The sequence below is a fragment of the Magnolia sinica genome, chromosome 10 (assembly GCF_029962835.1).
Source record: "Magnolia sinica isolate HGM2019 chromosome 10, MsV1, whole genome shotgun sequence".
Lineage (NCBI taxonomy): Eukaryota > Viridiplantae > Streptophyta > Magnoliopsida > Magnoliales > Magnoliaceae > Magnolia > Magnolia sinica.
In genome coordinates, this window is record NC_080582.1 from 35,840,911 (window position 1) to 35,912,999 (window position 72,089).

General features: G+C 42.6%; 1 protein-coding gene across 2 annotated transcripts; it reads left to right on the forward strand.

Annotated features, from left to right (window-relative positions):
* Positions 1 to 6,378: 6,378 nt before the first annotated feature.
* LOC131258296 (ABC transporter B family member 15-like) lies at positions 6,379 to 33,267 on the forward strand. Of its 2 annotated transcripts, XM_058259528.1 has the most exons (7): positions 6,379 to 6,731; positions 7,044 to 7,098; positions 7,209 to 7,387; positions 8,369 to 8,826; positions 10,240 to 10,780; positions 12,262 to 13,167; positions 31,612 to 33,267. In XM_058259528.1, the coding sequence occupies exons 1-7, from the start codon at positions 6,516 to 6,518 to the stop codon at positions 32,983 to 32,985; spliced, it is 3,729 nt and encodes a 1,242-aa protein (XP_058115511.1). In that variant the 5' UTR covers positions 6,379 to 6,515; the 3' UTR covers positions 32,986 to 33,267. The 2 variants fall into 2 exon arrangements, with proteins under 2 accessions (XP_058115511.1, XP_058115512.1); XM_058259529.1 differs by lacking the exon at positions 12,262 to 13,167 and having other exon boundaries at positions 6,380 to 6,731.
* Positions 33,268 to 72,089: the final 38,822 nt, after the last annotated feature.

Here is a 72,089-nt window from a genome sequence, read left to right on the forward strand (position 1 = left end):
CGTGAAATGCATCGAAATGACAGTGAAGTGAAGCGAATTAACCATGAAATACATGGAAATGATTGTGAAGTGAAGGGAATTAATCGTGAAATGCATGGAAATCACCGTGAATCTACACGGAATCGTCAGGAATGACCGTGAAATGCATGGAAATGACCGTGAAGTGAAGCGAATTGACCTTGAAATGTGTGGAAATGACCGTGAAGTGAAGGGAATTGACCGTGAAATGCATGGAAATGACTGTGAATCAACATGGAATCGCCGGGAATGACCATGAAGTGAAGCGAATTGACCATGAAATGCATGGAAATGACCATGAAGTGAAGGGAATTGTCCGTGAAATGTGTGGAAGTGACCATGAATCAACACGAAATCACCGGGAATGACTGTGAAATGCATGGGAATGACGGTGAAGTGAAGAGAATTGACTGTGAAATGCAAGGAAATGACTGTGAAGTGAAGGGAATTGACCGTGAAATGCCTGGAAATGACTGTGAATCAACATGGAATCGCCGAGAATGACCATGAAGTGCATGGAAATGACCATGAAGTTAAGCGAATTGACCGTCAAATGCATGGAAATGACCATGAAGTGAAGGGAATTGATCGTGAAATGCATGGAAATGATCGTGAATCAATACGGAATCGCCGGGAATGGCCGTGAAATGCATGGAAATGACCGTGAAGTGAAGCGAATTAACCTTGAAATGCGTGGAAATGACCATGAAGTGAAGGGAATTGACCATGAAATGCATGGAAATGACCGTGAATTAACACGGAATCGCCGGGAATGACCGTGAAATGCATGGAAATGACCGTGAAGTGAAGCGAATTGACCGTGAAATGTGTGGAAATGACCGTGAAGTTAAGGGAATTGGCCGTGAAATGCCTGGAAATGACCGTGAATCAAAACGGAATCGGAAGGAATGACCTTGAAATGCATGAAAATGACCGTGAAGTGAAGCGAATTGACCATGAAATGTGTGGAAATGACCGTGAAGTGAAGTGAATTGACCATGAAATGTGTGGTAATGACCGTGAAGTGAAGGGAATGGACCGTAAAATGAGTGGAAATCACCATGAATCAACACGGAATCGTCGAGAATGACAGTGAAATGCATGGAAATGACCGTGAAGTGGAGCGAATTAACCTTGAATTGCGTGGAAATGACTTGAAGTGAAGGGAATTGACCGTGAAATGCGTGAAAATGACCGTGAATCAACACGAAATCACAGAGAATGACCGTGAAATGCATGGAAATGACCATGAAGTGTAGCAACTTGACTATGAAATGCGTGGAAATGACCGTGAAGTGAAGGGAATTGACCGTGAAATGCCTGGAAATGACTGTGAATCAACACGCAATTTCCGGAAATGACCGTGAAATGCATGGAAATAACCGTGAAGTGAAGCGAATTGATCGTGAAATGCATGGAAATGACCATGAAGTGAAGGGAATTGACCGTGAAATGCATGGAAATGACCGTGAATCAACACGGAATAGCTAGGAATGACCGTGAAATGTATGGAAATGACTGCAAAGTGAAGCGAATTGACCGTGAAATGCATGGAAGTGACCGTGAAGTTAAGGGAATTGACCGTGAAATCCCTAGAAATGACCGGGAATCAACACGGAATCATCGGGAATGACCATGAGATGCATGGAAATGGCTGTGAAGTGAAGCGAAATGACCATGAATTGCGTGGAAATGACCGTGAAGTGAAGGGAACGGACCGTGAAATGAGTGGAAATCACCATGAATTAACACGGAATCGTCGGGAATGACCGTGAAAGGCATGGAAATGACTGTGAAGTGAATTGAATTGACCTTGAATTGCATGGAAATAACCGTGAAGTGAAGGGAATTGACCGTGAAATGCATGGAATGACCGTGAATCAACACGGAATCGCCGGGAATGACCGTGAATGCATGGAAATGACTGTGAAGTGAAGCGAATTGACCATGAGATGCATGGAAATGACCGTGAAGTGAAGGGAATGGACCGTGAAATGAGTGGAAATCACCATGAATCTACACGGAATCCTCGGGAATGACCGTGAAATGCATGGGAATGACCGTGAAGTGAAGCGAATTGACCTTGAATTGCGTGGAAATGACCGTGAAGTGAAGGGAATTGACCGTGAAATGCCTGGAAGGGACCGTGAATCAACACGGAATCGTCAGGAATGACCGTGAAATGCAGGGAAATGACCGTGAAGTGAAGTGAATTGACCGTAAAGTGCGTGGAAATGACCGTGAAGTGAAGTAAATTGACTGTGAAATGCATGGAAATGACGGTGAAATGCGTGGAAATGACTGTGAATCAACACGGAATCGCCGAGAATGACCTTGAAATGCATGAAAATGACCGTGAAGTGAAGAGATTTGACCGTGAAATGCGTGGAAATGACCATGAATCAACACGGAATCGCCGGGAATGACCGTGAATTGCCTGGAAATCACAGTGAAGTGAATTGACCGTGAAATGCATGGAAATGTTCGTGAAGTGAAGGGAATTGACCATGAAATGCCTGGAAATGATTGTGAATCAAAACGGAATTGCTGAGAATGACCGTGAAATGCGTGGAAATGACCGTGAAGTGAAGCGAATTGACCGTGAAATGCGTGGAAATGATCGTGAAGTGAAGGGAATTCATCGTGAAATGCATGGAAATAATCTTGAATCAACCCGGAATCGCTGGGAATGACCGTGAAATGCATGGAAATGACCATGAGTGAAGCGAATTGACCTTGAAATGCGTGGAAATGACCGTGAAGTGAAGGAAATTGACCGTGAATGCGTGGAAATGACCGTGAATCAACATGGAATCGCCGGGAATGACCATGAAGTGAAGCGAATTGACCGTTGAATGCGTGGAAATGACTGTGAAGTGAAGGGAATTGACCGTGAAATGCGTGGAAATGACCGTGAATCAACACGGAATCGCCGGGAATGACCGTGAAATGCATGGAAATGACCGTGAAGTGACGCGAATTGCCCTTGAAATGCGTTGAAATGACCGTGAAGTGAAGGGAATTGACAGTGAAATGCGTGGAAATCACCGTGAATCAACACGGAATCGCCGGGAATGACTGTGAAGTGAAGGGATTTGACCGTGAAATGCGTGGAAATGACCGTGAATCAACACGGAATCACCGAGAATGACCGTGAAATGCATTGAAATGACCATGAAGTGAAGCGAATTGACCGTGGAATGTGTGGAAATGACCGTGAAGTGAAGGGAATTGACCATGAAATGTGTGGAAATGACCATGAATCAACACGGAATCGCCGGGAATGATCGTGAAATGCCTGGAAATGACCGTGAAGTGAAGCGAATTGACCATGAAATGTGTGGAAATGACTGTGAAGTGAAGGGAATTGACCGTGAAATGCCTAGAAATGACTGTGAAGCAACACAGAATCGTCGGGAATGACCATGAATTGCATGGAAATGACCGTGAAGTGAAGCGAATTGACCATGAAATGCATGGAAATGACCATGAAGTGAAGGGAATTGACCGTGAAATGAGTGGAAATGACTGTGAATCAACACGGAATCGTCGAGAATGACTGTGAAATGCATGGAAATGACCGTGAAGTGACATAAATTGCCCTTGAAATGCGTTGAAATGACCGTAAAGTGAAGGGACTTGACCGTGAAATGCGTGAAAATCACCGTGAATCAACACGGAATCACCGGGAATGACCATGAAATGCATGGAAATGACCTTGAAGTGAAGCGAATTGACCGTGAAATGCATGGAAATGACCCTGAAGTGAAGGGAATTGATGGTGAAATGCATGTAAATGACTGTGAATGAAAACGGAATCGCCGGGATTGACCGTGACATGCATGGAAATGATTGTGAAGTGTCGGGAAATGACTGTGAAATGCATAAAAATGACTGTGAAGTGAAGGTAATTGACCGTGAAATGCATGGAAATGATCGTGAATCAAAACAGAATCGCCGGGATTGACCGTGAAATTCATGGAATTGATCACGAAGTAAATGAAATGAATTAAATTGACCGCTAAGTGAATGAAATGGATTTTCGACCATCGACCTGATGGAATCTTGCAAATAACCAAGTTGGTTGGTTAAAGTAGCTTCTCCTACCCCAAAATCATATAGGTACATCTAGTAACTAATTTTAGTTTAGAAGATATTCCTATTAAATGAATAAAGAAAGAAATGAAAAAAGAGAAATTTTTTTTATAAGCAAGTATATCGATATTTATATAAAAATGTGTTAGAGAAAATTATAGGTAGGATAAAGTTCTCCATGTAAAAAGTAAAAGATAAATGTAGAGTCTGTCGTCACGGTAGCCCGTTTGTGGTTACGTATAACCGTAGCCATATAGGCTGCCAGATGGGCGTGGCCCCGCCGGACAGGCTAGCAACAGGTGCGGGGGCCGCTAGTTCGGCGAGCCCACCCCGAATAGATTCCAATGGCTACCGATTAGAGTATCTATGGATCCAATTATAATCCGTAGCCATTGGTCTGACAGTAGTAAATGACTTTAACATTCTGTTTCGAACGTATACCGTTGAAACCCTTTTAGGGGTCATGTAAGTTTTGGATTATTATGAAATTTGTTTTTCCTACTCATCCTGGTCTCTGTCTCCGTGAACTTATGAATAGATTGTATGAAAAATAAATGTTATGGTAGGCCCTACAAAAGTTTCAACGGTGAAAATCAATTTTCTGCTGCTCTTTGTAGTGTGGTCCAGTTGATCTTTGGATATGATTTTTTTTTTTTTTTTTTGATAATGCTCAGAAATGATCTCGAAATATGGATGAACGTTGTGGATATAACAAATACATAACTGTGGGCCATGTAACTTTGATTTCTTTTGAACCGTTCGTACAACCCGGAGTTCGAGGAGCGTCAGCGCTCGTCTTCGAGCACCAGCCGATCCGTTGAAGGAAAAAGCAGGGGGGCATTTTCGACCTTTGGCAAATCGTCCGTACAGTGCTTACGGTAAAATGAGGTGGGCTTCAACGTGTAGATGGGCCATAAATGGGTCGTACAGTGATAAATTTTCCAAAGTAAAAGGACGTCACGACATTTAGGAGAGATGGCCTTCACGTGACGGAGTGCTCAACCCTCCAATGGGGAGATGAAGTCGGTCCCTGTTCCACTCCCTGCGGGCTTAGGCACTCTGTAGTCGGTGATGAAATCGGTCGGTCTGTATAACATAAGATAAACATTACAGCAAGCTTATTAAGTTTTTAATGGTGGACATTCAATCATTTCTATTTTCTTGTAGCGTAGTCACCTGAGATTTAGATTTGCCTTATTTTTAAAATCAAATCCTAAACTGATATAGAAAAATGGATGGATAGAGTAACACGCACATCATGGTGGAGCCCACGGAGCACCACTGGCTACTGGTACCGTCACTGGCCAAACCGCGTCCGACTTTAACCCCATGGACGCGGATTTCGTGCGATAACCTTTCCAATAAAGTGCCTGCGCTTGAAACCAATGTGGGGCCCACTGTAGTGTTTGGAAGAAATCCACCCTGTTTATCGGTTCTGTGAGCTCATTTTAGGACATGATGCCGGAATGAAACGGATCCAATACTCAAGTGCACCGAAAATGTAAGGATTGAACATCAACAGTTGAAATATTATAAACGACGTTACGAACGGTATGGATGGCATATAAGCATCACTTTAGACCTAGGGAGGTTTCAACGGTGAGAATTTCCCTACCCTCCTTTTCCTTTAGTGTGGCCCATGTGAGTACCGGATCCTTCTCAATTTTCTGTTTAAACTACTAAAATGAGCTCAAAAAACGGATGGAAGCAGTGGATTTCTTACAAACATCACGGTGGGCCCCACGTAGGTTGCCACCGCAGAAACTTCCTGCCGAAGGCTCCGGCAGGAAATCCGCGTCCAAAACTGATATAGGCCGGACCAAGGGTAGGAATGATCTGCTCAATTGGCATAGGGTGGCCACCTGAGTTTTGTGTAAACTCAAAATTTCATAATCTTTTGAACTTGGTGAGTTATAATAGATTAATGCGTTTGATGAAAGTCACATGTCAGGTGGGCCCCACTTGCAAAACTATTGTTGGCATTATCCCTGTTGTACCATGTGTTGTGGCCCGTCTGAGTTGTGGATATAACTGGTTTTTAGCCATTGATCCTAACATTAATCGTAGAAACTGATAGACGGAGTGGATTTCACATATATAATATCATGATCGGCACACAGACCTGTCGTTTTAAACAGGTGTGATGGAGGATTCCAGTCCGTAGGAGGGAGGGGTTTGCAAAATTTTGATACTCCAGCGTTTACCATATCAGCTCGCTTAAAAAAGGGCGTTGCGTGTATTTATAGACAACAGAGGTGTATATATACAAAAGAACATGTCACGGGGTGACCGTGGGTGCTTTCAAAACCGCTTGCAGCTGGTGTGTAAGGAGGCTTTCTTTCACTGTTTCTCGTCGCAGTGGGTTTTGGAGAGGAGGAGAAGAAAGGAAGAAGAAGAGTAAGATGGGGACGGTAATAAAAGAGAGAGGGAGCTCTTCTTTATGGACAATCTTTGTGCATGCAGACCGCGTAGATATTTTGCTGATGACTCTTGGCTTTTTGGGTGCTGTTGGTGACGGTTTCTCCACGCCGCTCATGCTCTTCATTACTAGTCAGATTATGAACAATCTGGGTGGTGCCTCTCACTCCAGTCCTGACTTCACTCAAAAAACCAACAAGGTCTCCTCTCTCTCTCTCTCTCTCTCTCTCTCTCTCTCTCTCTCTCTCTCTCTGCATAAGGTGGGTCCCGCCATGAAATTTACCCGGCATGAAATCAGGTCGGCCACTCATGAAAAAGCATGGGTGGTTCTGAACCGACTTGCGCGTGTGGCCTGCCTGATGAGTAGACCGGCTAGAATGATTTCTTACCAGGTTATCATCAAGGTGGGGCTCACCTTTTCCACCAGTTTGGTGAAATACACAAGTGGCACATGTCCACCAATGATTTTTTTCTTCCTTTATACGAGACTAATGGCTCCATGAAATATGTAGAATGCTGTGAGTCTATTGTACCTGGCGTGTGGATTATTGGTGGCTTGCTTCTTAGGTATAGATATGAACATTTTCTTCTCCCTCTCTCTATTTTCTGTGTTTTTAGGATTGTCCTTGCTTGTAAATATGTAAATACAGGAGAGTAATTCTGTAAATAATGGGCAGAGGGGTATTGCTGGTCGAGAACGGGAGAGCGACAGGCATCGAGAATGAGGGCCAGATATCTAAAAGCAGTGCTAAGACAAGACGTGGGATACTTCGATCTCCAGGTGGCAAGCACTACAGAGGTCGTCATAGGCGTCTCTAATGACTCAAATGTCATCCAAGATGTTCTCAGCGAAAAGGTATTATCTCTCACACTGCCCGCCCCGCCCCCCCCCTTACTCTCTCTCTCGTGCAGTCGTGCCTATCCTTTTCAGCTTCCATCTGCAGGTGTAATTACCTTTTTATCCTTTTTCAGTGCCTGTGACACATGCGTTGAGACAGATATAAGAAGTAAACGAAACTTTTTCAGTTTAGTCAGCATCTTTAAGTTTCTTTTATTAATGAGTATAAATCACCTACACCCCTTGCATTCTACAGTCTACACACCTTTCTAGAATGGGTGGTACTTCGAGAAGTCTTTAGTAAAAACAAGTTTGATTTTTGAATTACGGTCCTTCCAGGCTTTCATGTTTGCGCTGCTACATCTAACCCGTCCAATAAGTTGGCCCCACCATCAGGATCACCTTGTACAAAAAATGGAGCGAACCAAACTTGTATTTCGTTATGTATTAGTGGCTTCACATTGTTTTCATGGTGTGACTCACTGGATAAGTGGATAGGGCTGATTTTTGCACCAGATGATCCCTGTGGTGGGGCCAAAATAGTGGAAGTATTGGATCGTACTTGCACTTAAAAAGGATGGAAGTTATCCGTTGGGTGGACTGTGCCTTGTTGTCCAACGTGTTGCACTTGAAACCTTCTCTTTGTAGAAATTAATTTGATTTGATCACCTACAACTGACTGTATGTTAATTTAGCATGTAACGCTTTCAACAGCCAATCTTCCCTTCAAATGTAAAACAATATTTCTGAAGGCATAAAACAAATGGTCCGTACATCACAGTTGGTTGCAAGTGATTAGTTCTCCAACTGGAAAATAATCTAACCACGCACGTGCAATAGATCCAAAACGTCGATCAGATCCGTCCCACAAAACGCAAAGATGTCTTTAGCAGTCCATTTCATCCATGCACTGTGGTCCACCTGACGTGGGATCGGCAAACCACCACGATTTCATGCGAATGGCCTTCACTCATATTCGGTTGACTGATCGGGTTACAGGTACCCAATTTCGTGATGAACGTCGCAACATTCATAGGGAGCTATGTAGTGGCATTCCTCATGCTGTGGAGGATGGCGTTGGTAGCATTCCCGTTCGTGCTGCTTCTTATCATACCGGGGCTGATGTACGGTCGGATGCTGATGAGCCTGGCTAGGAAGATACGGAATGAGTACAACAAGGCAGGGAGCATCGCGGAGCAGTCTATCTCGTCAGTTCGAACCGTTTACTCCTTTGTGGGGGAGAGGAAGACCTTGGCCGAGTTCTCCGCGGCCTTACAAGGGTCGGTGAAGCTGGGTCTCAGGCAAGGCCTGGCCAAGGGTTTAGCTATTGGAAGCAACGGCATCACGTTCGCCATCTGGTCTTTCATGGCTTGGTACGGCAGCAGGTTGGTTATGTACCATGGCGGGAAAGGAGGGAGCGTCTTTGCTGTTGGTGCTGCTATTGCTGTTGGAGGCCTGTAAGGAATTCCTTCCTTCTCACTTCATGCACTCCTAGTGTCTTTTATTTTATTTTTAAAAGCAATGCCTGATGGGGTTATATCAGGCAGGCTGTAAAACTAACATGGGGCGTTCCTTTGGTGGGTCCTACAATGGAAGTATTTGGTCGGTTTCCATCCCATTGGTTCGTTTTCATTTTTTTTTAAAAATAATATATATATATATATATATATATATATATATATATATATATATATATATATATATATATATATATATATATATATAAGCCATAGAAAAAGTAAAAGTGCACGAAAGCTCTCCATGCATAGGACCTGATTCTGGATACATCATTAGTGAATGGCACTGTAACAAATATTGCCGAGATTTTGATGATCCTAGATATTCCCGTGGTATTATGATTAGATTATAATATCATAATAATATCTAGGATTTTCAAAATCTCGTCAATTTTAAATTTTCGCCATTTTATCAGAAAATTTATTTAGAAGTGAATATTTCATTTAATGCTTTTTATAAAAGGGTTTTTACTAACTTATCATAAATATTTAAAAAAAATTATTTTGAATTTTTTCTGATAATATCGCTGAGAAAGCTGTCAAAATTCTGCAAATCTCCCGACGAAATTCTCAAGCTGAGAAATTGCAGATAACAATATTTTACACGGTGTGTACTCAAGCGGACTGCGTCCTACCCCAGTCCGGACGCTATTGGATGGATATCGGTCCAGGCATGGTCTGCGTGGGGCCCACCGTGATGTATGAGTTTTATCTACGCCGCTCATCCATTTTCCAGACGATTTTAGGAACCAAATCCAAAATTGAAGCAGATCCAAGGCTCAAGTGGACCACACCATAGAAACCCGCGGTGATAATTAGGCATACCGTTGAAGAGGGCCCACTGTGATGTTTACATGCAATCCATCCTGTTCAAAAGCTCATAAAAACCTGCATGAAGGGAAAACACAAGTGTAAGCTTGATCCAAAAGTTCGCTAGCCCCAATAAGTTTTTAATGGTGGGCGTTCAATCCCCACTGTGTGGTCCACTTGAGCCTTGAATCTTCCTCATTTTTTGTTTCAAACATAAAATGACCTGAAAAAAATGGATGAACAGTGCGGATAAAAATCATAAATTACGGTGGGCCCCGCAGATTCCCGCTCAATACTTCAAAATGGTCCTTTAATATGTATTTTTTTTTATAGGAAAAATGTTAAAGCACTTTCTTTTGTAAAACCTTAGAAATGTAAATCAATTCCTCAGCTATTTGTTTATGCGAACAGAAACTCGATTTATATGAAAAATGAATTTAACAGTAATCTCTCAGTACAAAAATCCCTCCGTTCATTTCTTATCCTCCTAACGCGGCGTTTCTTTTCCATCTTGTTTCTATGAATTAATGGATCATCCATCAGAGCACTGGGTTCGGGACTTTCCAACGTCAAGTACCTCTCTGAAGCTTCAACGGCCAGCGAGCGGACAATGCACGTAATGAATAGAGTTCCCAAGATCGATCCTGAAAACATGGAAGGAGAGATTCTCGAGTCGATATCAGGAGAGGTGGAATTCAAGAACGTGGAGTTCGCCTACCCATCCCGTCCCGATACGATCATCTTCCATAGCTTTTGCCTGACGGTCCCTGCTGGAAAGGCAGTGGCGCTGGTGGGTGGAAGCGGTTCAGGGAAATCGACGGTGATAGCTTTGCTGCAGAGGTTTTACGATCCTCTGGGAGGAGAAATACTGGTGGATGGGATCAATATCCAGAGGATACAGCTGAAATGGCTACGATCTCAAATGGGGTTGGTAAGCCAGGAGCCAGCCCTGTTCGCGACGTCCATAAAAGAAAACATCCTCTTCGGGAAGGAAGAGGCAACCATGGAAGAGGTCATAGCTGCTGCTAAGGCAGCTAATGCTCATGACTTCATCTCCCAGTTGCCACTCGGATACGATACTCAGGTTTACTTTTCCTCCCCATCATTTATACCGTCATAGTTCACCATCATCACGATACTGACTCACGCACCATACATACAAACGGGGGCACACACCATATCCCGTGGCCCACTAAATCCACTCCCTCGTCCATCACGAGGTGTGCATTATCTAGACAGTGCATACTATATCACTCCCTCGCCCATCACGAGGTGTGCATTATCTTAGACAGTACATACTATATATATATGTGTGTGTGTGCGCGCGCGCGCGCGCACTTCAGTGGGAACAATGTGAAACTTGACGCGGATTGCATACTGAGGCTGGAAATAGCGAGGTAGCTATTGGACAGCGCTCCGTGGGTCCACCATGATATGTGTTTTATCCAGGCTGTCCAGCTATTTTTACATATCATTTTATGGTATGAACCCAAAATGACACAGATCAAAATATAATGTGGACCACACCACAATAAAACAATGGTAATTGAACACCCACTATTAAAAAATTCCTAGGCCTAGAGTAATGTTTATTTGCAACCCAACCCGTTGATTATGTCACACAGACATGGATGATGGGAAAACACAAAATATGGTTTCGCATCCCTTTCCCATTGTTCCGAAGGGGTATGGAACACCTGGTTGTTAATCTGCGAGCGAGTAATGCTAGAATAGTGGATAGAACTTGATGGATGGAGTGGATTTTACATGTACAGCATGATAAGCCCCACAGGCTTGAGTGTTTCAAGCTCTACGTAAAACACTTGGTAGAGGACTAAAGAAAGGCTACGCTCCTTATTTTAGTTCACCATTTTATTACTGGTGATCAATCATCCTCACACGTAGCACTCATGTACACCTATCCCGACCATCCAATTTGTGGGTCGAATTGTGGCTGGAGGATTTCCCTAGAATTATGCTGATCAAGCCATCCGAACCATCCAATTAATGGCCATCAATTGGGTCGCTAAAAGGTAAATCGTAGGTGGCCATAGTCAGAGGGAAGAATCAGATGGTACATATAAGTGAGATTTTTTGTTATGCTCAATCCAGAGTTGGGTCCATGATTAAGACGGTTTGGATTTCCTTGCAAATATGCCATATGTGCCTTTGAAGAATCACCACCATTTTTACGAAAGTATAGACCACGGTGGAAAAAAAAAAGATGGAAATCCAAATCGTGGAGCCCATTTCGTGGGTGGAAATCAAGCCCCGAGATCAAACTGATTGGGTACAATCTTACCCATCCAAACGGTGGTGGGATCTTCATGCACACGTCTGGAGTGGTGCAAACCATATTCATGCACACGTCTTCAGGACGTAGGCTGTCCAAGTTGTGGGATCTTCTTATGATAGGTTGTAGCTGAAAAATTCAACTGATCAAATGGGCGCCGTCCATTTGTGGCCCATGATGAAAAGCTTGGATAGACAACAGTCCATACTGATCAAAGTGGGATTTCAAAATCTGTCCCGGGTGCAATAACATGATCACGCATGCACGTACAGGTGGGCGAAAGAGGGATTCAGATGTCTGGAGGCCAGAAACAAAGAATAGCGATTGCAAGGGCAGTACTGAAGGCACCACGAATCCTTCTCCTAGACGAGGCCACCAGCGCACTAGACTCTGAGTCGGAGAGGATCGTTCAAGAAGCGCTGGACATGGCCGCAGTTGGTCGGACCACCATCATGATTGCACATCGCCTTTCCAGCATCCGTAATGCCGACCTGATCGCAGTCGTCCAAGGTGGTGAGGTCATGGAAACCGGCTCCCATGATGCCTTGATTCAGAACGAAGACGGGCTATACACTTCACTCATCCTACTCCAGCAAACAGCAACAGCAACCCAACAACAAGAAGGTGAAGAAACCTCAATAGGCCGCACTTTCAGCAGCCGAAGGCTATCAGCTGCAAGCAGATCCAGCTCGGCCAACTCATTTTCAGCAGCGGGAAATCAGCATCGAACATTTGGAGAAGAAGAAGAAGAAGAAGAAGACAATGTAGACAAAAAGCAAGCATCTGCAGTGCCGAGTTTCAGGAGATTACTGCTGCTGAATCTGCCTGAATGGAAACAGGCAAGTTTGGGATGCATGGGTGCGGTGGCTTTCGGTGCAGTGCAACCAATGTATGCATATGCAATGGGCAGCATGATATCTACCTATTTCTTGAAGGATGATGGGGAGATCAAATCCAAGACGAGGAATTATAGTCTTTTCTTTATGTCCTTGGCCTTCTTTTCCTTCTTCGTCAATATCATACAGCACTACAACTTTGCAGCAATGGGTGAATATCTTACAATGAGGATAAGGGAGAGAATGCTGTCCAAGATCCTCACCTTCGAAGTGGGTTGGTTCGATCAGGATGAGAATTCTACAGGAGCCGTATGCTCTAGGCTGGCCAAGGATGCCAATGTGGTACGTATGATTGTCCTTCACTTTTTAAGTGTCTCGTACTATTCGTACGTGTGGATCGCGCGGAGCACAGCCCAAATTCACATTGGTCCAGCCATCTTAACCATGTTGTTTTGGTTGTAGAAATTTGGATTGCTGACCGTATTACATTAGCCGTCCATTCGATTGGACAGCATTTTGATGGTTATGATTGGTTGATCAGTATGAAATTCAGGCTGCTCTCCATCCACAGTAGAACTATGGATTAGGTTCACATACGCCACGTAGACTGCCGATATGGCATACAGCTTTGTCACTGTCATCCTTAACCTAGACCATTCATCGGGTGGGGACCACAATGGAGGGTCCACAATTTAAAGTTCAAAAGATACCTATTTCCATTGGTGGCTTACAAATGAGCACTTTGAAAGATGAGAAAGAAACATGAATAACCGTTCATGTTCAATGAGGAAAGGGCTAGGATGGTCCTGATGATGATCTTTTGAGCTTTGGACCAACCAAAGTAGGACCCACTCTCTCTCTTCTTTCTTTTTTTCTTTTTTCTTTTTTTTTTTTAAAAAAATAAAAAATAAAAATTATAAAGTCACCAAGTGTGCAGTCGGTTGATTTTGATAAAACAGGGATGAAAGAATCTCTGAGATGAATTGTACGGTGGAGCTCAGAACAGGGTAGAACCATCTCTCCACCCTACACATAGCAGGGTGATTTTCATTTGGGACCATCCATCTAATAACACCTACTATGGATGGGATGGCAGATGTATCAAAATCAAGTCCGGGTTCATGCTTTTGGTTCGGTTTTTTACGTTCTCCAGGAAATTCATTCCAACCCAGCTTTATGCTAGGAAATAGATAAGAGAATTGAAACAGAATTTCCCAAGTTTTCAGAAACCCAATACTCCATTAACCAGACAAAATTTAGTTATTCTTCAACAAATATCAAGCTGCCTCAAACATGGAAAAAGACTTCCCCAACAGCCAAAAATAAGCCTGGGTATGATTGATGGATGATATGACTGTATTGACCCAATATGACCTGACAAAGGACTAGGTGGAGCCATACGACCGATATCAGTAGTTATATGATAAGCCAAAACCAATTTCTAAACTATGATCTAAACACACATGAATATTATAATTACAGCCGAATAAAGTAGCATGGAAATTGAAAAGATGTGTAAAAGTGTGATTTTTGAAATTACATGGGCCATCCATGGTAGGCCCCACTAGATGGAGCTAGTGCTGGATGTGTACAATTTCTGAGTGCATATATATATATTAAAATATAATCAGTCAATGAGATGTCGTCATTAGTGATGAACTTATGATGCCTTTTAGTAAACTAGTAATTTGGTAAGATTCCAATAGTTTATTAAATAATTATTCCCAACAAACTATGGCCGTAAAGAAAGTCAAAAGGATAGCTGGTTTTGGAATGGTGAGACAGAGGTGAGGACTGGTTTGCTAACTTTATTGATCTTTGTTATATTAATCGGTTGGGTAGAGTATGCATGTTCACTTTACAATTGTACATGTGACATGTCATTAGCCCAGTCTAAATCATCCAAACTGCGAGTCTCAAAGTTCATATTTGATGAGCCTAAGATTAGAATAATCTTGTTTGTGAGTTTATATGGTTGGATATATTTTGTCATTTTCAAAGAACCGTCAAATGTTAGATTCTCTTTCCTTCCAAGGTGACAGCTTTATTTAATGTGAATGTGGCGTCAGTGCACACGCATGTAAACCATGGCGTTATTCTCACCTTTGATTAAAGAAATGGAAGAACCATTTCTCTAATTCTCTTTTTCCATGTTCCAATATAACTCAGGCATTTATTTTAAAGGGCATGATCTAGACGTGAACTACTGCTTTCTTCTCAGAAAAAAGCAGGAATTTTTCTTCCCGTACAACCACGCTTACAATAAATTAAGCGCCCCTTTGATTAGTGGGAATCTATGAAAGGAAAATTATAATTATTAATGTTTTCTCTTCTGTTAAAACCTCCTGGCCTAACTCTTTTGGAAAAGAACCGCCTAACATGACATGCCAATCACATTCTACCTTGAACAGCTACTCGAAACTCAGTAGTGCTAAAATAGTAGTAGATCATTTTTCCTAAATTAAGATAAAACTCCATCAACCTCTGCGGACCACTTGAATTATCATTTCTTTATGCATCATGTAACGAGTGCTACAGTAGAAATGAAATTCTTCACAAACCAAATCTTTTCTATATACATTATTATATGTGCTGGGTGCTACTAGCCTACCTTCTTGAGGAACTGTCCCAATATCAACGTATGATGTATCATATGTTGTTGATTTCTTAAATCTGTAAACAACAGAGTCTGTCGATGCCATTGATAGACCGAGCAGATGTTTGATGCCGTCGGAAAAATTCAAAAAATCTATGTTTTGTCGATGGAATGTTTTGATGTTTTACTCAATGCCATTGAAGTCCCATCGAAGGTAACATCAAGTATGCGCGCAGAATTGCGTAAGTGCAGGATTTGTTTTCTATTCCAATTGTGATACTATATAGGGCTATATATATCAGGTGTAATAGGGACTTGGGAGTATAGAGAGGTGTTCTATGTTTTTTAAATTATTTCCTAAGGGTTTCAAGGGCATAGCTTGGGCTTGAAGAGTAGATTCAAAGCTTGTTCGCTTGTAATTGTCTGCTTTCATAATGCATCACCGTCGCTTTGTGCTATAGTTTTTTTTTTTCGTAAGGGTTTTTCCACATAATTTTGTTTGAACTTGGTTGTGCAATTGGAGTATATGCTTAATTAATTTATATGTGCTTTCGCGGTTCCCCAATAAGTGATATCAGAGATTGAATATGAAAGCATAGTATCAATGGCTTTTAATTCAAAGTTCGATGATGAAAAATATTACGGAAAAAATAATTTTGAACTATGGAATGGTAAGATGACCGGTTTCCTAGTTGAGCAAGGATTGGACGATGCTCTCCTTAAAAAGCAAATGGAATCTATAACAGATGATGAATTGAATAAGATGGATAAGAAAGCGAGAACTTCTATTCAATTGTGCTTAACGGATGATGTCCTCTATAATGTCATGAGAGAGAAAAACTGTAGCAAGTATATGGGCGAAGTTAGAGAATATTTATACTAAAAAATCTCTTAAAAATTGCTTGTACTTGAAGCTTCAGTTATTCAATCTAAAGATAGCGGATGAGGCTGATGTTGAGGCCCATATTAATAACTTCAACAAGTTAATTTGTAAATCGTTATATGTGGAGTAAACAATGAAAGACGAGGATCAAACATGCATCCTATTGAATTCTCTCCCAGCTTCGTATGAGTCGTTCAACGACTCATTGTGCACCGGTAGATTGACCATTAGTGTCCAAATTGTTATCTCAACCCTTTAGTTGAAGGCGATGAGAAAGAAAAGCGGTGATGTGGGTGCCTTTACGGATGCACTAGTTACGAGGGGGCAGAATTCTAAACGGGACGGTGGATCTTCTTGATTAAGGTCCAAATCCAAGGGCAAGGATAAAGGCAAGTTGAAATCCTAGAATTATGGGATGTCAATGCATATGAAGAAGGATTGTTAGAATCATAAAGCAAAAAAAGAGAATTCAAAAAGTTCTTTCAAGAAAATCAACACTACAGAATCCAGTAAGGAAGTGAACGGTTGTGATGTGCTCACCACATCAAAATATGGATACTTAGATGAAAAATGGATTTTGGATATGGGAGCTTTGTACCATATAACTCATCATCGGAATTGGTTCACCAGTTACACTAAGTGCAATAGTGGCCAGGTCTTTATGGGCAATGATAATGCCTATAAAGTAGTTGGTGTTGAATTGGTCCATATCAAGATGTTTGATGGCATGGAGTGTATCTTAACCAAGGTGAGACATGTTCCTGAGTTGAGAAAGAGTTTGATATCTCTTGGAGCACTTGAGGCGCTTTGATGTAAATTCACAGGGTTTAATTGTGTTCTTAAAGTTTCAAAGGGAACACTCATAATCATAAAGGCACGGAGGAATGGGAACCTTTACAGGTTGATCAGGAGCACTTCATCAGGTGTAGTTGCAACATTTATAGTAGATTCCACGTTTGCACATATGTGGCATGCACGTTTGGGCCACATGAGCGAGCGGTGTATGAAGTTACTTTCTGATTGTTATTTAATTCCAATTTTTTAAAGTATTGATTTTAATATAGGTAAGCATTGTATATATGGTAAATAGTCATGGTTATCTTTTTAGTCTGGTAAACATATTTGTAAGGGTGTTCTTAATTATGTGTATTCTAATGTACGAAGTATGATACCCATGATTTTTGGTGGAGGGTCGTCATGGATTATCATCTTTATTGACGACTATTTCAGGAAAGTGTGGGTTTATTTTATGAAAAATAAATTCGACGTTTTCACCAACTTCAAGTAGTTAAAGTCGATGGTGGAAAAACAGTCAGGGCAAAAGGTGAAAGTATTGAAGATAGATAACGGTAGGGAATTCACTTCTGGGGAATTCAATAAGTATTGTAAAGATGAATGGATCGTGAGGCACAACACAGTCGGCCATACACCAGAGCAGAATGGTGTGGTTGAGTGAATGAATCAAAGAGAGCCTGATGCCTGATTAGTAATGCTAGGTTGGGTAAGGAATTGTGGATTGATGCTATTAACATGGCTAGTTACTTAGTGAATCAGTCCCCTTCTATGACAATTGAATGTAAAATGTTAGAGGAAGTATGAAGTGGTCAGCAAGTAGACTACTTGGGACTACATGTATTTGGTTATAACCCTTACTCTCATGTACTGTTAGTTAAAAGAGACAAGCTAAACCAAAGGGCTAAAAAGTATATCTTTGTCGGCTATGATGGTGGTGTGAAAGGGTATAGGTTATATGACCGAGTCACATGAAAAATCATCCTTAGTCATGATGTCAAATTTGTCGAAAGATTCTTATTTCATAAGGATGAGCACAATGAACCGAAAAAGTTAGTTGTGGACATTCAATTAGACATAAATGAGACACAGGAAGATAAATATACATGACAGAGGTATAAGAGCAGGTGGAGTAGCCACATATGAGAACGAATCGTCGTAGGGATCGTAGGATACTGACGAGATATAGGGATGATTCAAATATCACATTTTCTCTCATTAGAGATGAGGGGGATCCGTCTACTCTTCATGATGCTTTTGATGATACAGATGTAGAAAAGTAGAAAGAAGTGATGGACTCCTTATATAAGAATGAGACGTGGGAGCTTATGGAGATTTCCATAAGCCGTAAAGCGATTGAGTGCAAGTGAATATTGAAGAAAGAAAAGATAGGTCCAAGTCAAGGTTGGTAGAGAAGGGATGTGCTCAGAAAGAAGGTGTCGAATTTATTGAAATATCCATGCAGGTTGTGAAGCAAGTATCTATCAGATTTATGTTGGCATCGGTTGCCTAATTTGATCTTGAGCTGGAGGAAATAGATGTGAAGACTGCCTTTCTACATGGGGAATTGGAAAAGCGGATTTACATGAAGTAATTAGAAGGTTACAAAATACAAAGGACAAAGAATAAAGTTTGAAGGTTGTGGAGGTTGTTGTATGGTCTTAAACAGTCGCCTAGGTAGTGGTATAAAATGTTTGACTATTTTATGGTGAGTCAGAGGTTTAACAGGAGTGAATATGATCATTGTATCTTGTAAGTACAAGATACTGAGTGATGAAAAATTCATTATTCTGATTTGTATGTTGATGACATGCTTGTCGCTAGTCATAGCATGTCTAAGATCGACTTACTGAAGACTTAGTTATCAAGGACATTCGAGATAAAAGATCTGAAGTCTGGAAAGAGGGTTTTTTGGCATTAACATACACAAAGACAGGAAGAGGAGAAGGCTATGGTTATTTCAGGCGAAATACCTTGAGAAGGTATTGATGAAGTATGAGATAGACAAGGCTAAACCGGTCAGCGTTCACCACGCGACTCACTTCAAGCTATTTTCATAATAGTGTCCTAAAATCGATGAATGAAGAAAAATATGATGTCTCGTGTGCCTTTTTTGAGCGCAGTTGGCAGCTTAATGTCATGATTTGTACAAGACCGAATATTTCACATGCAGTGGGTGTTATTATCAGATACATGTCTAACCCCAGTAAGCAATACTAGGAAGCAGTGAAATAACTACTTCGATACATTCGAGGTACGCAAGACTACGTCTTATCTTTTGAGAAATCAGGGGCCAAGTTAGTAGGCTATGTGGATTTTGACTACATGGGCAGTATGAGAAATAGAAGGTTGACTTTTGGTTACTTGTTTGTGCTAGCGGGTGGGGCAATCAGTTGGTTGTCGAAGCTTCAGTCTCTGGTGACTCTTTTTACGACCGAAACTGAGTACATGGCAGTAACAAAAGCATTCAAGGAAGGCATTTGGTTGGGAGGGATGATAAATCATTGGTGCTTTAGTAGGAGGCCGTGCCGATTAATTGTGATAGCAAAAGTGTGATCAATTTGGCAAAAAAAAAATCATTTTATCACTTATGTACAAAAACATATTGATGTGCGTCATCATTTTATCAGACAAGTACTTGAAAAAGAAAGGACTCAAGACAAAATTCACACGACCATGAATCCTGTTGAAATGCTCACTAGGTTCTCATAGAGAAGTTTAAGTTCCATGCAACTTCTCTGGGCTTGGCGTAGGCATAAATGAAAGATGGTGTATACACGAGAAGCGATGATGGAGTTATGATGCAAAACTAGAATTAAAGATGAGGATATTAGCTATGAAAAATGAAGATTGAAAACATGGTGGAAATTCTTGTTGATGTCTTAAATTTGTAAACAATAGGGTTTGTCGATGCCATTGACAGACCACTCGATGCCATCAAAAAAAATTCAGAGGATCCATGTTTTGTTGCTAGAATGTCTTGGTTCCATCGAAGTCCTATCGAAGGTGCTATTGAGCGCATGCGCAAAATTGCATAAGTTCGAGATTTGATTCCTATTCTGATTATGACACTATATGGGGCTATATATATCGAGTGTAATAGGGACTTAGGAGTATATAGAGGTGTTCTAGGTTTACTAAATTCATTCCCAAGGGTTTCAAGGGCATGGCTTGAGGAGTAGATTTGAAGCTTGTTAAAATCGTTAATCTCTATCTCTTGTAATTTTCTGCTTTCATAGTGCATTAGTATTGCTTTGTTCTGTGGTTTTTTTCCTGTAAGGGTTTTTCGACGTAAAATTCGATTTATTTGTGTTTGAACTTGGTTGTGTGATTGGAGTACTTTGCTTGATTCATCTTCGTGTGCTTCTGTTGTTCCCCAATATCACACTCTACCTCGAAAATCTTTTCAAAACTTGGTAATGCTAAAATATCACTAGTAGATATTTTTTTTCTTAATAAATACAAAACTTTGCTTAGCCTCCCCAGACCATGTAAACTATCACGCTACAACAAAATTGAAATTCTTCATGAACCAACAATAAAAAAGTTGTTATCACATGAAAACTCTGTACATCGCTGATAGCTTTAGGCATTAACCATTCTCTAATGGCTCTCTCTTTCTCATTAATAAGAATGCCCATGGTACTCACAACATTGAAAAAAAAAACATAAGTATATTAATGACAAAGCTCCACCTCTTAAAATTTATGTACAACTTATTCTACTTAAAAGAAATAACACTTCTTATGAGTGACCAACATACTCATTATGGTTGTATATCAGTATATCATCGAAATAAAACATGAAAAATTAACTGATAAAGGGTTCATTATTGGGGGGACACACAAACGCACATGGTTCATCAACCTCATGAAGGTACTTAGGGTACTATAAAGTCCAAACAACATCATTATTGGGGGGACACATAAACGCAACCCTGAGTTATAATAAAAAATAAGAGATCAAACAAATCAAGCACGTAGAGAATACAAGGTTTTACTTGGAAAAACCGTTAAGTGAAAAAAAACATGGCATAAACCTACAATGAATCCACTATTATCGACAATGAATCCACTATTATAAATAATGTTACAAGAGATGAACGAACTTACCAATCTGAGAAACCCTGATTACCCTTTACAAAACCCTAGCTTTTCTTTCCCTTTGCTCCAAAACAAGCCTAACACGTTTCCAATACCCTAATCCCTAATTACAAACCCTTTAAAAAGGATTAAAAATGAATTAGGAACCAAAACCCGCAATTCCGTACAACTACGCAAGTCGGTCGATGGGAGCTTCGATCATATCGAGTGCCATCGACAATCCATTAATGGGATCGAAGCCACCTTCGATTAAATCAATTAAAACTAAAAATTGTCTAGTGAGCAAAGGCCAAATAACAGGATTTTCTCAATGGGATTGAGTGGGCAGTCGATGGGATTGACATCTGCTTGATGGGATCGAGTGGTTTGTCGATGCCATCAACAAACTCGATTACAGACAAATTTAAGATATTTGATAACAACCTCCACCATGTCTTCGATTATCACGAACCATAACTCCAAGCTCCATCTCTAATTGCCTTCATCATAGCTCCACCATTGTCGTTATTTCTTGTGAACACTCTGCCTTCGTCAAGCCATCGTTAAGCTTAGAGAAGTCGCACAAAAATCGAACTTCTCTATAGGAACCACCTTCATATGCATGTCCATTGGATTCATGCTTGTGTAGCTTCTCAAGAGTCACTTTGCCATCCACAAGCACTTATCGGATAAAATGATAACGGAAATCAATATGTTTAGTATAAGAATGCTAAACCGAATTCTTTGCTAAATCGATTGCGCTTTTCCTATCACAATTTACCGGCACAACTTCCTACTAAAGCTTAGGTTGATTTATCTTCCATTTCAACCAAACACCTTCTTTGAATACTTTTGTGTATCTTCTGTCTGTGATAACCGTAACCTTCTCTTCTGTATGTCTCTGTAAATATCTTTGTCGAGAATCTTCTTTATAGCCCCCAGATCTTTCATTTTAAATGTCCCTAACAACTGAGTCTTTAACGTATTAATCTTAGATATGATATGGTTAATAATAAGCATATCATCTATGTACAATACTAGTAGAATGAATTGTCCATCATTTAGTATTATAATAGACACAATGATCATATTCACTTCTGGTAAATCGCTGACCCCTCACGAAAGTATCAAACTTTATTTTATGCCCCATTCACTTCTAACCCTTCTAATTAGTTCATGTAAATATGCTCCTCCAACTCCCCATAAAAGAAACTAGTCTTCATATCCATCTATTCCAATTTTAAGTTGTATTAGGCAACCAGTGCCGATATAAATATGATAAGCACTTGCTTGACTACAGGCACGAAAATCTCATTGAAATTGATACCCTCCTTATGCGCATACCCTTTTATGACCAATCTTACCCTACATCTATCACGTTTCTTCTTGTAAATCCACTTTCAACCAATCGCTTTATGCCTCACTAGAAGCTCTATCAACTCCCATATCTCATTCTTATGCAGGGAATCTATCTCGTTATACATGGCTACTGTCCACTTCTCAGCATCAAAACCATCTAATACTTCCTAGAAGGTTGACGAATCCCCCTCATCCATAATGAGGTGAATGCAATATTCGAATCATCCCTGTACTTAACTGGCAATCTGCGATCTCTTGGCGGATTTCTTCTAAGAGGTGGCTGCTCTTGTACCTCTGCCTATAACTCAGTCTTGGCTTATGTATCTTTTTTTTTAAAATCTCGACATCAATGACTGTTGATTTCTCCGGTTCCTTTTTTTGTCCTTGCAGAATGAGAAATCTTCATTAAACCTAACATCTTGGCTAATTATGATCATCTATGTGACTCGATTGTATAACCTGTACCCTTTCACACTATCATCATAGCTCATAAAAATATACTTCTTAGATATTTGGTCTAGCTTATCTCTCTTAACTGATGGTATATGAGAGTAAGCGTCATAACCAAATACATGCAACTATGAATAGTCTACTCATGACCACCCTACACTTCTTAAAGAATCTTGCAGTCTATTGGTGTATACGAGGACCGATTCACCATGTAACAAGTCGTGTTAACGACCTCCGTCCATAACTCCTTTCTCAATCCAACATTACTCAACATTCTTCAGACTCTCTCTAAGAGAGCTTAATTCATCTGTTCTACCACTCCATCCTGCTCAGGAGTGTCTTATTGTATTGTGCCTCACAATCCCTTCATCTTTGTAAAAATGATTGAATTCCTTTGAAGTAAATTTGCCTATATTATCAGTCCTTAATACTTTCAGTTTTTGCCCTGTATGCCTTCTAACCATCGCCTTCCACACTTTAAATATGGTGAAAATATCAAATTTATTTTTAAGGAAATAAACCCACACTTTCCTAGAGTAATCATCGATGAATGAGACAAAATATGATGACCCCCAGTAGAAACAACATGCGACGGGTTTCATACATCTGAATGCACATACTCAAGCACATCTTTACAAACATGCTTTCCAATTTTAAAAGTTAGCCTTGATTGTTTACCATATATACAATGCTCACATATGCTAGGTTTAATATTTTTAAAAATAGGAATCAAGCAACAATCAAAAAGTACATTCATGTCATTGTCGCTATGTGGCCTAGGTGCGCATGCCACAATTGTACCGATGTGGATTCCACTACAGTCGCTATAACTCCACACATCTTAGTGTTTCTGATCAACTTGTATAGATTACTGCTTCATAGTACTTTCATCAATATAAGTGCCCCTTTCGAAAATTTTGAGGAACTTGTTATAACCAGTGAACTTATAGCCAAGTACCTTAAGGGCCCTTAGAGATATCAAATTCTTCATAAGGTCTGAAACATGTTAAACATCGGTCAGAATATGCTCCACCCCATCAAACATTCTGATGTACACCGAAATAATTTTAACAACTTTACAGACAATGCCATTGCTTATAAAAACTTGTCCACTATTGTACTCGTTGTATATGGTGAACCAATTCCTGTGAGAAGTCATGTCGTATGAGACCTCCAAATTTAAAATCTAGTCGATAGTAAGGTAATCAGATTTGGATGCAGTCAAGACATTACCATATTCCACCTCCTCGCATGATTGCATTGTGTTGGCCTCTTTTGACGCATTCTCAAAATTTTCTCCCTTTTGAGCCTTAGAGTTTTTTGCAATCCTTCTTCATATGCCATGTCATCCCACAATTTCAGTACTTCATCTTACTATTTCCTTTCGATTTAGATCGTAATCGAGAATTGCCCTTCTCCCTTTCAGTATTCCTTTTCTTAGGAACCAATGCATCCATAGAGGTACATCCATTTTTTAATTATTTCTCAATTGCTTCTCATAAAGGGTTGCGATGAAAGTCTCCACATCAATAGTATCCCTACCATGGATCAATGTCTTTACCAGATTCTCAAAAGATGGTGGATGCAAATTTAAGGGAATTAAGACTTGATTTTCCTCTTCGATATTAACCTCGGCATTCGTATGTTTATATAGCAAATCGCTGAAAGTGCTCATGCATTCATTAATGTCTAACCCCCTCTGTCATCTTAAGATTATATAATTGCTTCTTAAGATATGGACAACTACACAGGGATTTCTTCACGTGCAAACCATCCATTTTCATCTATACCTCTTCAGCGGTCTTTTGATCGAGGACATTATATATGACATTGTCCACTAGACACAATTGTATCAAGGTCGTAGCCCTTTTGTTTAGTTTATCCCACTCTTCATCAGTCATAGATGTAGGATATTTTCCATTACTAAGGAGAGCGTGTTACAATCCTTATTGAATTACGAGTGGGTAAAATTTTGAGTGGGACAATGGATCTTCTCGATTGAGGTCCAAATCCAAAGGCAATGGTAAATTCAAGTTGAAGTGGTGGAATTGTAGGATGTTCGAGCACATGAAGAAGGATTGTTAGAATCCTAAGGCAAGAAAAGAGAATTCAGAGGATTCTTCTAGGGAGGCCAACTCAGTGGAATCCAATGAGGAGATGAACGGTAGTGACGTGCTCATCGTATCAAAATCTGAGTACTTTGACAAAGAATGAACTTTGGATACAAGGTCTTCATACCATATAACCCCTTAACAAAGTTGGTTCATCAGTTACAGTAAGTGCGATGGTGGCCAGGTGTTTATGGGCTATAATAATGCTTGTAAAGTGGTAGGTGTTGGATCGGTGTGCATCAAGATTTTTGATGGCATGGAGTGTATTTTGACTGAAGTGAGACACATTCCTGATTTGAAGAAGAGCCTAGCATCTCTAGGAGCACTCAAGGCGCTTGGGTGCAAAATCCACCGGTTTGATCATGTTCTTAAAGTTTCAAAGGGGACACACATAGTTATGAAGCAAAGAGAGGAACGAGAACCTTTATAAGTTGATCAGGAGCATTGCATCAGGTAGAGCTGCAACATGTATAGGGGATTCCACTTCTGCACGTATGTGAAATAGACGCCTAGGCCACATGAGCAAGTGGGGCATGGAGATACTTTCTGATTGTTGTTTAATTCTAACTTTTAAAAGTTTTGATTTTAGTACATGCGAGTATTATATATATAGTAAACAATTAATGATTTCTTTTAAATTTGGAAAACATGCATGTGAGGGTGATCTTTATTATGTGCATTCTCATGTATGGGGGTCGTCGCCCATGATTTTTGGTGGAGGGTCGTCATGGTTTGTTACATTCATTGATGATTATTATAGTAAAGTGTGGGTATATTTCATGAAAAATAAATCTGATATTTTCACCAACTTCAAGCAGTGGAAGGAGATGGCGGAAAAATAGTCAGGGTGAAAGGTAAAGGTAATGAGGACTGACAATGGTGGGGAATCCACTTCTGGAGAATTTAATAGGTATTGTAAAGATGAAAGGATCGTGAGACACAACACAGTATGCCACATACCAGAGTAGAATAGTGTGGCTGAGTGGATGATTCAGACTCTCTTGTAGAGGGCCTGATGCATAATCAGTAATGCCGGGTTGGGCAAGGAACTATGGATTGAGGTCATTAACACGGCTTATTACTTGGTGAACCGGTCTCCTTTTATGAAAACTGATTGTAAGATTCAAAAAAAAGTATGGACTGGTCACTAAGTAGATTACTTGGGAATACATGTATTTGGTTACGATGCTTACTCTCATGTATCATCAATTGAGAAAGATAAGGTGGATGCTTAGGTACCCGGATTTTGATGTCAAATTCGACGAAGGATTCTTGTTCCGTAATGATTGAGCACAAGGAATTGAAAGACGTTCATGTAGACATATATGAGATACAGGCTGATAAAGAGACGAAGACACAAGTACATGAGAAGGTAGAGCAACCACCTGTGAAAACGGAATCTACCGCGAGATCGTAGGTTACTGACAAGAAATAGGGATGACTCAAATATCGCATATGCCCTCATTACAAATAAGGATGATTCATCTACTCATTAGGAGGCTCTTAATGAGACTGACGTCAAAAAGTAGAAAGTTACGATGAATGACGAGATTGAATCCTTGTACAAGAACTAGACGTGGGAGCTGGAGTAGATAGATGTGAAGACTTCACTGAGATTTTCGCACCTATGGTGAAGAAAGTATCTATCAGATTCATGTTAGCACTGCTTGCCTAATCGTATCTCGAGCCGGAGTAGATGGATGTGAAGATTGCCTTCCTGCATATGGAATTGAAAGAGGAAATCTACATGAAGTAACTAGAAGGTTACAAAATACAAGGGACAGAGAACAAGGTTTGTAGGTTGAAGATGTCATTGTATGGCCTAAAACAGTCACCTAAGCAGTATTATAAATAGTTTGAATCTTTCATAGTTAGTCAAAAGTTTACCGGGAGTGAATATAATTATTGTGTTTATTACAAGACACTTAGTGATGGAAAATTCATTATCCTAATTTTGTACGTCAATGACATGCTTATCGTCAATCATAGCATGTCTAAAATCGACTCACTAAAGACTCAGTTATTAGTGACATTCGAGATAAAAGATCTAGGGCTGTAAAGAGGGTTCTCAGTATTGATATACACAGAGACAAAAAGAGGAGCAGCTGAGCAGGCTATGGTTATCTCAAGATGAATACCTTGAGAAGGTATTAATAAAGTATAGGATGGACAAGGCAAAGCTGGTCAACGTTCCCCACGCGACTCACTTCGAGCTATCTTCACAACAGTGTCCAAAAATAGATGAAGAAAAGTAGGATATATCTTGTGTGTCTTATTTAAGCGTAGTTTGCAGCTTAGTGTATGCCATAATCTGTACTAAGCCAGATATTTCATATGCAATGGGTGTTGTTAGCAGATACATGTCTAACCGTAACAAGTAACACTGGGAGACAGTGAAATGGCTACTTCAATACATTCGAGGTACGTAAGACTACATCTTATCATTTGAGAAATCAGGGGCCAAGGTAGTACGATATGTAGATTATGATTACATGGGCAGTGTGGATACTAGAAGGTCAACATCTAGTTACTCGTTTATGCTAGCGGCTGGAGTGATCAGTTAGATGTTGAAGTTTCAGTTTGTGGTGACTCTTTTGCACAACCGAAGCTAAGTATATGACGATGATAGAAGCGCTCAAGGAAGGTAATTTGGTTGAGGGGGATGATAAATCAGTTCGAGCTTCAGCATGAGGCTGTGTTAGTCAATTGTGATAGCGAAAGCGTAATCGATTTGGCAACTGTTTATCACTCACATAGTAAATTGATGTTCGTCATCATTTTATCCGATGGGTGCTTGACGAAGGAGGTGTGACTCTAGAGAATATCCATACCAGCGTGAATTCATCTAACAAGCTTATGAAGATGGTTCCCATGGAGAAGTTTAAGTTCTGTGCAACTTCTCTGGGCTTGACGAAGGCGCAAACAAAAGATGGAGTGTGCACGAGAATATAATGTAAGACGGAATTAGAGATGATGACATAATATATGAAGAATAAAGATTGAAGACATGATGGAGATTGTTGTTGATGTCTTATATTTATAAGCAAAAGGGTCTGTTGATGCCATCGACAAATCATTCACTGCCATCGAGTAGTGGTCGATGCCATAAAAAATCTAAAAAATCTATGTTTTATCGCTGGAACATTTTGGTGTTTTACCCGATGTCATCAAATGTGTTCGATACCATTGAAATCCCATCAAAGGTGTCATTGAGCATAAGTATAGAATTATGAAAGTTTTGGATTTGTTTCCTATTTCGATTGTGATACTATAGCATGCTATATATATCGGTGTAATCGGAATTTGATGTAGATTAGAGGTGTTTTAGGGCTTTCTAATTTGTTCCTAGGTTTTAAGGTTATAGCTTGGTTTGATAGGGATATTCGAGGCTTGTTTCTGCAAAGATTTTTACACATAAAATTCAGTTTGTTTGTGTTTGAACTTGATTGTGTGATTGGAGTACTCTGCTTGACTCATCTCTGCGTGCTTCTATGGTTCCCTAACAGGTTGTGGGTGTCATTCGTTGCCACTCATTTATTTGTACCCCATGGTTTCAACCAACTAGTCAATTGTCGCTTACAACTCCTGAATGGCTTTCTACATGATCAGAAACTCTGCTTAGTCACTGCTTAATTCCATAGCACACTTTTTGAAGAATTATTGACTCATGACCTGCTATGTATTGGAAGCCATGACATGAGAGGAAACCTCTTATACCAAATAATATAGTAGTGGCATGGAGAAAAGAAAGAAGATCACCATCTTCTACTAAGAATAAGAACTTAAGGATACAAAATTGTCCAAAAATGTGAGAGAAAATTGATATTATTGAATGAAGTGTTAATTATAGCATATTTAATGTGCTTATATAAGCAAAAGAAACCCTAAATTCCAAAATTAACTTGAAGAAAAAACTGAGATGGTAAAAAGACGTATAATAATACTAAAACTCGTAAGTAACTCTTAAATGATTAAAACCAATACTAGGAGACCATAACCAAATTCTTAAAACCTTAACAATAACACAGACAAAATTTACTAAAAATAATATTTTAAATTTAAGATCCAAATTTGATCTATAAAATAAATAAATTTTGCAAAGCCATTTTATTGGCAGTGCTTAGAGTGATTTAGTAACCTTACAATGATAAATTATACATGAGAAATGGATAACCAGCCACTATGTTGTTTAGGCCCTTTTGATCGTAATTCAAGCCTTCAGTCTTCCATCCTCATCACCTGTACTGCATCAAATATTTAGCCTCTTAAGGTGGGCCGTAATATACAATGGTTGAGATTATTTTTTTCTGATCATCCATTTGTTTTATATATGTGGCCCACTATAGTCTTGAAATAGCTTAATTTAAAGGCACACTCTAATCAATATAGCCCACTTGATGAAAAGGGATCTAATACTGACTTCATATTGCACATGTGCCAAGACGTGGATGTGCACTTCTTCCACATGCGTGTGGAATTAGCAAACCTCAGACATCATACAGTACGTAATAGTAATTCTATTAATGCAACTGGAGCTTAGTTAAGCCCACTTGTTGTGTACATGTGAGCTAATGCGCATGCCACCACATATACCAGCATTGCATACGAGTGAAATATCCAAGCCATCCATTATGTGGACCTCACTAGAAAGATACTATGTCCGAATGATAAAGGTGGTCTGCTTGGTGTGACATGATATTAGAAATAAGAGAAAACTTCAGCCGTTTTTCACCACCGTGCATTTGTTCATTTAATTGTGGCCCACCTGGCGAATGGACAGACATGATTATTCGGATAGGGAATCCGCATGGTTGTACTTTTTTGATGGATTGCTTGGATATATATTGCATTGTAGCAAGCACCCATGCACATACCAGATTTGTCCAAAAGATCAACAAAGATTAGCTGCAAGACTTGTCCAAAAGATCAACAAAGACTAGCTGGTGTCATAGCTCTGCGGGCCCCACCATGATATATGTATTTTATCCACGTTGTTCATCCATTTTTCCAACTCATTTTAATTTATGAGCCTAAAACTGAAGCAGATCCAAAGCTGAAGTGGACCATATCACAAACGGTGGGGAGAATGATGCCCACTTTTGAAACCTTCGTACGGCCCAACCTGTTCACGGGGTCACACAGGCATGGATGAAGGGAAAACAAAAATATCTGCTTGATCCGAAACTCTGTGGCTCCTGAGAAGTTTTCAATGTTAAGCTTTCAATCTCTACTGTTTCCTCTGCCTTATGTTTTGGGTTCATGCCCTAAAATGAGCTGGCAAAATGGATGACCGTTGTGAATAAAACAAATAAACCATAGTGGGTTCATGCCCTAAAATGAGCTGGCAAAATGGATGACTGATGTGAATAAAACAAATAAACCATAGTGGGGCCCACAGAGCTTTGACATCAGCTAGCTGGCTGGTTCTGCCGATGTGAGTGTGAGTCGTAAGGTGAGTACGCATAGCTAGGCAGGATAAGTCACCGGAAATAATATTTACATATGAAACTCGTCCAACTTAGCCCATATGCCTTTACCGATTCTGTATTTATCCTCTTTAACCAATTTCTATCGGACTTGGTTAGTACAGACAGACGCAGTCCGACTCAGAACGAGTATAACTGAAGTGGGACTGAGTCGCTCCATTTTGATGTAGTTCACACTGCCCATACATACATGGCATATTTTTCACAGTTGATCTGATTGGCACGTGATGAAGGATAGTCTCTCATGTGCTGACAGCTAGCTAGCTAGCCCATTCGTTTTGCCAATCTCTGTGAGTTCTCCCTATTGAATGTTGGAATTTTCCCAATAATCAGTGGTACATTTGTGTGAAACCATTGCTGGGATATGATCACCTTGTTACACTTGAGTTAGGTTCACTGATAGAATCGGCATGGCAAGATAAATGGCTTCGAACACACTATGAATGGCTCAATCAACAGGATTTCGATAGGCCTTGAAATAACATGGTACGTGAGCAGCTCCGTAGGATTGGAGATTTTCATTCAGTGGAGAAAAAGCTCAATTTCATTAACTCAAAAACCTATTAAAAAAAATCCAGTGTAAAACTTTATAGTCAAAATCTAACAACAATCAACTTAAACCCCTCATTCGTAATACCAACTTCTAATTTTAACCCCTCAAACTAATGGAATATAAGAATATTAAATATTCATGGACCTGAAGCTACTAAAAATGAAAAGAAGACGCACCATCCAGCAAAAATCAAATCCTTGTCATCCAATTTAGGAAAATTATTGTCCACCTAGATTATACAAGGTTATTTGTTAATGATTCCACATGAATCTTAGCAAATGAACGGTCCAATCTCATGCCACGTAAAAATTAACAATGATGATTATCTTGATCTAAATGCCACCTACATTATCTGCGCACCCACTTAACAGCATCTTACACAACTTCATAAAACTAGGTGAATTGCACCAATGATAAAAGTGTGTCAATTCCAGGACTTGTTCTATCTCAAATTATAAATTTTCCAACTTGCAGGTAAGATCATTGGTTGGAGATCGGATGGCTCTTGTCGTGCAGACCTTCTCTGCAGTCATCATTGCTTGGACAATGGGTCTGATCATCGCTTGGAGGCTGGCCCTTGTAATTATTGCTGTCCAACCGATCATCATCGTCTGCTTCTATGCCAGGAAGGTCCTCCTCAAGAGCATGTCCAATAAGGCGATCAAGGCCCAAGACGAAAGCAGCAAGCTCGCTGCGGAGGCTGTTGCCAATCTCCGAATTGTCGCTGCCTTCTCTTCCCAGGGAAGGATACTCCGCATGTTCGACATGGCCCAGGACGGGCCGCGTAGGGAGAGCATCAAGCAGTCATTGTTCGCCGGGCTCGGCTTAGGTACCGCTCAGAGCCTTATGATATGCACATGGGCGCTCGATTTCTGGTACGGAGGAAAGCTCATTGCTGATGGCTACATCTCAGCAAAGGCATTGTTCCAGACATTCATGATCTTGGTGAGCACTGGCCGAGTCATTGCTGAAGCAGGCAGCATGACCACTGACCTGGCCAAGGGGTCTGATGCAGTGAGGTCCGTCTTTGCAGTGCTCGATCGCTACACCCATATTGAGCCGGAGGATCCAGATGGTCGCCGCCCCAATAAACTGACCGGCAATGTGGAGCTTAGGGATGTCGACTTCGCCTATCCTGCAAGGCCCGATGTGACTATCTTCAAGGGCTTTTCCCTCAACATCGAGGCTGGCAGATCGACGGCGCTTGTGGGTCAGAGTGGGTCAGGCAAGTCAACCATAATTGGGCTGATTGAGCGGTTCTACGACCCCACGAGAGGGACAGTGAGGATCGACGGAAAGGACATAAGATCGTTCAATCTAAGATCGATGCGGAAGCACATTGCGTTGGTGAGCCAGGAGCCGACGCTGTTCTCAGGGAGCATCCGGGAGAACATAGCTTATGGGATGGATATGGTCGGTGAGATGGAGATCATGAACGCAGCCCGGGCTGCCAATGCTCACGAATTCATCAGTTGCCTCAAGGATGGCTACGATACATGGTGTGGAGATAGAGGAGTACAGCTCTCAGGCGGGCAGAAGCAGCGGATTGCCATTGCTCGAGCACTCCTGAAGAACCCAGCCATACTTCTGTTGGACGAGGCGACGAGCGCACTGGACAGCCAGTCAGAGAAAGTGGTGCAGGAGGCACTCGACATGGTGATGGTGGGACGGACGAGCGTGGTGGTGGCCCACCGCCTCAGCACCATCCAAAACTGCGATGTGATTGCTGTGCTTGAACACGGAGCGGTGGTGGAGAAAGGGACCCACGCATCCTTGCTGGCCATGGGTCCAAAGGGTTCCTACTTTTCCTTAGTCAACCTTCAACGCCCTACCACACACAATTCGTGAATCTACACTTGCTCACCCTTTTTCATGCTTGGTTTTGAACTGAGAAAACAGAGCAGTGGAGGGAAAATTGGAGTTGAGAATAACGCTCCGAAGCTTTGTTTTCTTGACCAGAAATAAACCTATTACAGGAAAATATATGTATATTCTAAGGTTTTACCAAATATAACAGAGGAGTATAGTTGGGAAAATGTATACGAAAATACTCTCTCAATGAAGACAAAAACTTTGATACTAAGGCAGATTGTGATGAACTTTGAAATTGCTCACATGACATTCAAGCAATTCGAATTAAACTGTCCAAATTATCAGTCCTAGTTTAAATGTATTGTCAAGGGAAAAATTATGATTATTCAATTATCCCACAAACAAATTGGTGGTAGTGGATGGTTGAAATAAAAATATCCAATGGTGCTATTTCAACAAATAAGAAACCAGCAATTGGACGTTCAACTAATCCGATTTTGGGACCTTGTCTAAGTAACCATGAATTGCACAAAATAAATATATTTATTTGAGTTAATATATGCCACATGTTCAATTTTTAAATGCCTTCCTATCAAGCACCATATATTCCTAAACTGGGGTTGCAACTTGGGTTTGGGTCCACGTCGAGTTCGGTTCCCATTCAGTTGGGCTGCCAAGGTCTGGTTGGGTTCGGGTTGAAAAACATTAGCCCGATTTGAATTCAAGTTGGGTTTGGGTTGAGCAAATTTGGGTGAAGTTGCGTGTGATTGGGAATAATCACATATATTTGTGTCAGGTTGATGTCACACCATATTAATCGGTTATAGATTGTGCACCCTTAGACCTGAGTTACGGTCCATGACTTGTATACTAAGTGTACTTAAAGCAATGAGTCACTTCGTCTTGCTAGAAGTTAAGAATTTTCTGTATTTTAGGTTTCCATATCATCCATTATTCACATACATCAACCAATATATAAACATTCAGTTCACATGTTTGTAACATTCACAAAAACTAATTATTGTACTACAGTGTTCACAACCCCAAGTGTAGGGTCGCGATGTAGTAATAATCTCAGTGAGACCGAGGTCGAATTTACGAGGACCAATTTTGTGTGTCTATTCTAAGAGTAATTAGAATTAAAACTAGGAGAAGATCTAACTTAAATCAGAAAAGTAAAGAGTAATTGTGAGATGATGAATTCTGAAACTTTAAGAATTTAAAAGTGGGAACTAGGGTTTCTAGAGATCCACTTGTAGCTATTATAATGTTTTCTTATTTGATTCAAGGTACTCGATTGGAATTAGAGTCCTATCCTATCCAATTGGAAGATATTCAATAAGATCAGATATGAACTTCCATTGACCTAATTCTCAACAAATGAGGGTTATGAGGATTGAAAGTGATTCCATCACCTAACCATGCCCAGGAGATTATGGTAAACAATTGGATATACTGATCCAACAACCATCATAGGAGAATTGTGAAAAATAGAAGGGATTCCATCACTCAGCCATGCCCAAGGGACGATGGACAACAATATGATTTCCTATTTTCACAAACTCTAAATAGAAAAAGAAGATACTTCAAGCTATTGCAGATCTATTGTAATTTAAGTCACAACAAACTATTAAAAACTAAAATTATTCCTTAAATATTAAACTAGAATCAAAGGAGTTCAACAATAACAAGAAAAACATCTCAACCATGCTACAAGCTTCACCTCTTAGCCCTAGTTAAGGGATTTAGCCAACTATAGGCATAATTGGATTAAAAACCTTAGAGGAAAACATTAAAAACTAAGAAGAAGGGAAGAACAACTCTTGGGAAGCGGCTCCTCCCTTTTTCTCTACTTCTCCAAACCCAAGATATCTTATAAAGACTTAGGAAACCCTTATTTATAAGCTAAGTTTCGCAAAATCGGATCAAATTTATGCAGTCCATGTAAACACTGCGTAATGCTTTTGATGTCATCGAAAGGGTTTGAATTTGGAAGTTACGCCTTTTCTTCTTTTGCACCGCGTAAGTCTCTGTGTCATCGAACCGTCCTTCGATGTCATTGAGCGAAGCTTTAATCCACCAAACAAGTCTTCGAGTCACCGAGAATATGTTCAAAACAGTCCAGTGAGTTGCTTCAATTTCTTCAATAAATTTGATGTCATCGAGCAGCTTCCTTCGAGTCATCGAACATGTCTTCGATTAATCGAGAAAAGCACCCAATACGTCCAACAACCAACTCAATTTTTCTCATAAATTCGATGTCATCGACTAGTGTTTGATGTCATCGAACGATTCTCGATGGCACAGTCTTTGTGATTTTTGCGCTTATTCTTTTGACTTCCATCCTTTTCCACTTAGTTTTCTTGGATCTTGGGACCTTGAAATCTTTAATCTTGATCTCCATAGGTTCATTCTTTGCCTTGGTGACTTTTGAGCACTAAATCCATGCTTTTGACATTCTTTTCAATCCAAGATCTTAACTTCACCTTGCAACACAAACACATATGAAATATACCATTAAGCCATATTATGTTTGTAAAACCAAGAAATAAATGGGGGATAATATGTAATATTTGACCCTCAACACAACTCCCAACCAGTATTTTGCTAGTCTCGAGCAAAATATGCGAAAAATTATCTTTAATCTCAAGTTCAAAACTTTTTTTAGAAAACAATCTTTTATGCAATCAAGTACGAATGAGTAGGGACAAGACAAGAAGGTGAGATTTTAAAAACTTAGAGATGAATCAAACGTGCAATGAATCAAGAATATTACTTAAATCAGAATTGAAATTCAAATATCAAGTTTTCCAATGTATGTCAACTTACTTCGCATGGGGATTACAAATGTTTCATAATGTTAGTCATGTTCATCATATCAAAATAAGTCGAAAACTTAAGTACTTATTCCAAATATATCCCCCTTTTTGAATTTTTTTCATTATTGACGGCTACTTTTATTCCTTTTTTTTTTTTTTTTTTGGACAATTCCTCTTTTTCAGAGACCTTTTTCATTCTCCTCAGTGATGTTGTCATTTTTTTTTAGCCTTTTCGTCAAATTTTTTTTATATTGGTTTTTTATCTTTTAAGGTAGATAAAATTCTCCAAACTTGATTCTCAACATCTGTCAATTATTCACATACTAGCAATTAGAAACCCCAGCATATCCTAAGGAAGTAACTTGAACGAGTTTTGTTCTTTAAATTAACATGATATACAAATTTCCTCTTAATCGTTCAAGAACCTTAGGTGATAATTTTCTTAAATGATCAAGCTCCAACAATTTAAAATCCAATCTCTCATCTCATCATACCCAAAGCATTCTTAATTACATAATTTCTTACCTTCCAAATAGAGTTCAACTCAAAATATTGAATTTTTTTAAAAATTTTTGCTTAAAAACAGAGAAAAACATTGATTAGGTTATCTAATCCCCCACACCCTCCACAAAATTTACATTGTCCTTAATGTACAAGAAAGAAGCATGTTATACAAATGAGGTGATAAAAAGGAAAGAGTATGTGTGGAAAGATAGTACCTGAAAGAATGAAATTGAAGCTTTTCTACGGATATCAGCATAAAACGGGTTAGCACATAACAAAACTCGATAGAGTATAAGCAACATATCCTAAACAGTATAAAGCAAACTACCTTAGTCCTATGAAAGCGATAAATCTACATATACCTCCATCAGACTAGGAGATTAATCCTAATAAATAGCATCACTCAGAGGTATGGACATGTCCTCTTAATCGAATTTCTCAACAAAATGGCTTTAACTAATGTCCATTTACTTTAAAAGCATTGTCATTGTTTGGATTCTCTATCTTAATAGCCCCATGAGGATAGACATTTGTAACAGTGAAAGGGCAGGTCCAACGAGATCAGAGCTTTTGCAGAAAAAAATGTACCCGAGAGTTATACAAGAGGACTTTTTGACCAGTCACGAATGATTTTTGAAGGATGTTCTTATCATGGAACACCTTCATCCTGTCCTTGTAAATTCTTGAGTTTTCGTATGCATCATTCTGGATCTCCTTGAGTTCATTCAATTGTAGCTTATGTAGCAAGCCCGCGTTGTCCAAGTCAAAGTTTAAATTCTTTATAGCCCAGTAGGCTCTATGTTCCAACTCCACCAGTAAGTGGCAAGCTTTCCCATAGACAAGTCTAAAGGGAGACATTCCAATGAGAGTTTTAAAAGCTATACGGTAAGCCCATAAAGCATCGGTCAAGCAGATAGACTAATCCTTATGGTCAGGGTTAACCGTCTTTTCTAAGTATGTTTGATCTCCCGATTGAAAATCTCAGCTTACCCACTTATCTGTGGGTGGTATGGAGTGCTCACTTTATGAGACACGCCATATTTCTTCATTAAGTTAGCGAATAACTTATTGCAAAAATGTGAGCCTCCATCACTAATGACAGTGTAATGCCCCAAATTTCAAGGGCCAAGTAGGAACTCGGCTCCCGAGTTTCGGGTGCCACATGTGCCCCGATGAGATCCAGATTCCAATACATTTGAGTTTACTCATAAGCAATGAGGAGTTAAGCAAACCATAAGCATGAGATTATCATAAATTATAAATACAAACCACTAAACATGTAAGATATCCAAAATACTGTGCCAAGAAAATCCAAACCGAGAACTAGTCTCATCCAGATAAATATCCCAAAATGACTAGGGCCCAGGCTCATGTCCCGTGATCATCCAAATATAAATTAGAAGAAACTGCCAAAAGTCTGATAGTATGCTCACTCCTCATCATCCATGCCCACATCCTCCAGTGCATCCAGCTATATCGACCCTGCATTTATGACAGGTTCTGGTTGGTGTTTTGAAACACCGTCCGAGAGTGGGAGTGAGTAGCTACCTCAGTGGTACCATTAGCAATAGGTCACACAAATTATCATACATAGAATAAATTTAGTGAACAACATGCATCATAGAATCCTACATACTATTGATTAATGTAATGCATGGCTTAATGATATAATGCATGTCTAACAATCGCAATGACGAACACTCCCTCAGTTGAGACCTCGGTTGCTGACTTAACATAATAGATAATGTAATGTCATGTAGCATATTAGCCCAGTTGATCAATTAGATTCATTCACCCAGCAGATTGGGGAAACTGGAATACTCTTAGTGGAAACATTAGCCTAATTCGATCGCGTGACACAAAGGTCGTGGTCATATGACTCTCGTGATCCTTAGCCCTCGTGGTTTCGATGATCTCATGATTCTTAAACTCAGACGAATAACAGTTGGGACTTTAGTGTTCTACTCACTATCACTATGGGGAGGTCGTCACCCCATCATAGATCGACAGCACGAGCACAGTGTCCCATACCACCATCCTTGGCTCACGAGTCTAGGTGCTCACTAGTCATTACAGGGAGGTTTATCACCCCAGCATAGGACAACAACACAGGTATAATATCCCGTACCACCATCCCCAGCTCATAAGTCTTGTGGACCGTAAACCACGATAAATAGTGGGTGCAAAGGACTTAGGGTACTTTGGGTTTATATAGGCATGTTCAAACAGGGTTATCATACAAGGATGGCCGACTTGTGAGCTAATATACCCTGACAAAATGAACTGTAAACTGACCAACCTAGAAATGGCATCTCGTGTAGTCCAACTACGGCCGACACCTTACATTTTAACCAATCAGGCAAGATTTACTGTAAGCCCCGTTTCTTATACCGTACCTTTCCGTAGACTTCCGCGATCTTCCTAGTCGAATTTCGGCAACCTTCGACCCTTAACTGGTATTTGCGCATGACCTTGATTCACATGCCGTCAACCCGAGTCGACTCAACCCAAGACCTTTAGCATAGCGACCGCACCGTTGCCGTGGTTCCGATGCCGCGACTCGAGTGCCGAGGCGATACCCTGACGGGAGATGTGGGCCAGTGTTTAGTGCGAGGAAAACTCCGCGCTTTGTAAAATCTGAGAGAATCTCTACGACTTGTCACATCAATTAATCCCATCATATCAAGTACATGTCAAGTACACATCACCTTTCACCCTTTCCCAAACAAGCTCCAAAAGTCAAAAAGTTCTTACAAGCCCATACCTTTCTTACACCAAAAATCCCAAAAGTTAAAAATCTCTTACACACCCATCACTCACCACATCCATCACTCCATCACCTATCACTCTCTCTCCCTTTACAAGTCTCTCTCTCTCATTTTCAAACTCACCTCCCAAGCAACCCAAGAGCACCATCCGTCCAAGCCTCTCCCATTCCGCCCAAGCTTCAAGTGTGGACCATTTCTCACCCTCTCATCTCCTATCTCAACCATCCAAACCTCATCTCCTCCATTGGAATCAAAGCTAAGGAGCTAAGGGAGCAAGAAGATCAAGCGGTGGGTGTGTCATAGGCTAGATTTTCATGTGTTTATGATGGGCCAAGTGAGGCCAACCGATCAATGGTTTGGATCTCACTTTGGACCCTAAAATGTGGCTGATGGCCCACTTAGATCATCATGATCATTCCATGATGGGGCCATTCTCCATGGACCCCATCATGATGTTTATTTTCCTTGCATACATAGGGTCATCTAGACCGTCTATTTTAGTGGAGAAGGGATCTCCACCATTGGATTTCGATTTAATGGGCCCACATGTAATGGGACCACTTGATTTATGTTGTAGATCATTGAAGGGAGGGCCCATAGTACCGGGGTCCCTCCATCACGCGTGTCCCACTCTCTATCTCTCTCTCTCTCTCTCCCTCTCTATTTCATTTTCTTTTATGAGATCATGATATGGTTGTGTGGCCCACTTGAATGGACCCCACCATGAGGCATGTATTCTATCCAAACCATCTATAAGTGGGGCCCACTTTGTGTGTGTTGTATACACACCATCCTCCATAAGGTGGCCCACCTAAGCAGGGCCCACCCCTAATGTGTTTGTTAGGTGCAACGTCCAGCGTCCAGGTATGCTGGACGTGGTTTGGAAAACACAAATATCAGCTTGTTTCCAAGCTTATGGGTGGCCCACTCATGTAGGCCCCACCTTGATGCATGTGTTCAATCCACGCCATCCAACCTTTTCCTTAGACCATTTTAGGCATTGAGCCGAAAAATGGAGCCAATCATAGGTGTTGGCAGACCATAGCATTGCAAACAGTGTGTCTACCATTAAAACCTACCCTGAAATTTTGATGTGCCAAAAATATATTGAATATTGGACTTGTTGGGTCTGTCTTGAGCAGTAAAGACCAATGGCTGGGGTGAATTTACATGATGTGGGCCACACACCCAAAAAACCGCAAGAAAATGCGATATATATATATATATATATATGTATGTATGTATGTATGTATGTATATCTTAAGCAGCAGCTGCTGCTGCTGCTGTCAGAAGGCAGCAGGTGTTGCCTGCGCACGATCGGGTAGACGGGCGGGCGGACAGTAACCCACGGCCCTAGCCATGGGCCCCACCTTGATGTCTATTTGTCATCCAACCCGTTCACGAGGTGGGCCACTCCTAGTAGTGGGCCCCCTCCAAATTTCAGCTCCATTCACAGCTCAGGTGGCCCACACTGCAGGAAACAGTGATATTGAATTTCTGCCATTGAAACTATCTTGTGGGCCACAGAAGTTTTGGATTAAGATGAAATTTGTATTTTTTCCTTTCACTCAGGTCCGTGTGACCTTGTCAACAGGTTAGATGGTGGGCCACACACGTGGAACCCACCATTGTTGTATGTGTTACCACACCGTCTGCGGCTGTGGACGGTGGAACCCACCTTGATGTATACGTTTTATTCACACCGTCCAGGGGACGGTGGAGCCCACGGTGATGCAGTGTTTTATTCACAGTCCAATGACAGTGGGAGCCACCATGGTACATGTGTTGCATCCAAACCGTTCAGCTATTTTGAAAGCTCATTTCATGGTATGAGCTAAAGAATGAGCCAGATCCATAGTCCAAGTGGACCCCACCTTGGCATGTAGTGAGGCCATTAGATGTATTGTGGCCCATGGTTGAGGCCCACTTTGATATATATGTAAGGCCCAAGGGTTGAGGCCCATTTGAGGTATTAGGGGCCCATGGGTTAAGGCCCATTAAGATGTATTGGGGCCTATGGGTTGAGGCCCATTTGATGTACATATGGGGCCTAATTGGTGTGGCCCATTTGATACACGAAGACCCATGAGATTAGGCCCATTTGATGCATTCTAAGGCCCATGGGCTATGGCCCATTGCAATGTACATAAGGCCCGTTGGTGAGGCCCATTAATGCGGCCCATTTGGTGAATGTAAGGCTCATGTGATACGGCCCATTTGATGTATTAAAGGCCCAATAGGATGTACCTTAGGCCCATTGCAATGTGCGATCCCAACATGGTTTATGTAATGATGTTTACGACGGGCTATGCCTTGGGAGCAATGGTGGTTTGACGTCCACATTGTAAGTATAATGTTGGTTAAATGTCCGCATTATGACTTTTCCCAGGGCCCATTGTTAGGTTCGTACGTGTAATATGTAGGCCGTCTAGGCCCATCTCTGTTATGAACATCATCCATCCCATATAACATGTTTAGTTCCATGATTCATGATCATATGCATCATACGTATGCTTGATATGAGAAATGACTGATCATAGCATATGCCTTTGGGCAGATTATTTAGGGGCTCCCGGATAGGGGGTGTTGCCCTACATGAGCGCACGATACGCGTATGATTGCTGTATGACTGGATAGTGTGATTCATGCCTTCGCATTGTGTGATATGGTTACTGTACACTCTAGCGATATCAGGGTCGTAGCCTCCACAGACGTATCTTGATTGGTAGGATTGAATACTGAAAATATTGTTCAACATGGGGTGCTATAGATATCCCTAGGTGAAAGTCCCTAAACCCTTATACTACCAAGAAGTTGCTCCAACGTCTAGACCGAGTGGGTGCATGAGCGCCGAGTGCCGATTACCAGATGGTTGCGCTTTTCACTGTGTCGTGTTCGGTTGGAAGGGGGTGCGGCCTTACCCGTCTGAGAGGAGGGGGCAAAGCTAGGCTGAGTCTGACCAGATCGAGGAATGGGTACGTTATTGACAAGCCGAGCCCGTTATTGGCAGGTGGATAGTGAGGTCTTTTTCACTCATCTTATTGCGCGCGATGGGGCGGCAATCTGGCTTGGAATGTACTAGACCCCGGTGATATTCTAGATTTGAGCTGTATTGATATGTGGACTTAAATGAGGATTTTTATGCTTGAGTTTCATTTCGCATTATATGGTCTTGGTATGGCTGACATCATTTATGCTTTGCATCGCATGGCCTTGGTACGGCTAATGCCATTCTTGGCTTTCATCAGCATGTTCTGTGTTACTCTGATATTGCATAACTGCATTACCACCTTGAGCACACACTTTCACCACCCTCTAAGCTTTCTATAAGCTTATGCACAACCGTTGCGTGCAGGTGACGTTGGATCGTAGTAGCACTAAGGCTTGAGCACGTGGTAGATTATTTTGAAGTTTTGTTCATCATCATTGTATTTCCCTTTATGCTCATTGTACTTGAAAAGTTTTTTATCATAGTGAAAATGTGATGGAGTTTTTGGTTGTTGTTTGTGGGTTATGCCTTTGGTTATGCTTATTACGAATCAAACTGCTGTTGAAAATCCTCCTCGTAGCATCCCAGGATTGGAACCTTGTGAATGGGCACTAGGAGACGAGAATGAGATTCTACGGAGGCTGTCGGCGCTGGATTCGGCGATCGGAAATTTTGTGAGTCCGGTTTCTGAGTTTGGGGCATGACAGAAGTTGGTATCAGAGCATAACTCGGGAATAACCAAGAACAACATTACATGTCTGCTATGAATAATTAAGTCGTAAGTTCGGATAGCCTAGCAATCTTTTATTACCGACCCTTAACGAGCGTGCCTTCGAGAGTTTTTAAAGTTGATAGGCGCCTTCGCTCTTTCCTGTAGGACATGTCGCGCAGGAGAGTGACCCGATCGACTCCCACACCACCACCTGAGACTCCAGTTCCACCACCTGCGGCTCCCGTCCTACCACCTACGATCCCTTCTCCACCACCAGAGATTCCCATTACCCATCCTATAGATGCAGCTCCTCCACCAGAGACCGGTGCGGATCTGACTGTATCCGTGAGTGCTTCCCAGTTATAGCAGATGTTGTAGGCTGTGACAGCCGCACTTCAGGAGCAGAGCAGACACCTCGTCATTTCTCCAGCCCAGGCAGAGCAGGAGCTCACGAGTGCCCTCCTTCGAGAGTTCCGAGGACTCGATCCCCTGCATTTCCAGGGTGAGTCAGACCCAATGGTAGCTGAGAGATGGCGCACCGATTTAGAGAAGATATTTGAGACGATGGGATGCACGACTAAGCGGCGAGTCCTATTAGCCGTATTTCTCCTTCATGGTGAGGCTGAGCACTGGTGGACGTCAGTCTCTCAAGCAACGGGTGCTGATTTTGTATGGACTTGAGAGGATTTTGTAGATCGGTTTAACCGACAGTATTTTCCTAATCATATCCGACGACAGCGAGCGTTATAGTTCGAGGCCTTGGTGCAGGGTGATATGACGATGGCTCAGTATACTGCTCATTTTGTAGCACTGTCTAGATTTGCACCATACTTAGTGGATGATGAGGAGCGAAGAGCCCGCCGATTTGAGGGCGGCTTGCGTTACGGTCTTTGAGGCCGTGTTTTGGGCATGAGCTCCCGACTTTTGAGGGAGTGGTATGGAAGGCCCAGATTTTTGAGGCTGAGTGGGACGGTTCTCAGTCTGATCATGGTCAGAGGAGAACCGGAAGAGGCAAGCTCCATCCAGTGATTCCCAGCAGGGTCGACCACAGCAGAGGCGCATAGGTCGCCGAGCCTTCCGAGCGCCAACAACACCTCCAGCACCACCTCCGAGGCAGTTTACTGGCTCTTGTTTTAGGTGTGGTGCGATGGGGCACCGTATGTGGGAGTGCCCCCGCCCCCAGCAGCAGCAACAACAGCCGAGAGGTCCACAACAGCCTCTACCACAGCAGCAGCAGAGACCCCCACAGCAGTAGCGACATCAGCCCCCAACACCGAGGCCACCTTAGCAGCAGTATCAGCACCAGCCTCCGAGACCACAGCAATAGAGGCAGTAATTTCCACCACCTCAGCGACAGTAGCAGCAGCAACATGCTCAGAGGGGACAGGCACCTCCCTAGCCGGCTCAGGCTAGATTCTATACGGCCCAGCAGGATCCTCAGTCATCTGGAGGAGTCGTTGAGGGTATACTTCCAGAATCCGCATGCATTGCACGTGTGTTGTTTGATTCTGGTGCATCGGATTCTTTTATAGCCGAGAGTTTTTACCGATCAACTGGTTTGCCATTGGAGTCTGCTCGTGAGGGTTTGTCAGTATCAGCTCCCTTAGGAAAGACTGCATTATTGGGCCGATTTTGCTCATCTTGCACCGTTCTGGTTGGGGATATCTTTTTGCCTGCCGATCTGTTTGCATTACCGATGTCCGAGTTTGACGTCATCCTGTGCATGAATTGGCTTACCGAGTACCACGCCATATTGGATTGCTCCGCGAGGACCATCACGTTTTGTATACCCGGCTTGCCACAGTTTCAGTTCATTGCTGAGCCCAGAGGAGAGCCGTTGTCTTGTATGATGTCGTGTGCCATAGAAGAGCCCATAGCAGTGAGTATTGACCAGTTGCCCGTGGTTTGCGATTTTCCCAATGTGTTTTAGGAGATTCCAGGATTACCGCCTCGTTGACTCACCGAGTTTCAGATTGATCTCGTGCCTGGTACTGCACCTATTTCGAAGGCCCCATATCGTATGACACCATTAGAGTTGCAGGAACTGCAGAAGTAGTTGGATGAGTTGCGCGAGTTGGGCTTTATCCGTCTGAGCAGTTTGCCGTGGGGAGCGCCGGTACTCTTCGTGAAGAAGAAGGATGGCTCGTTGAGGCTTTGCGTAGATTACTGCGAGCTTAACAAAGTCACAATCAAGAACAAGTACCCACTCCTGAGGATTGATGATTTGTTTGATCAGCTGCAGGGTGCACGGTTCTTTTCGAAGATTGACTTGCGTTCTGGTTATCATCAGATTCGGGTCCGAGAGGAGGACATTCCGAAGACAGCACTCAGGACACGTTATGGTCATTTCGAGTTTCAGGTCATGTCCTTCGGACTGACCAATGCGCCCGCAGTGTTCATGCAGTTGATGAGCGAGGTCTTCCGCCCTTATCTTGATCAGTTTGTTGTAGTATTCATTGATGACATTCTGATCTATTCGAGGACCCGTGAGGAGCACGAGCAGCATTTGGAGGTTACGTTGCAGACCCTCCGCGCACACCAGCTGTATGCGAAGCTGGAGAAGTGCGAGTTTTGACAGGAGGAGGTGAAGTTCCTCGGTTATGTGGTGACGAGGGAGGGTGTCGCAGTGGACCCCTCCAAGGTTGAGGCAATGGCTCAGTGGGGCCAGCCCACGAACGCATCCGAGATCCGCAGTTTTCTTGGTTTAGCGGGCTACTACCGGCGTTTTATTGAGGACTTCTCTCGTATTGCAGCCCCGTTGACTAGGTTGACTCGGAAGGGCGCAGAGTTTATTTGAAGCGACGCCTGCGAGCGAGCATTTATGGAGTTGAAGGACAGCCTCATGTCTTCTCCTGTCCTCACTCTTCCCTCTGGGAGTGATGGTTTAATTGTATTTACCGATGCCTCGCATATTGGTTTGGGTGCTATCCTGATGCAGCAAGGGAGTCCAGTGGCCTTCGTGTCTCGTCAACTCAAGGTCCATGAGCTAAACTACCCCATGCATGATTTAGAGTTGGCTGCAGTTGTCTTCACACTGAAAGTGTGGAGACACTATCTCTATAGGGTTAGGTTCGAGCTCTTCTCCGAGCACAAGAGCTTGAAGTACCTCTTCTCACAGTCTGAGCTGAACATGAGGCAGAGACACTGTATGGAGCTCCTGAAGGACTATGATTTTGATCTCCAGTACCACCCGGGTAAGGCGAACGTGGTGGTGGATGCCCTCAACCGTCAGCCACGAGGCCTGGTGGTGCATATGATGATTCAGAGTGGCGGATGCTCGAGGATATAGTAGAGTACGACATTGAGTTTGGCTTGCAGTCTTCCATTGTGCAGTTATCGAGCCTGTTGATTCAACCCTCTCTTGTCACAAGGGTGATCGAGGCTCAGCAAGCAGACGAGTTGTTATAGGATTACCGAGTAGAGGTAGCATCTAATAGTTAGGCTGATTGGCAGATTGGTACAGATGGTGGACTTCGCTTCAAAGGCTGATTATGTGTCCCGGATATTCCTGAGCTACGCAGAGATCTTATGACCGAGGCACATCGATCGTGGTTTTCTATCCATCCTGCCTCGACAAAGATGTACCGCGATATGAGGCGACAGTATTTTTGGGCAGGCATGAAACGCTAGATCGCCAGTTTTGTGGCCGAGTTTACACATGCTAGCGTGTCAAGGCCGATCATCAGAGACCCCCTGGTCTATTGTAGCCGTTGAGTGTCCCGGTGTGGAAGTGGGAGCCCGTGTCGACAGATTTCATTCTGGGCTAACTGAGGACTCAGCGCGGTCATGATGCCATCTGGGTTGTTGTGGATCGTCTGACGAAGTGGACACATTTTATTGCGATTCGTGTGACTTGGCCTTTGGACCGGCTTGCGAGATTATTCATCGAGGATATTGTGAGACTGCATGGCGTTCCAGTCTCGATCGTTTCTGACCGAGACCCGAGGTTCACGTCTCAGTTTTAGGGGAGCTTCTAGAGAGCGATGGGTACTAATTTACAGCTCAGCACCGCGTACCATCTGCAAATCGATGGCCAGACCGAGAGGGTCAACCAGATCCTTGAGGATATGCTTCGAGCCTGCGCAATTGATTTCGGGGGTAGCTGGGATGAGCATCTGCGATTGGCTGAGTTCGCATATAAAAATAGCTATCAGGCGACCATCGGCATGACTCCTTTTGAGGCACTATATGGCAGACCATGCAGATCACCGGGTTGTTGGAATGAGGTTGGAGAGCGTCGTCTTTTAGGTCCAGAGCTTGTGCAGGAAACGTCAGAGGCTATTGATATCATCAGGCAGAGGATACGCACAACTCAGAGTCGGCAGAAGAGTTTTACTGATCGTCGGCGTCGTCCCTTGGAGTTTAATGTAGAGGACCATGTGTATCTCAAGGTCTCGCCCATGAAGGGCATAGTTCAATTTAGAGCGAAAGGCAAGCTTGCCCTGATATTCATAGGACCTTTTGAGATCATTGGCGTGTTAGCGCCGTAGCCTATCGGCTTGCCTTGCCATCTCAGTTGTCTGATGTCCACAACGTTTTCCATGTCTCCATGTTGAGAAAGTGTAGGTCAGACATCATTCCTATTATCGACTGGCAGCTGTTAGAGGTTCGTGAGGACGCTTCATATATTGAGCAGCCAGTCCGTAACCTTGATCGGAAGGAGCAGGTCCTCCGGACTAAGATCATTCCGTTGGTGAAGGTTCAGTGGGGTCACCATTCTGTGGAGGAGGCTTCTTGAGAGTGCGTGGCTGAGATTCGAGAGCGTTATCCCCACCTTTTTGATGATTGATTGTGTTGTATGTTGTATGTTATCTCTGATTTTTTATAGTGATGTTATGTTTCTTCTCTCTCTTGAGTTATGTCTAATTGCGATGATTATGTAAATTTCGAGGATGAAATTTTTATTAAGAGGAGAGAGCTGTAAGCCCCGTATCATATACAGTACCGTTCCGTAGACTTCTGCGGTCTTTCCGTTCGAATTCTGGTAACCTTCGACCCTTAACCGGTATTTACGCCCGACCCTAATTCACATGCCGTCAACCCGAGTCGACTCAACTCAAGACCTTTACCATAGCGACCACGTCGTCGTCGCGAGTCTGATGTCGCGACTCGCGCACCGAGGCGATACCCTGGTCGGGAAATGTGGGCCAGCGTTTAGTGCGAGGAAAACGCCGCGCGTTGCAAAACCCGAGAGAATCTTCACGACTTGTCAAATCAATCAATCCCATCATATCAAGTACATGTCAAGTACACATCACCTTTCACCCTTTCCTAAACAAGCCCTAAAAGTCAAAAAGTTCTTACAAGCCCATACCTTTCTTACACCAAAAACCCCAAAAGTCAAAAATCTCTTACACACCCATCACTCACCACATCCATCACTCCATCACCCATCACTCTCTCTCCCTTTACAAGTCTCTCTCTCTCATTTTCAAACTCACCTCCTAAGCAACCCAAGAGCACCATCCGTCCAAGCCTCTCCCATTCCTCTCAAGCTTCAAGTGTGGCCCATTTCCCACCCTCTTATCTCCCATCCCAACCATCCAAACCTCATCTCCTCCATTGGAATCAAAGCTAAGGAGCTAAGGGAGCCAAGGGAGTAAGAAGATTAAGCAGTGGGTGTGTCATAGGCTAGATTTTCATGTGTTTATGATGGGCCAAGTGAGGCTAACCAATCAATGGTTTGGATCTCACTTTGGACCCTAAGATGTGGCTGATGGCCCACTTGGATTATTATGATCATTCCATGATGGGGACATTCTCCATGGACCCCATCATGATGTTTATTTTCCTTGCATACTTAGGGTCATCTAGACCATTTATTTTAGTGGAGAAGGGATCTCCACCGTTGGATTTCGATTTAATGGGCCCAAATGTAATGGGACCACTTGATTTATGTTGTAGATCATTAAAGGGAGGGCCCATAGTGTCAGGGTCCCTCCATCACGCGTGTCCCACTCTCTATCTCTCTCTCTCCCTCTTTATTTCATTTTCTTTTATGAGATCATGATATGGTTGTGTGGCCCACTTGAATGGACCCCACCATGAGGCATGTATTCTATCCAAACCATCTACAAGTGGGGCCCACTTTGTGTGTGTTGTATCCACACCATCCTCCATAAGGTGGCCCACCTAAGCAGGGCCCACCCCTAATGTATTTGTTAGGTGCAACGTCCAGCGTCCAGGGACGCTAGACGTGGTTTGGAAAACACAAATATCAGCTTGTTTCCAAGCTTATGGGTGGCCCACTCATGTAGGCCCGACCTTGATGCATGTGTTCAATCCACGCCATCCAACCTTTTTCTCAGACCATTTTAGGCGTTGAGCCGAAAAATGGAGCCAATCTGAGGTGTTGGCGGACCATAGCATAGCAAACAATGTGACTGCCATTAAAACCTACCCTGAAGTTTTGATGTGTTAAAAATATATTGAATATTGGACTCGTTGGGTCTGTCTTAAGTAGTAAAGACCAATGGCTGGGGTGGATTTACATGATGTGGGCCGCACACCCAAAAAATCGCAAGAAAATGCAATTTTAAAAAAAATATATGTATATCTTAAGCAGCAGCTGCTGCTGCTGTCAAAAGGCAGCAGGTGTTGTTTGCGCACGCTCGGGTGGATGGGTAGGCGGACAGCAACCCACAGCCCTAGCCTTGGGCCCCACCTTGATGTCTATTTGTCATCCAACCCGATCACGAGGTGGGCCACTCCCAGCAGTGGGCCCCCTCCAAATTTCAGCTCCATCCATAGCTTAGGTGGCCCACATGCAGGAAACAGTGATATTGAATTTCTGCCATTGAAACTATTTTGTGGGCCACAGAAGTTTTGGATCAAGATGAAATTTGTGTTTTTCCTTTCACTCAGGTCCATGTGACCCTGTCAACAGGTTAGATGGTGGGAAAACATTATGGTGGGCCACACATGTGGAACCCACCATTGTTGTATGTGTTACCACACCGTCCACGGTTGCAGACGGTGGAACCCACCATGATGTATATGTTTTATTCACACCGTCCAGCGGATGGTGGAGCCCATGGTGATGCAGTGTTTTATTCACACTGTCCAATGACAGTGGGACCCACCATGGTACATGTGTTGCATCCAAACCGTTTAGCTATTTTGAAAGCTCATTTCATGGTATGAGCTAAAGAATGATCCAAATCCATAGTCCAAGTGGACCCCACCTTGGCATGTTGTGTGGCCATTAGATGTATTTGTGGCTCATGGTTGAGGCTCACTTTGATATATATATGTAAGGCCCAAGGGTTGAGGCCCATTTGAGGTATTAGGGGCCCATGGGTTAAGGCTCATTAAGATGTATTGGGGCCTATGGGTTGAGGCCCATTTGATGTACATATGGGGCCCAATTGGTGTGGCCCATTTGATACACGTAAGACCCATGAGATTAGGCCCATTTGATGCATTCTAAGGCCCATGGGCTATGGCCCATTGCAATGTACATAAGGCCCGTTGGTGAGGCCCATTAATGCGGCCCATTTGGTGAATGTAAGGCTCATGTGATACGACCCATTTGATGTATTGAAGGCCCAATAGGATGTACCTTAGGCCCATTGCAATGTGCGATCCCAACATGTTTTATGTAATGATGTTTACGACGGGCTATGCCTTGGGGGCAATGGTGGTTTGACGTCCACATTGCAAGTATAGTGTTGGTTAAATGTCCACATTATGACTTTCCCTAGGGCCCATTGTTAGGATCGTACATGTAATATGTAGGCCGTTTAGGCCCATCTCCGTTATGAACATCATCCATCCCATATAGCATGTTTAGTTCCATGATTCATGATCATATGCATCATACATATGCTTGATATGAGAAATGACTGATCATAGCATATGCCTTTGGGTAGATTGTTTAGGGGCTCCCAGATAGGGGGTGTTGCCCTACATGAGCGCACGATACGCGCAGGATTGCTGTATGACTGGATAGTGTGATTTATGCATTCGCATTGTGTGATATGGTTACTGTAAGCCCTAGCGACATCAGGGCCGTAGCCTCCACAGAAGTATCGTGGTTGGCAGGATTGGATACTGAAAATATTGTTCTATATGGGGTGCTATAGATATCCTTGGGTGAAAGTCCCTAAACCCTTATGGTACCAAGAGGTTGCTTTAACGTCTAGACCGAGTGGGTGCATGAGCGCCGAGTGCCGATTACCTGACGGTTGCACTTTTCACTGTGTCGTGGTCGGTTGGAAGGGGGTGTGGCCTTACCCGCCCAAGAGGAGGGGGCAAAGCTTGGCTGAGTCTTACCAGCTCGAGGAATGAGTCTGCTATTGACGAGCCGAGCCCGATATTGGCAGGCGGATAGTGAGGTCTTTTTCACTCACCTTATTGCGTGCGATGGGGCGGTAATCTGGCTTGGAGTGTACTAGACCCCGGTGATATTCTAGATTTAAGCTGTATTGATATGTGGACTTAGATGAGGATTTGTATGCTTGAGTTGCATTTCGCATTACATGGTCTTGGTATGGCCGACATCATTCATGCTTTGCACCGCATGGCCTTGGTACGGCTAATGACATTCTTGGCTTTCATCAGTATGTTCCGTATTACTCTGATACTGTATAACTGCATTACCACCTTGAGCACACACTTTCACCACCCTCTAAGCTTTCTATAAGCTTATGCACGACCGTTGCGTGCAGGTGACGTTGGATGCAGCAGCGCTGAGGCTTGAGCACGTGACAGATTATTTTAAAGTTTTGTTCATCGTCATTGTATTTCCCTTTATGTTCATTGTACTTGTAAAGTTTTTGATCATAGTGGAAATGTGATGGAGTTTTTGGTTGTTTTTTGTGGGTTATGCCTTTGGTTATGCTTATTACGAATCAAACTGGTGTTGAAAATTCTCCTTGTAGCATCCTAGGATTGGAACCTGGCGAATGGGCGTTAGGAGACAAGAATGGGGTTCTACGGAGGCTGTCGGCACCAGATTCGGCGATCGAGAATTTTGTGAGCCCGGTTTCCGAGTTTAGGGCGTGATAGAAGTTGGTATCAGAGCATAACTCGGGAATAACCAAGAACAACATTACATGTCTGCTATGAATGATTAAGTCCTAAGTTCGGATAGCCTAGCGATCTTTTATTACCGACCCTTAACGAGCGTGCCTTCGAGAGTTTTCAAGCCTTCGAGAGTTTTCAAAGTTGATAGGCGCCTTCGCTCTTTCTTGTAGTACATGCCGCGCAGTAGAGTGACCCGATCGACTCCCGCACCACCACCTGAGACTCCAGCTCCACCACCTGCGGCTTCCGCCCTACCACCTACGATCTCTGCTCCACTACCAGAGATTCCCACTGCCCATCCTATGGATACGGCTCCTCCACCAGAGATCGATGCGGATCCTACCGTATCTGTGAGTGCTTCCTAGTTACAGTAGATGTTGCAGGCTGTGATGGCCGCACTTCATAGGCAAAGCAGACACCTCGTCGTTTCCCCAGCTCAGGCAGAGCAGGAGCGCGCGAGTGCCCTTCTTCGAGAGTTTCGAGGACTCGATCCCCCGCATTTTCATGGTGAGTCAGACCAGATGATGGCGCGCCAATTTGGAGAAGGTATTTGAGACGATGGGATGCACGACTGAGCAGCGAGTCCGATTAGCTGTATTTCTCCTTCATGGTGAGGCTGACCACTGGTGGACGTCAGTCTCCTGAGCAGCGGGTGTTGATTTTGTATGGACTTGGGAGGATTTTGTAGGTCGATTTGACCGACAGTATTTTCCTGATCACATCCGACGATAGCGGGCGATGGAGTTCGAGGCCTTGGTGCATGGTGATATAACGGTGGCTCAGTATGCTGCTCATTTTGTAGCACTGTCCAGATTTGCACCATACTTGGTGGATGATGAGGAGTGGAGAGCCCACCGATTTGAGGGCGACTTGCGTTACGGTCTTCGAGGCCGTGTTATTGGGCATGAGCTCTCGACTTTCGAGGGAGTGGTGTAGAAGGCCAAGATTTTTGAGGCTGAGTGTGACGGTTCTCAGTCTGATCGCGGTCAGAGGAGAGACCAGAAGATGCAGGCTCCTTCTAGTGATTCCCAGCAGGGTTGACCACAGCAGAGGCGCACAAGTCGCTTAGCCTTCCGAGCGCCAGCAACACCTTCAACACCACCTTCGAGGCAGTTCACCGGCTCTTGTTTTAGGTGCGGTGCGATGGGGCACCGTATGTGGGAGTGGCCCCGCCCCCATCAACAGCAGCAGCGGCCGAGAGGTCCACAACAGCCTCTACCATAGCAGCAGCAGAGACCCCCACAGCAGCAGGGATAACAGCAACATCAGCACCAGCTTCCGAGACAGCAGCAGCAGAGGTAACAGTTTCGACCACCTCAGCGACAGCAGCAGCAATATCATGCTCAGAGGGGACAGACACCTTCCCAGCCGACTCATGTTAGATTCTATGTGGCCCAGCAGGATCCTCAGTCATCTGGAGGAGTCGTTGAGGGTATACTTTCAGTATCCGCATGCATTGCACTTGTGTTGTTTGATTCTGGTGCATCACATTCTTTTGTGGCTGAGAGTTTTTGCCGATCGACTGGTTTGCCATTGGAGTCTGCTCGTGAGGGTTTGTCAGTATCGACTCCGTTGGGAAAGACTGCAGTGTTGGGTCGATTTTGCTCATCTTGCCCCGTTCTGGTTGGAGATATCTTTTTACCTACCAATCTGTTTGCATTACTGTAATGCCCTGAAATTTGAGGGTCGAGCATAACTCAGCTCCCGAGTTTCAAAACATCACTTATGCAACATATTTAATGATGGATGTATGTTGACTATATTAGTGCATAAAACATAGAATAGATTAAGCCAAAACACAGATATAATTCAGGGATAAGTGAAGAAAGCAAGCGGAAGACTTATAGAAATATATGTGTACAAGTGTGAATCCCTGAAGTACATATACAAACTAGGTCGTACTGTAAGTGCTCCTTAACAAAATTACAAGTATCAAGTTACATCATTTAAATTCCCAAAAATAATCCCAGCATCCCGCGCATCAGACCAAGGCTCGCTAGAACCCGTCTGAAAACTGCATATAAGAGAAAGCAGCCTCATCATCATCCATCTCCCGCTCTGCCTCAGAAGTCCCATCCACATCTGCAACATCAGAACCTAAGACAGAGTCTGGTGGGTGTTTAACACCGCCCCAGAACGTGGGAGTGAGTGATCAACTCAGTGGAACAATAAGGCACTGGTTAACATGTTATCAGTTCAATCAAATAGTAATGATAAAGCAGAACAATTAAATAAATCCTAAGTACTCTTGTTAATGCAAGGATGCATGCAGAATGATGCGTGCCCTCACGCGTACACCCTCAGCGTCTTCATCTTACGTTACGCATGACATCGCCTCAAAGTGCGCCACATCTACAAAACACATGCAAATGCGGTGCATGGATATGATTGCTAAGTTGTTATTAGTCCTTTTCATACAGCAAGATTGGGAAGCTAAGATACCTTCCTCATGTCACCATCCAAACAGTGATCCATTCTAGGGTCGTCATTCCTAGACATCTCATACGATCATATATTTGAGGTCGTAGCAAAGGGCTCGTCAGCAATCAATGCACGCCTTTCATACCTTTACTACCACAATTCGGCTCGTCACCTCCTTGCGGTATCCAGGTATACTCGAGGTCACTACAAAGGGCTCGTCACCAATCAATGCAGGCCGACAACACGAATATAGTGTCCCATACCACCATAATCGGCTTACGAGTTTGGTTGCTCACTGGTCACTACGGGGAGGCTTGTCACCCCAGCGTAGGCTGACAGCTCGACCACGGTGTCCCATACCACCATGTCCGGCTCATGAGTCTTAGCAGATCAAGGTACCATGGTTATTAGGATTTCACTGGTAAGTTCGGTACCCTAGATTCAAGCAGTAGCATCCATACATGGTGAACATACATCGGACAATCGGGTTACTTGGCGAACTCGACTAGCACGAGCGCACGTTGAGTTGAACGACATAGAGTGCGTAAACACTCCGCGTGGCCAAACCACTGCCGTCAACTCTAATACGGCTCGGGTTCATCTAATACGTCCTACGTGGCGAAAGTAACCTCAGCCACGATCATGAAGCAGATTGCCGATTTCCTGGACTAATGCATAGTCCCAAACTCATTACGCTACAACAGATATATGAATTGAGTGTAGAACAGTAAAGGAAACAACAACTCAAATCATGGTGCATAAGCACTTGAGGAATATCAACTTAACATAGATGTAAGCATAAGTAATGCTTGAATTTAAATAACATGGAATGTAACTAGCAGGAAGGAAATCATGCACATCAATAGGAGTGTTGAGAATCACTTCTCAACGCCCGCAATTAGTGTAATAGGTTACACTTTAGATCATTCATGCATTTCTACAAACACTTAGAATACATGGAACAACATACATGACGTATGTTGAAAAACAAGCATTTGGACAATTCCTTTTACCAAGGAGTTGTCATACATACATCTAGCATACATACACGACAAATAATCATGGCAAACCCAAGTGCGTATTTTATACGTATATGGTACTTTATACATACACATAGAATACACAAATCTTAATATACCACATGCATATCAGGAACGCAAAGAAAACACAACATTTGGCATGTGAAATCTCATCCATAACAAGAATAAATCACTAACTGGCATTGAAAGCCTTGAAAACCATAACCCGTACACTTAAAGTCCGCACCTTAAGCTAGAAAAGAAACACCGAACTGATTTAGACGAGATGTCTTCGTCAACGGCGATAGAATACCCTAAAACAAGGATAGAAATGAGATACAAAAACACCAAGACTAATCTAAGCTCTAACACATATTAGGGTTAGGTTAACTTACCCCAAGATGAACTCAGAACCGTCAGAATAACGATTCAAAGTGAAGGTTCAAAGATGAAGAAGAACAGGAAAGAATCCAAGATGATTCACCAACTTCTCTCACACTTTCTCTCTCTTTTCCACACTCTCTCCAAGCTAGGGTTAGAGAAAATTCGTATGGAAAAGAGAGCTAGGGTTTAAGGACTATAAATAGGCCTATTATTGATGAAAATAACCCCAGGGACAAGGTATACTTAGGTTATAACCAAAGCAAGCCTCTCTCGATCCAATGAAGCACTTCTGGTGGGCCAAATACCACGAAAGGTCAGACTTAAGCTCACTAACCATGGATCTAGGTCAGGCTGAGTTTTCGTACCGACCGGCTCTTCAGATCAGCCGTGGCGGACCACACTCAATTTAACGGTCACGAAATCTCGATTAGGTCTACAAGCACAAGGACATGCCTGGGCCACCTTCCCTGATCAGAGGGTGAAATTGGGTTAGAATCCAACGGTCAGATAGCTTAAAATCATCATGCAAGCGACACGACTCAGATTTCATAAAACCTTAATAAATTCCAACCGTTCTCACACTCTTCACTCCGAACTCAATCAAATCGATCCAGAACATTACATGGACTTGATTTTCAAGGTGATGGTCAAGCCCAGCATAGTGACCGTAACAGCTTAAGATCATCGCTATCGGACTTTCGACACGCGGTCCAGGTCCGATCCAGAACTTCTAAAAATTTCCCAGAACAACTGGATTTAGCGATGGATCCCAAATTTCAGAGTAACGTAGCGCTAACTAATCTACAAGTTTTGAGTCATGCAGATACAATTTAAAGTGATTGATGCGAATTTCACAAGCAATCGAGTATAGCGCTAATTACCCCAAAAACACTACTAAGGAAAGATAAGCACAAAATTTTCAAGGTCGTTATAATTACTGATGTCCGAGTTCGACGTTATCCTGTGCATGGATTGGCTTGCCGAGTACCACCCCATATTGGATTGCTCCGTGAGGACCGTCAAGTTTTATATACCCGGCTTGCCACAGTTCCAGTTCATTGCTGAGCCCAGAGGAGAGCCGTTATCTTGTATGATGTCGTGTGCCATAGAGGAGCCCATAACGGTGAGCATTGACCAGTTGCCCGTGGTTTTCAATTTTCCCGATGTGTTTTAGGAGATTTCGGGTTTATCGCCTCATCGACTCACCGAGTTTCAGATTGACCTCGTGCCCGGTATTGCGCCTATTTTGAAGGCTCTGTATCGTATGACACCGTTGGAGTTACGGGAACTGCAGAAGCAGTTAGACGAGTTGCGTGAGTTGGGCTTTATCCGTTCGAGCAGTTTACTGTGGGGAGCGCCGTTACTCTTCGTGAAGAAGAAGGATGGCTCGTTGAGGCTCTGTGTAGATTACTGCGAGCTCAACAAGGTCACAATCAAGAACAAGTACCCGCTCCCAAGGATTGATGATTTGTTTGATCAGCTGCAGGGTGCACAGTTCTTTTTGAAGATTGACTTGCATTCCGGTTATCATCAGATTAGGGTCCGAGAGGAGGACATTCCGAAGACAACATTCAGGACGCATTATGGTCATTTCGAGTTTCAAGTCATGTCCTGCGGACTGACCGATGTGCCCACAGTGTTCATGTAGTTGATGAACGAGGTCTTCCGCCCTTATCTCGATTAGTTTGTTGTAGTCTTCATTGATGACATTCTGATCTATTCGAGGACCTATGAGGAGCACGAGCAGCATTTGGAGGTTATGTTGTAGACCCTCCGTGCACACCAGCTGTATGCGAAGCTGGAGAAGTGCGAGTTTTGGCAGGAGGAGGTGAAGTTCCTCACTCACATGGTGACGAGGGAGGGTGTCGCAGTGGACCCCTCGAAGGTTGAGGCAGTGCGTCAGTGGGGCCAGCCCACGAACGAGTCCGAGATCCGCAGTTTCCTTGGTTTAACGGGCTACTATCGACATTTTATTGAGGCCTTCTCTCGTATTGCAGCCCGTTGACCAGGTTGACTCGAAAGGGTGCAGAGTTTATTTGGAGCGACGCCTGCGAGCAAGCATTTATAGAGTTGAAGGACCGCCTCACGTCTGCTCCTGTCCTCACTCTTCCCTCTGGAAGTGATGGTTTTATTGTATTTACCGATGCCTCACATATTGGTTTGGGTGCTGTCCTAATGTAGCACGGGAGACCAGTGATCTTCACGTCTCGTGAGCTCAAGGTCCATAAGCTGAACTATCCTATGCATGATTTAGAGTTGGCTGTAGTTGTCTTCGCATTGAAGGTGTGGAGACACTATCTCTATGGGGTTAGGTTCGAGCTCTTCTCCGACCACAAGAGCTTGAAGTACCTCTTCTCGCAGTCTAAGCTGAACATGAGGCAGAGATGCTGGATGGAGCTCTTGAAGGACTATGATTTCGATCTCCAGTATCACCCGGGTAAGGTAAATGCGGTGGCAGATGCCCTCAACCGTCAGCCATGAGGCCTTGTGGCGCATATGATGATTCAGAGTGGTGGATGCTCGAGGATATAGCAGAGTACGACATTGAGTTTGGCTTGTAGTCTTCCATTGTGCAGTTATCGATCCTGTTGATTCAACCCTCTCTTGTAGCAAGGGTGATTGAGGCTCTGCAGGCAGACGAGTCGTTACAGGATTACTGAGCAGAGGTAGCATTTGATAGTCAGGGAGATTGACAGATTGGTACAGATGGTGGACTTCGCTTCAAAGGCCGATTATGTGTCCTGGATATTCCTGAGCTACGCAAAGATCTTATGACCGAGGCACATCGATCGCGGTTTTCTATCCATCTGCCTCGACAAAGATGTACCGCGATATGAGGCGACAGTATTTTTGGATGGGCATGAAACACCAGATCGCTAGTTTTGTGGCCGAGTGTGACACATGCCAGCATGTAAAGGCCGATCATCAGAGACCCCTTAGTCTATTATAGCCGTTGAGTGTCCCGGTGTGGAAGTGAGAGCACGTGTCGACAGATTTTATTCTACGCTTGCCGAGGACTCAGCGCGGTCATGACGCCATCTGGGTTGTTGTGGATCGTCTGACGAAGTTGACTCATCGTGCGACTTGGCCTTTGGACCGGCTTGCGAGATTATTCATCGAGGATATTGTGAGACTGCATGGCGTTCCAGTCTCGATCGTTTCTGACCGAGAGCCGAGGTTCACGTCTCAGTTTTGGGGGAGCTTCTAGAGAGCGATGGGTACTAATTTGTAGCTCAGCACCGCGTACCATCTGCAGATTGATGGCCAGACCGAGAGGGTCAACCAGATCCTTGAGGTTATGCTTCAGGCCTGTGCGATTGATTTTAGGGGTAGCTGGGATGAGCATCTGCGATTGGCTGAGTTTACATATAATAACAGCTATCAGGCGACCATCGGCATCGCTCCTTTTGAGGCACTATATGACAGACCATGTAGATCACCGAGTTGTTGGACCGAGGTTGGAGAGCATCGTCTCCTAGGTCCTGAGCTTGTGCAGGAGATGTTAGAGGCTATTAATATCATCAGGCAGAGGATGCGCACAACTCAGAGCCGGCAGAAGAGTTTTACTGATCGTCAGCGTCGTCCCTTGGAGTTTGATGTAGGAGACCATGTGTGTTTCAAGGTCTCGCCCATGAAGGGCGTAGTTCGATTTAGAGTGAAGGGCAAGCTTGTCCCGAGATTCATAGGACCTTTTGAGATCACTGGGCGTGTTGGCGCCGTAGCCTATCGGCTTGCCTTGCCATCTCAATTGTCTGGCATCCATAACATTTTTCATGTCTCTATGTTGAGGAAGTGTAGGTCAGACATCGTTCCTGTTATTGACTGGCAGCCGTTAGAGGTTCGTGAGGACGCTTCCTGTATTAAGCAGCTAGTCCGTACCCTTGATCGGAAGGAGCAGGTCCTCCGGACTAAGATCATTCTGTTGGTGAAGGTTCAGTGGGGTCACCATTCTGTGGAGGAGGCTTCTTGGGAGCGCGAGGCTGAGATTCGAGAGCGTTATCCCCACCTTTTTGATGATTGATTGTGTTGTATGTTGTATGTTATCTCTGACTTTATATAGTGATGTTATGTTTCTTCTCCCTCTTGAGTTATGTCTAGTTGCGATGATTATGTAAATTTCGAGGATGAAATTTTTATTAGGAGGGGAGAGCTATAAGTCCCGTATCCTATACCGTGCCATTCCGTAGACTTCCGCGGTCTTTCCGGTCGAATTTTGGTAACCTTTGACCCTTAACTAGTATTTGCGCGCGACCCTTATTCACATACCGTCAACCCGAGTTGACTCAACCCAAGACCTTTACCATAGCGACCACGTCGTCGCTACAGTTCCGATGTCGCGACTCGCGCGTCGAGACGATACCCTGGTCGGGAGATGTGGGGCAGCGTTCAATGTGAGGAAAACGCCGTGCATTGCAAAACCCTAGAGAATCTCTATGACTTGTCACATCAATCAATCCCATCATATCAAGTACATATCAAGTACACATCACCTTTCACCCTTTCCCAAGTAAGCCCCAAAAGTTAAAAAGTTCTTACAAGCCCATACCTTTCTTATACCAAAAACCCTAAAAGTCAAAAATCTCTTACACATCCATCACTCACCACATCCATCACCCATCACTCTCTCTCCCTTTATAAGTCTCTCTCTCTCATTTTCAAACTCACCTCCCAAGCAACCCAAGAGCACCATCCGTCCAAGCCTCTCCCATTCCTCCTAAGCTTCAAGTGTGGCCCATTTCCCACTCTCTCATCTCCCATCTCAACCATCCAAACCTTATCTGCTCCTTTGGAATCAAAGCTAAGGAGCTAAGGGAGCCAAGGGAGTAAGAAGATCAAGAGGTGGGTGTGTCATAGGCTAGATTTTTATGTGTTTATGATGGGCCAAGTGAGGCCAACTGATCAATGGTTTGGATCTCACTTTGGACCCTAAGATGTAGCCGATGGTCCACTTGGATCATCATGATCATTTCATGATGGGGCCATTCTCCATGGACCCCATCATGATGTTTATTTTCCTTGCATACTTAGGGTCATTTAGACCGTCTATTTTAGTGGAGAAGGGATCTCCACCGTTGGATTTTGATTTAATGGGCCCACATGTAATGGGACCACTTGATTTATGTTGTAGATCATTGAAGGGAGGGCCCATAGTGCCGGGGTCCCTCCATCACGCGTGTCCCACTCTCTATCTCTCTCTCCCTCTCTATTTCATTTTCTTTTATGAGATCATGATATGGTTGTGTGGCCCACTTGAATGGACCCCACCATGAGGCATGTATTCTATCTAAACCATCTACGAGTGGGGCCCACTTTGTGTGTGTTGTATCCACACCATCCTCCATAAGGTGGCCCACCTAAGCAGGGCCCACCCCTAATGTATTTGTTAGGTGCAACGTCCAGCGTCCAGGACGCTGGACGTGGTTTGGAAAACACAAATATCAGCTTGTTTCCAAGCTTATGGGTGGCCCACTCATGTAGGCCCCACCTTGATGCATGTGTTCAATCCACGCTGTCCAACCGTTTCCTCAGACTATTTTAGGCGTTGAGCTGAAAAATGGAGCCAATCCGAGGTGCTGGCGGACCATAGCATAACAAACAGTGTGTCTACCATTAAAAACTACCCAGAAGTTTTGATGTGCTAAAAATATATTGAATATTGGACTCGTTAGGTCTGTCTTGAGCAGTAAAGACCAATGGCTAGGGTGGATTTATATGATGTGGACTGCACACCTGAAAAACCGCACACCCGAAAAACCGCAAGAAAACGCGATTTAAATATATATATATATATATATATATGTATATCTTAAGCAGCAGCTGTTGCTGCTGTCAGAAGGCAGCAAGTGTTACTTGCGCACGCTTGGGCGGACGGACGGGCGGACAACAACCCACGGCCCTAGCCGTGGGCCCCACCTTGATGTCTATTTTTCATCCAACCCATTCACGAGGTGGGCCACTCCCAGCAGTGGGCCCCCTACAAATTTCAGCTCCATCCATAGCTCAGGTGGCCCACACTGCAGGAAACAGTGATATTGAATTTCTGCCACTGAAACTGTTTTGTGGGCCACAGAAGTTTTGTATCAAGATGAAATTTGTGTTTTTCCTTTCACTCAGGTCCGTGTGACCTTGTCAACAGGTTGGATGGTGGGAAAACATTATGGTGTGCCACACACGTGGAACCCACCATTGTTGTATGTGTTACCACACCGTCTACGGCTGCGGACGGTGGAACCCACCATGATGTATATGTTTTATTCACACCGTCCAGCGGACGGTGGAGCCCACGGTGATGCAGTGTTTTATTCACACTGTCCAATGACAGTGGGACCCACCATGGTACATGTGTTGCATCTAAACCGTTCAGCTATTTTGAAAGCTCATTTCATGGTATGAGCTAAAGAATGAGCCAGATCCATAGTCCAAGTGGACCCCACCTTGGCATGTTGTGAGGCCATTAGATGTATTTGTGGCCCATGGTTGAGGCCCACTTTGATATATATGTAAGGCCCAAGGGTTGAGGCCCATTTGAGGTATTAGGGGCCCATGGGTTAAGGCCCATTAAGATGTATTGGGGCCTATGGGTTGAGGCCCATTTGATGTACATATGGGGCCTAATTGGTGTGGCCCAATTGATACACGTAAGACCCATGAGATTAGGCCCATTTGATGCATTCTAAGGCCCATGGGCTATGACCCATTGCAATGTACATAAGGCCCGTTGGTGAGGCCCATTAATGCGGCCCATTTGGTGAATATAAGGCTCATGTGATATGGCCCATTTGATGTATTGAAGGCCTAATGGGATGTACCTAAGGCCCATTGCAATGGGCGATCCCAACATGGTTTATGTAATGATGTTTACGACGGGCTATACCTTGGGAGCAATGGTGGTTTGACGTCCACATTGCAAGTATAGTGTTGGTTAAATGTCCGCATTATGACTTTCCCTAGGGCCCATTGGTAGGCTCGTACGTGTAATATGTAGGCCGTCTAGGCCCATCTCCGTTATGAACATCATCCATCCCATATAACATGTTTAGTTCCATAATTCATGATCATATGCATCATACGTATGCTTGATATGAGAAATGACTGATCATAGCATATGCCTTTGGGCAGATTGCTTAGGGGCTCCTGGATAGGGGGTGTTGCCCTACATGAGGGCACGGTACGCGCAGGATTGCTGTATGATTGGATAGTGTAATTTATGCATTCGCATTGTGTGATATGGTTACTGTATGCCCTAACGACATCAGGGCCATAGCCTCCACAGACGTATCTTGGTTGGCAGGATTGGATACCGAAAATATTGTTCTACTTGGAATGCTATAGATATCCCTGGGTGAAAGTCCCTAAACCCTTATGGTACCAAGAGGTTGCTCCAACGTCTAGATCGAGTGGGTGCATGAGCGCTAAGTGCTGATTACCAGACGGTTGCGCTTTCCACTATGTCGTGGTCGGTTAGAAGGCGGTGCGGCCTTACCCGCCGGAGAGGAGTGGGCAAAGCTAGGCTGAGTCTGACCAGCTTGAGGAATGAGTCCGCTATTGATAAACCGAGCCCGATATTGGCAGGCGGATAGCGAGGTCTTTTCCACTCACCTTATTGAGCGCGATGGGGAGGCAATCTGGCTTGGAGTGTACTAGACCCCAGTGATATCCAGATTTGAGCTCTATTGATATGTGGACTTAAATGAGGATTTGTATGCTTGAGTTTCATTTCACATTACATGGTCTTGGTATGGCCGACATCATTCATGCTTTACATCGCATGGCCTTGGTACGGCTAATGGCATTCTTGGCTTCCATCAGCATGTTCCGCATTATTCTGATACTGCATAACTGCATTACCACCTTGAGCACACACTTTCACCACTTTCTAAGCTTTCTATAAGCTTATGCATGACCGTTGCGTGCAGGTGACGTTGGATCGCAGCAACGCTGAGGCTTGAGCACGTGGCAGATTATTTTGGAGTTTTGTTTATCATCATTGTATTTCCCTTTATGCTCATTGTACTTGTAAAGTTTTTGATCATAGTGGAAATGTGATAGAATTTTTGGTTGTTGTTTGTGGGTTATGCCTTTAGTTATGCTTATTACGAATCAAACTGGTGTTGAAAATCCTCCTCGTAGCATCCTAGGATTGGAACCTAGTGAATGGGCGCTAGGAGCCGAGAATGGGATTCTACAGAGGCTGTCGGCATCATATTCGGCGATCGAAAATTTTGTGAGCCCGGTTTCTGAGTTTGGGGCGTGACATTTACTCGTGGGCAGGTCCAACGAAATGTTGCACAAGTGATTCCAGTTAATCGGCCAATCTATAAGGGGCTTATGCACTAGTAAATAACATATATCTTCAAATTCAGGAATAAGTCACACATGTAAAGCACAATTCAACAATTTAAATACATGGACAACAATATACCAAACTCAGCTAAACCATACAGATCATGTTCAATGTGTTCCAACTTAGTTAACCATATGGACAACCATGCACCTATTCACACCATTCAGTCTTACTTGGGCCAACAAGAATCATACAAATCAGTCACATAATGAGAATTAAACATAATTTAGTCAGCAAATCAGTAAATTTATAACATTTTAAGCCTTCAACTCCTAGCATGTTTGATATGCAACAATGACTCCACAACAATCAGCAATATTTGAAGGAAATTGAATATCTACACCCTAAATGAACATGCAATCAACAATCCACATAATTGGGGGTGTTAGGGCTTAAATCCCTTCCCACATTTTTAGGAAATCCTAAATCTATGGTCCTAAACATAAAATCTGAAAATTTAGCAACATGCAGGAGCGATAATCGGCCGCCTAAAGGTAATGGTCCACACTTATTATCGTTTGGGGGTCCTCGGAGTTGCTCTAGCATTGACGGGTCCGCAAACTTAACGTGACAGAACCCTGCGTCATACCAATTCCGCTATAAGGTGCATGTATTTAGTTTATAGCTAGGTAGAGATAGATGAGATTTCACATTTTTACCTTAGACTGAATGTGGCTCATTCCTATGGTGATCAAGTAGAAATTCCCGACAATGTGGAGATAATTGTGTAGGGAATTCCAGTCCCCAAGCACAACATGCACCCACACACCACTCTCTCTCCCTCTCTTTCTCTCTCCTCTCTCTCCTTTCTCTCTCTCTCTCCTCTCTCATCTGCTAGAAATGGTTGTAGAAATGAGGGAGAGAGGGCTGAAATGGGTTATATACCATGTAATTAAATCAGATGACCCTGAGGTTCTGTTATGTACTTCAAACGGCCTTGTGGGGCCCATATCTGGCTGTTGGGGCTGCCCTAATGCCCCATTGTCCCATCTAATTCATGGGATGAGTGCCTATGATCTGATGAAGGGTTGTGTAAATTTTGACAGCAAATGAATGCGGGGTTTTGTCGCAATGTCTAATTTGTGATCAATGGTCACCGTTTCTCGATCGGGGGTCAGATTTGGCGGATGAGTGTAGGAAAATATTTTCAACCTATGGTACAAATTTGGGTGGAATCTGACGGCTGAGATGTCTTAATTTATTGTCCTAAGTGGTGGGGCCATTTGCTTTAAAATTCAAAATTTTGCCCAATACTTGAGAGAATTGCATTTTACAAGTGCCGACCAGATGGCGCAAATTGTCTGTTTCCAGTTGCCATTTGTGTCCCTTTCTTGCGATGGACCATAAGCCCATTGAGATGGACATTACTCTATAATTTTGGAACTAGCAGCCCACTGACGAGCGGTCTAAAGCTTGTTTAGGTAATTGGGGCACTTTTGGAATAAATTGGGTAGAGATATTTCTTGGTCGCGGTAGTTGAGGCATGGATTAATTAAGTTCACGGTATGGCCTATTCAAAATTAGTGAAAATGGTGATCTAGTCATGATCACTCTAAACTGTTGGTTTTAGGATAAAAGAGTAATTGGATTGATTTGGTTTATTAATTAAGGTTCGACCTATAATTGGCTCGGGTATGGGTAGATCTCTAGTTAAGTTATGGTAGTTTGATTAGTCGGTGACAAGTCGGTTAGATTTAGGCCCTATATGAACAGATTATGGGCTGAACTTGGTGTTTAAGTTATCGGTTGGATTCATTGGTCTTCTATGGTCGATCAATCCTATTTATATAGTTTTTATCGATACCGGCCGTGTATAAGCCCATATCGAGTGTCAAGGGTTAGTAAGTGTTGACGTGGCTAGTTATAAAAAAAAATTTTAAGGATTTTTTTGGTAATTCAAACTAGCAAAATTTTGGAGTGTTACAATCTACCCCCCTTAAAAATAATTTCGTCCTCAAAATTGCCTAATGTAAATAGGTAAAGGTATTTTAATTTCATACACCTAAGTTTCATTGATTTTACGTTCATGTGCATAATAAGGTGCATACTATCTATGTTACTCTGGCTTATTGTAGTTTACCCCCCTTAAAACTTTTTCACCCTGATGGTTTACTACAATTTATTTATTTATCTATTTATTTTTAAAGATTTGGATTCATGATCCCCTCTATTTAGAGTAAAACTACATGGTTTCAATATTCGACCAACACGGAGAGACGGTTGTAGTGGGCTTGAACTCGATACATCAATCATTTACTTGACCAGGGTAGAAGGCTCATTGTATCCCTTCTTAGTCCTGATGGATCCTGGTCTTCTACTAGGTCAAAGCAGTGAGTCCATTGGTAGTCGCCTAGGATTGAGAATTGGGTCAAGCCGCGAATGCTTCGCAGGTGTATAGCTTCGTAATTTCGCAGTTCAATCAATCTAAATGTTTAGGAAATGACTATTATTAAAAAGTTTAAATCTTCTATTTATAAGATTGTCCTCTAGGTCTTGGTTTAAGAGAGTTCTCGTTTTAATTTATGTTTAAAGTAGGGGTTAATAAATCTCTCAATATGGATATGGTCAAAGATCATCTTAAAAAGGTTTCTAATGACAAAATTTTATATGTATATTACCATTTCAATCTTATGGCTAATGGATTATGAGTAGACTGCACTTTGGTTTCATAAATTTCAAGAAGGAAAGAATAATCGAAAGTTCTAAGGTGTTCTGGAGGTTTGGAGTGCTAATAATGCTAATAAGGACACAGAAAAGGAAAGATGAAGAATATCGCCTTCTCGATGTTGTTTGAACCTTGACTCCATAAGAGAATAAGAATACTCAAAATATGTTTTATTGTAGTCCACCTCTAACATGAGCTTCTAGAGTATTAAACCATGAAACTCAATCCTACTAATGGGTCTTAACTTAATTGCACCAAAAAAAGAACTTAAACAAATATATATATATATATATATATGTATATATAAAATATCAAATTAATCACGGGATGATTCTTAGTATGATTATAAATAATTCCTAAATAGGCACCAAATGCTAAACTTTAATATGAAAAGACACGACTAGACTATTGGCAACTCGAAGTTGTAGAAATTTTTGTTTTCAACCCTTCTATTATTTGTAATATACTTGTAATGTTTCTTATACTTTTAATAATTGAATTATTTTTAAAATTTTTATTATGATTTATCTTAAAGTTTAAATCCATCCCACAAAATTTCATCTCATTTGGAATAGTAAATAAATTATTAAAATTCTAGAAGTAACAACTATTGAAAACTGATGATTTTTATATAGTTGTCAAATCATCCTAAAATTAACTATATTAGAATTTTTATTTATTTATATATGAAACTAGACTTATCTAGCTTCAATCTGGCTTTTGAATCACCTAAATTGGAATTATATTGAGAGAGATATGACCTTTTGAAATTAGTCTAAAAAGACAGAAAATCGCAGAAAATCCAGCAACCTGTGGTAGTCGGCGGTGGCATGCCACTGCCCTCTAGTGGTCTTAGCAATGGCTCTGCCACTCAATATTTGAAGCAAGTGTATCTCTCAATCCAGAATGATTTACTCGACCTACCATATATGAATTTAAGGCAGGAGAAGCTACTCTATCCAAATAACCTAGTTATGTTACAAGATTCCATCAGGTTAATGGTCTAAAATCCATTTTATTTATATTTTTACTATTTATAGTAAATTTTAGTTTAATTATACTTCTTCATCCTTTGAGCTTTAGGAGTTGTGTCTAATATGAAAGTGCTTAGAAAAATTAAAAGGATAAAGTGATGGAAGGTGAGGTTTTTGAAGGCGATGGGTTGGAAGGAGGAGTTAAGACTTAGGAATTGAGTTTTAAGAGCTTGGGAAGAGAATGGGGTGATGATTTGAGGGTGAAAATGGTAGAAAAGAGTAGAATTAGGGTAGGAATGAAGTAGAAGTGGCCTTAGGTCCCTCATATACACTAACCCTAGGCTAAGATTTCAGTGTTCAGATTTGCCAAATGGCTTAGTCCTTGGGTCTTTTAGTGTCACTAGGTTTGATCGCTCCCTCCTATGTCAAAATGGCATTGTGATAGACCTAATGCCCAAGGCCCAACTTAACCCTGAACCATGCTTTGATACCATCTGTAATGCCCTGAATTTCAGGGGTCGAGTAGGAACTCGACTCCTGAGTTCCCAGGTGCCACGTGTGCCCCAATGGGCTCTAGATTCCAATACATTTGGGTTTATTCATAAGCAATGAGGAGTTAAGTAAACCATAAGTATGAGAATCTCATAAAATGTAAATACGAGCCGCTAAACATATAAGATATCTAAAATACTGTGTCAAGAAAATCCATACCGAGAACAAGTCCTATCCAGATAAATATCCCAAAATGACTAGGGCCCTGGCCCATGTCCCGCAATCATCTAAACATAAACCAGAAGAAATTGCTGAAAATATGAAATTATGCTCACTCCTCATCGTACATGCCCGCATCCTCCAGCGCATCCAACTATATCGACACTGCATCTATGACAGGTTCTGGTTGGTGTTTTGAAACACCATCCCAGAGGGGGAGGGAGTAGCTAACTCAGTGGTACCATTAGCAATAGACCACATAAATTATCATATATAGAATAAATTTAGTGAGCAACATACATCATAAAATCCTAAGTACTATTGATTAATGCAATGCATGGCTTAATGATATGATGCATGCCCCTCACCAGCAACACTCCCTCAAGCAATGACATCTAACAATCGCAATCACCAACACTTCCTCAGTTGCGACCTCGACTGCTGAATCGTCACAATAGATAATGTAATGTCATATAACATGTTAGCCCAATTAATTAATTAGATTCATTCACCTAGCAGATTGGGGAAACCAGAATACCCTTAGCAGAAGCATTGTCCTAATCCGATCGTGTAACATAAATGTCATGGTCATATAACTCTCGCGATCCTTAACCCTTGTGGGTTCATCGATCCCATGATTCTTAAGCTCAGATGAAAAATAGTTAGGACTTTATTATCCTACTCGCAGTCACTATGTGGAGGTCGTCACCCCAGCATAGGTCGACTGCACGGGCACAGTGTCCCATATCACTGTCCCTGGCTCACGAGTCTAGGTGCTCACTGGTCACTATGGGGAGGCTTGTCACCCCAGCGTAGGCCAACAACACAGACATACTGTCCAATACCACCATCTCCTACTCATGAGTCTTGTGGGCCGTGAACCACGGTTGACAATGGGCGTAAAGGTCTTAGAGTACTTTGGGTTGATGTAAACGTGTTCAAACAGGGTTATCATACAAGGATGGCCGACTTGTGAGCTAGTATACCCCGACAAACTGAACTGTAAATTGACCGGCCTGAGAAATGCATCTCATGTAGTCAAACTATAGCCGACAATTTACATTTTAATCAATTGGGATAGATTTACTTGTGGGCAGGTCCAACGAAAGGTCGCCTATGTGATTCCAGTTAATCAGCCAATCCATAAGGGGCCTATGAACTAGTAAACAATATGTATCATCAAATTTAGTAATAAGTCACACATGACAAGCACAATTTAACAATTTAAATACATAGACAACATATTTAACCATATGGACAGCCATGCACCTATTCACACCATTCAGTCTTACATGGGCCAGCATGAATCATATAAATCAGTCACATAATGAGAATTAAATGTGATTTAGTCATCAAATCAGTAAATTTACAACATTTCAAGCCTTCAACTCCAAGCATGTTTGATATGCAACAATGACTCCACAACAATCAGCAATATTTGAGGGAAATTAAATATCTACACCCTAAATGAACATGCAATCAACAATCCACATAATTGGGGGTGTTAGGGCTTAAATCCCTTCCCATTTTTTGGGAAATCCTAAATCTATGGTCCTAAACATAAAATCTAAAAATTCAGCAACATGCAGGAGCAAAACACCACGCACATTCACTAAATTCTATGTTAGGCACGATAATCGGCCACCTAAAGGTAATGGTCCATACCTATTGTCGTTTAAGGGTCCTCGAAGTTGCTCTAGTGTCGACGGGTCCGTAAATTTGATGTGCCGGAACCCTACATCATACGAATTCCATTATAAGGTGCATGCATGTATTTTATAGGTAGGGAGAGATGGATGAGAGTTCACATTTTTTCCTTGGACTGAACATGGATCGTTCCTACGCTAATCTAGTAGAAATTCCCGACAATGTGGAGATGATTATGCGGGGAATTCCAGTCCCCAAGCATAACATGCTCCCACACACCACTCTCTCTCCCTCCCTCTCTCTCCTCTCTCTCCTCTCTCTCTCTCTCTCTCTCTTTCTCTCTCTCTCTCTCCCCCCTCTCTCAACCGCTGGAAATGGTTGTAGAAATGAGGGAGAGAGGGCTGAATTGGCTTATATACCCTGAAATTAAATCAGATGGCCCTGAGGTTCTGTTAAGTGTTAAAAACACCCTTATGGGGCCCATATCTAGCTGTTGGGGCTGCCCTAATGCCCCCTGGCTCATCTAATTCATGGGATGAGTGCCCCATGGTCTGATGAAAGGTTGTGCAAAGTTTGACAGCAAATAGATGTGGGGTTTTGTTGCAATGGCTCGATTTGCGATTAACGGTCATTGTTTCTCGATCGGGGGTCAGATTTGGCGGACGAGTGTAGGAAATATTTTCAACCTATGGGACAAATTTTGGTGGAATTCGACGGTTGAGAGTCCTAATTTATTATTCTAAGTGGTGGGGTCATTTGTTTTAAAATTCAAATTTTTGGCCAATATTTGGGCGAGTTGCATTTTACAAGTGCCGATTGGACGGTACAAATCATCTATTTTCAGGCATCGTTTGAGTCTGTTTCCTGCGATGGACCACAAGCCTGGTGAGATGGACATTACTTTATAATTTCGGAACTAGCGACCCACTAACGAGTGGTCTAGAACTTGTTCAGGTAATCAAGGTACTTTTAGAATAAATTGGGCAAAGAGATTTCTTGGGCGCAGTGGTTGAGGCATGGATTAACTATGTTCACAGCATGACCTATTCAAAATTAGCGAAAATGGTGATTCGGTCATGATCACTCTAAACCATCAGTTTTAGGCTAAAAGAGGATTGATTTGGTTTATTAATTAAGGTTCGACCCATAGCTGGCTCAGGTATGGGTAGATGTCTAGTTAAGTTATGGTAGTTTGATTAGTTAGTGGCAGGTCGGTTAAATTTGGGCCCTATGTGAATAGATCATGGGCTGAACTCGATGTTTAAGTGATCGGTTGGATTCATTGGTCTTCTACGGTCGATTAATCCTATTTGTACGGTTTTTATTGGTACCAGCCATGTATAAGCCCATCTCAAGTGTCAAGGGTCAGTAAGTGATGACGTGGCTAATTATAAAAAAGAAAATTTTAAGGATTTTTTTGGTAATTCAAAATAGCAAAAATTCAGGGTGTTACAGATGGCCTGAGGCATTCTGAACTGGAAAAGGATGTTCTCTTTTAAGAATTTAATGACCATCTAATGGTCATTATTCCAGCACGGGATCGCTTCGACCCATTTAGTGACATAGTCTACGGCTAATAGAATGTATAAATTTTCATGTGATTGGGGGAGTGGTCCCATGAAATCGATGCCCTAGCAATTAAATGTTCAATTATGAGAATGGGGTTTAAAGGCATTATATTTCTATGGGACAATGCTCCCAACCTCTGACAACGCTTACATGCTTTGCAAAACTCACTAGTGTCCGTGAATATAGTGGGCTAATAAAAGCCACATTGTAGAATTTTGGTTGTGGTCTTTTTAGTAGAAAAGTAACCACCACAGGCCTGAGAATAATAGAATGAGATGACACTCTAGTGTTCATTGTCTGGTACATGTCTCCTTAAGATTTGGTTTGGGCAATATTTAAATAAATAAGGATCATCTAAGAAGAATTTGCACACCTTGGTGAAAATTTTCTTCCTATCTTGCGCAGTACAATGTATCAGTGTGAAACCTGTGGCAAGATAATTAGCAATATCAGCGAACCAAGGTGAATGGGAGACTTTAAATAGTTGTTCGTTAGGGAACATATCATTTATGGGTGCTGTCTCAAGGGAATTAGGGGGGTCAAGTCTAAAAAGATGGTCAGCCACTGCTTTTTCTACTCCCTTTTTA

What these genes read in the sequence shown, in the direction of transcription:
- LOC131258296 (XM_058259528.1), top strand. Translation starts at nt 6,516, where the DNA reads ATGGGGACGGTAATAAAAGAGAGAGGGAGCTCTTCTTTATGGACAATC. An exon ending in ATTGGTGGCTTGCTTCTTAG is followed by an intron (nt 7,099 to 7,208) that starts GTATAGATATGA and finishes AATAATGGGCAG; the next exon opens with AGGGGTATTGCTGGTCGAGA. An exon ending in CACTCGGATACGATACTCAG is followed by an intron (nt 10,781 to 12,261) that starts GTTTACTTTTCC and finishes ATGCACGTACAG; the next exon opens with GTGGGCGAAAGAGGGATTCA.